General features: G+C 50.1%; 1 protein-coding gene and 1 pseudogene across 1 annotated transcript; one reads left to right on the top strand and one right to left on the bottom strand.

Moving 5' to 3' along the window:
- The first annotated feature begins 843 nt into the window (after positions 1 to 843).
- LOC144123641 (putative ATP-dependent RNA helicase DDX5 pseudogene) lies at positions 844 to 2,675 on the top strand (annotated as a pseudogene).
- A 15,252-nt stretch (positions 2,676 to 17,927) lies between these two features.
- LOC144126056 (uncharacterized) lies at positions 17,928 to 44,644 on the bottom strand. Its single transcript, XM_077659960.1, has 3 exons — positions 44,281 to 44,644; positions 22,850 to 23,119; positions 17,928 to 22,283 (listed from the first exon to the last, which is right to left on the bottom strand). The coding sequence occupies exons 1-3, from the start codon at positions 44,384 to 44,386 to the stop codon at positions 21,940 to 21,942; spliced, it is 720 nt and encodes a 239-aa protein (XP_077516086.1). The 5' UTR covers positions 44,387 to 44,644; the 3' UTR covers positions 17,928 to 21,939.
- Between the last annotated feature and the right edge of the window lie 27,445 nt (positions 44,645 to 72,089).

Here is a 72,089-nt window from a genome sequence, read left to right as displayed (position 1 = left end):
TAAAAACCAGCTGTTATCTCGCCTTCGCATTGCAAGCCCTGCCCACAGAGCCACACGCACTCTCACAGAACCTGAAAGGCCATCGGATGCGTCAGCTGGTCTAACCGGTTCTGTTTAACTCTCTCCAGTCAAGCGAATGAAGTGCGGAAGCGGAAGTACTCAGTTAGAGGGAGCTCGGCCAATAGGCCCCCTGATTTGGCCAAGTTGGGCGAAACCACGGCCAAACGCGGTACCACCACGGCATTGAAAAATCGATTCATTATAAACTCATCAATATTCGGTCTGCAAAGAACAGTCGAATACTGTCCGGGCACTTTTCCACCGCCTCGGATTTCGTCGCAAACTAACCATTTACCAACTCGAACGGCAGCTCATGCCGAGCGTTTAACAATGCCGTAGCCTATTTTTGCCAAATTTTAAGCCCGTATGTCAATTATAACACATTTTTTCTGCGTTGCTGCGTTGTGGAAATCGCAGACGGGCACACAGCCGGTGTTCGGCATCCTTTGCGATACACGCACACATCCAACCAGTTGGAACGCGTGAAATGAACGACGAAAACTACGCTCACTGACGACGATGATGATGATAATGATGACTTAACCTCGGCTGCCTTCGTTGTCTGCCGGCTGTTGATTGTCGACAACCAGCGCCGCACCGCGGTAGCCCCTGGCAGCGTGCAAGGCTCTGCCGCAAGTTACGGCGAAGCTTCATGAGCAGTAAAAGTATTGAAGAAACATAGAATTACTTTTTTTTCTGCCTGTCCGCAATGCGGTGTGATCTCAACTTCTGGAGCAGCCCGTGTAAGTGTGAGACCTCGTGGAAGTAAGGGAAGAAGTGAGAAAAAGGAAGCAGTGAAGAAGCCAGCGCACCTCGCTCCAGCACAGAAAGCTCGTCGAGGCCAAGATGTTGGGCCACCAAGACCTCGACGCAGCACTCCCAGCGCTTAACGCCGCGCTCAACGCCCTAAACCAGGATGGAGGAGCCCAGCCGAACGCAGGACTCAGCGCATTCAACACTGGCTTGGTCGCGATGCCGTTCGGGGTGCTCGGAATTGGATCCAGGTTTCAACAAGGCCCGAACTTCGTTACTGGACTCAACGGGCCGCATGAAGGAGTTATTAGTGGTCCACCCGTGACCTTAACGGGCGCTCCTTTAAATGACCTCTACTTTGGCAAAGCTAGAGACCGAAAGCTGCAGCCTCCAAATTGGAAACGGATTCAGATGCCACGCATAAAGAAGTGCATATATCAAGAGCATTTGAATACGGCCCAGCGTTCACCCAACGAAGTGGACGCCTACCGTAAGGCCAATGGCATTGCTGTAGGAGGACGTGAAGTGCCGAAGCCCCTTCCGAACATGGCCGAAACCAGCCTCCCCGAAGACCTGATGGCAGCCCTCCAGGCAATGAACTACAGCTCGCTCAGCCGACTCGAATCGCAGTGCTGGCCAGTGGCCCTCAGCGGAAGGGACCTTCTCGCCATTGTCGAGGAGGAACCTGAGGGAAAGACTCACGGCTACCTGCTCCCTGCCATCGCTCACATTCGACATCAGGAGCCCCTTAAGCACCGTGACGGACCTATAGTCCTCGTGTTGGCAGCTACCCGTGAGTCGGCTCAAGAGATTGAGCAGGCCGTTCTTGACTTTGCGAATCACACGAGCCTTCGAGTCATGTGTCTCTCATCGGGCGTCCCGAAAAGACCACAACTCGAGCAGCTAAAGAAAGGTGCAGAGATCTGCGTCGCAACTATCGGCCGCCTTGTGGCCTTCATGGAGGACAGGGACGTGAACCTGCGCCGTTGCTCCTACCTGGTGGTCGACGGTGCGGACCGCATGGTGGCGATAGGCCTCGAGCAGCAGCTTCGCACCATTGCGAAAAACATCCGGCCCGATCGTCAGACTCTCATGTGGACCTCCTCGCCGTCAATGGACATGGAGCGCCTCGCCGAAGAAATTCTCACAGACCAAGTCACGGTCACAATCGGGGCGTCCCAGGCATGTAAGAACGAGCGTGTCGAGCAGGTCGTCTTGGTCTTCAAGGACGACGAGAAAGAAAATGCACTCGTTGGCCTCCTTCAAGACATACTTCTCGCGGAAGACGACCAGGTCATCGTGTTTGTCGAAATGCAGCAGACAGTGGATTACCTCGTGCAAAAGATGCAGGACCAGAACTGGTCTGCCATCGGCATTCACGGGAGAAAGGGAGATATGGAGCGCAAGTGGACATTGAAGTTGTTCGAGCTACGCAGTGTGTCCATTCTGGTGACTACCGACGTGGCGGCGCGTAGTCTAAAGTCGGACGGCGTGCGATTTGTGGTTAACTACGACCGCCCCTCAACACCAGGCAACTACGCTTGGCGAGTGAAGCACGCCGCTCGCACCGGCGGAACAGGCAGAGCCTACACTTTCCTGGAGCCATCCGATACCTGGCATGCCAGACAGATGATTTCTATCCTCCGGGAGACGAAGCAGGGCATTCCGCGCGAGGTCTACAAAATTTCCAAGAAGAAGGCGCCATCGAGAATTCGCGACATTACGTCAGGTGCCAGTGATCTTTAGGTCTACTGGCTGCTTGAACAACCAACACACTGTGGTGGTTATAAATTGTTATGTGATTTAGCTGTCCGTTGCAAGAGGACAGTTACGTGTCTCATTGAACTTTACATTAATAATTGACGTCATCGTTAAACCTCACCTGAACGATAACTGCGAAATAAAATTTGAAATGTGAAAGTATTCGATTTTTTAGCGGCATAATATGTTTCTACACAACCATTAGTCTCTCTGGTTGGCAGTTAAGATCCATGCCCGGACGAGAGACGGGAACGGCAACAGCAGTGTGGAAGCAAATAAGGAGGATTCCATTCGCTTTAGTAGACACACAGCACTGTCGGCATGTCGGAATGCATTCCTGCAGCAGATAAAAACTTTTCGCATTTGTAACCGCAAAGTGATCTGTGACTATATGAGGAGATACTCCGGCAATACAAGTACATCCATGAACGGGAGCTCCGCAGTCGCGGGAAACTGCTCATTCATCAGGCAGTTAGCGCGATAGGCACACCCAAATACCCTTTCGCTCCCCTCATCCCCCTCGCCATTTGTAGGGTATTGCCAACGGGGCCTTACCTAGAACCTCCTTGCCTTTCAGTTTTCCTGTCTCTCTCTCTCTTGTCTTTTGAGAAGCTGGCTGTAAATATTGCTTTTAATACATGCCGGACATCCTCATGCAATGGTCACATTGTTTACAGCGTAACATCCCCCCCCCCCCTTTTAAGCAGTATCGTTACCTCACAGCCCTGCTTTTACCTTATTCTGCAGGCGGTCGTTTGATGAGTTGTGCATTGCGGACCGCCGCTATACATACCACCGATAATATTGTAATTGCTGTAATGCACATAAAAAGGCGTCAGTCTAGCTTCATGCCCTGAACTGGCAGGTTTTGAAAATTTCACGATAAAATAACGCCTCAAAACAAAAAGAAAGGAGCTCCCTAAATGTGTCGCCTCGGTTCAGCCTGTACTCACGCTGGCACTCCTTCTCACAGTCCTCGCGGTTCTCGAAGTTGTTGGCGTTCTCGGCGCAGCCCAGCCAGAAGAACTCCTGGCACTGGCGGGCGCTGGCGTTGTAGAAGAAGCGGCCGTGCAGCTTGCCGCAAGAGCCCTTCTCCAGGGGCTGCAGGCACTCGGGCTCCAGGGCAGCGCACGCTGCGAACGCCGCCGGTGAACACTGTCACAAATAGCATTGGACTCGAGGGCGTTGGGCAAGCGCAAACTTTCGTAGTATCACATCAGAAGGTGAGTCTGAGCAAAGCGCTGCCTTGGCAGTGCAAAAGCGACGCTTACACTAAATGTTAAAAATGGGTGAAATGAGCCTAGCTACAGCACACGCGCCTCGCGACGAACGGCTAACACATAGAGATATTTATTTATTAGATACCTGCGTCGCCTTACGGCGTTGCAGCAGGTGGGGCGGGGGGGAGGGGGGGGACAAACCATGATGAGCAATTCAAAACAATGCATATAAACAAAGGTATCAAGTTTCACAAAGCTTGCGATACAATGAAAGCTTAGAAAAAAATATCGCGCTTGTTAATAGCAACAATTTCGGCCGGCAATGTGTTCCATTTGCAGGCCGTCCGTACAAAAAAGGAATGACGTAATCGGTTACTGTGAGAAGAACACTCTTTAAATTCTTGTTCGTGGCCCCTTCTTCGAGAAACATAGGAATAAGGAGGTTGCATGTATTTTTCGCGGTCTGTATACCTGTGTGTGAGTAGTAGATACTATGGAATAGTTTAAGGCGAAGATTTTCCCTACGGTCTTTCAATTCGCCATCCCCTGCAGCTCTTTTAGTGTTCTCTGGCTTAGTGTACGCCAAGTATAGCCAAATGGGAATCCAGTCTTTGGCGGAACGCGCTGGACACATCATTCAACAATGACAGGTTTCATAGGAGTCGGGTTCGCTTCAGCCACAGCTGAAGCTCCTTGCCTCTGAGTCTAGAGTGCAATCTTCATGCCAAGCGTGATGTTGCCTCTGATGAACTATAGGTAATCAATATCACCACGGTAAAAATCACGTGTTGTATGTTATAGATCTGCCAGCAGTGCGGCCGTACCGGTACTTGAGTTAGGAACCTGTCCCCGCGAGGCTGTCAGTCACGGCTATTATATAGCGTACAAATCAATGCGATGACAAGCTCACCGGTGAGGAGCGCGGCTACCGCGGTGGTCCAGAGCGCACAGCAGCGGCGGTATGAACCCGGAGCCGGCATTGCCGCGTAGGCTGTTCGGTCCTGGCTCCGCTCTTAGCCTTTGTTCACCGGTCGGCAGAGTTACTGCTCCGAGCACGAAGCTATGCGGCCTGCGAGCGACCCGCATCGTAAACATCTCCCGGCGCTGTGAATCGCCAGCACACAGCACGCCGTTCGGTCGCGTCCATTCCACAGCAGCCGCCAGGCGGGACTGTATTGCGCACGAACTGCGAAACATCCTCGAACTCCCTGCCCTGTTGGTCTGACCGCTATGTCGATGGAAGTTCTTAAGCCTGGACACTGCACGGTTTTTCCACGTGCCCAAACGTGCTAAAGTCTAGGCCCTTGCATTCCAAGCGTCCTACTGAGCGGATTATGGAAGGAAATGGAAGTGTTTCCTGGTGACAACAAATGACTTTTAAACTGAGGGCAAACTAAATATGCCCCTCAACATAGCTGACACACACAAGGAGCCCGTGGCAATCTGGAATTATTTGTACTTTTTGCTTCACGAATTTGTCTGTACTTGAATGGGCGCCCAGGGTATGTTTTTAGTGAGCCACTGAGTGCCGGCGCGGCGCCCATAGTCCGCTGATTCGATCTTTCAACCTTAAAAAACTGCCTTCACGTTATTTTTTGTAAATATGTAATGGTGGTTGCGGTAGCTTCCGATGGTGCGTTACTATGTTGACGCAGTTCTAAGGACCTTTCAACGGGAAAATCCTGTTTTCAAGTTGTGCAAAGCCATTGCATTAGCTGAACTGCGCGCGACGTGTCATGAATGAATGAATGAATGAATGAATGAATGAATGAATGAATGAATGAATGAATGAATGAATGAATGAATGAATGAACTTTATTTCCGTCATCATGGGGCATCACGGTCGGGGCGCAGCATTGCTGGCGCGATATGCGATTCAAATAACGCGCCAAGAGTGATGGACAGCCTTGTTCCCTATTAACGTCGCCACTGACCCCTACGTACGACGGTCACAGGAACCACACTTTGCACTTCACTGTTGTTCTTACAGTTTCTGTCAGACAATTAAGTGTGTAAACGACACGGCTGAGGAGGTGGCAGCAGTAGTTTTGTAGCTCGCGCTTTTTTTTAGTAGCCCCTTTTGTGGCTAGATGGCGCCACACGTACGCAAAAAAAACCCCAAGACCACGTTTCACGTTTGTTTAACGCGGGCCCCTGCCATACGCTGAGTAAATCCGCTGGTGTAAATGCTTTCCGCAGTTACACCACATTTAAGCCCACTTAGTGAGGTTGCAGTGAGCTACCGAGGCTGTCTCGAATCGTAGGTATATTGTAAGGCTATTCGATCTTTCGGTGCAGTGATCGTCGACAGCTGGGGAACCGAAACAGGCGTCTTTTGCCATCTCTACATTCCCTCAAGTACTAAAGACACTGAGCTTTAGTTGCGCGTTTTTGCTCTGGAACAATGCATAAGACATTAGTAACCATCAACCGCCGCGTGCACTGGAAGACTGTTTTTGGTCTTCATGCTTGCTGGGAGCGAGCGTTTTTCCACAGCAGGGGTTTACGCTGCCTCATTTTTTTTTTATTACATAATACTGTCAGCCTCACGTGGTTGCATTGGAAGAGTACACTGCAAAACGGATTTTATATAACGCCATTAAATTTGGTACAGAAAGATGAGGAAAAGAAAGTTATAACAAATGACACTAAAGAGCGAAGTGAAAAGTCAGCGCATTTTCTTTTCTTTTTTTTTGCGGTGGGGGGGGGGGGGGTGGGGGGGCAGAGCAGCTCGCGGCCGCGGTTGTTGGTTTTATTTAAGCCTCAGAGCCACAGCCCTAATACATACTTCAATGGTACCGCCATTCTCGTTCATTATAAGCGAGCGTCCGTTATAACTGCACCTACTATAGTGGGCTAGATAGACTAACTATATTCACCAAGTGCTCTGTGGCTTACCAGCAAGAAAGCTGCGCAGTACGAACTATGTATGCCGTTTTGCTTATTATGGAAGCGTGAAGAATGTGTGTGTTCAATGTAAAATGAGAAAACGAGGAGCAAATCGGTCAAGTTTTCAGTGCGCCAGATTAGGGTAGAATGCTTGTACTTGTGTCCAATAAGTTCATTTTTCCGCGGATTTTTGTAACGCTGATTTCTTTTTATTCAGGATAATGTAATATTTGCTGCCAGGGCGCCTCCCGGGCGACTCATTCTCGCTGTTTTCTCAGTACGTGACTGAATACTGTAACTGATGGGTAAGCACTAAGGCTGTTTTTTTTTTTACTGTTATTGTTGAACATACTGGTTAAGCCGGGAGTGATGCTCCAACATAAGTGGCGTGCTGCTAAAAGACCAACCTACAAGATCAAATCAGAAATTATTCCGCGTTTCCGAGGTTTTACAGTCACACTTTCTCATTCCACGATATCGAGGAATCACTATCGCTACTATGGCAGCTTGAGGGTTCAGGAATGAATACGCATTGTAGACAGATGAGTATAACAATAAAACTTGCACAGTTTTTCACCCATAACCTTATACCGGACAGAAATCGCTGTAAAGACAGCTTGACGAAGCAGCAAAAAGGTGAATCCGACCACCTCCTTTTGTTGGCAGTTTAAAGGCCTCCCTCAAAGATGACGGCTCATAAAAGGCTTTTCGGAGCGTCAGACCTTCAAAATTCACCGTTTGCCAATGTACACTGATCAACAGAGACACGACGGCTAAATATGCCGAATAGCCCTTCTTCAGCTGCCTTTCGTGACCATCTTTTGTGCTCTATTTTGAGGACATTTTATTCTTTCCGAGAATACGAAAAATGCAGAGCCCTCTGCTTCGCACAGCTGTGAGAACACCTCACACCCCTGTGGTGAACTCAATTGTTCCACAAATTCAGTGTTCATGCAGATAAACGACGTCTGGCGACGCAAACATGACTGCTTCACGCGCGCACGCCACGCATCGCGTCGATGCGGCCGCCGGCTGTAGTACCACAACTCCCAGAATGCATTGCGGCGGCTGTGACGTGGCGAAACTGGGGGTGAAATCGGCTTGTTCTTGCCTTCCTCCATGACATCCATCGACACAGGCATAGGATACCGTTCGCGATGCAGTGCCATGTTAAAATCTGTCGGGTCAAGGCAAATTCTGAGTTTGTTAGGCTTCACAACTTGCTAGCCACCCGCTTGAGCATATACTCTTCGCGATTACACAACTTCCAGCTCCAGCGTCAATTTTGCAATTGGCAGGTTTGTCGTCAATCTGAACTCGCACGGACAATACATTCTCGCTCGACAGCGACGCAGTTTGAACTGTTTGTAGGAAGTATTATTATTATTATTATTATTATTATTATTATTATTATTATTATTATTATTATTATTATTATTATTATTATTATTATTATTATTATATTTTTATTTCTTTATTTTGCCTCCCTGTTCATGTTGACAACATTGAAAAAAGCATTAATATGCATATATCATTTGTTTAACATACTTGCAAAATACAAGTTTGAGGTTCAGTGTTTTTCTCTAACAGTATGTTTAAAAACTTTTATTTTAATGAAAAAGTGCATACCATTGTCTCCGAACGCTGGAGCTGCCCCGCTGCTGGGCACTGCCATACAAGCCATGTAGAGGCTTCGGCAGGCCCGGCAACATATATGTATTTCTTGAGGAGTAATAAAGATTTATTATTATTATTATTATTATTATTATTATTTTTATTATTATTATTATTATTATTATTATTATTATTATTATTATTATTATTATTATTATTATTATTATTATTATTATTATTATTATTATTATTATTATTATTATTATTATTATTAATTGGTCTTTGGGGAAAGGAAATGGCGCAGTATCTGTCTCATAATCGTTGGACACCTGAACCGCGCCGTTAGGGAAGGGATAAGGGAGGGAGTGAAAGAAGAAAGGAAGAAGGAGGTGCCGTAGTGGAGGGCTCCGGAATAATTTCGACCACCTGGGGATCTTTAACGTGCACTGACATCGCACAGCACACGGGCGCCTTAGCGTTTTTCCTCCATAAAAACGCAGCCGCCGCGGTCGGGTTCGAACCCGGGAACTCCGGATCAGTAGTCGAGCGCCCTAACCACTGAGCCACCGCGGCGGAGCTGTAAGAAGTATTCGTCATCACTCTCGGCGTGAATTTCCCTTACGCGTTTCTGTTCTGGCCGTCGCTTCCGCTACTTAGCCTGTTTCATGTACGCTTCGGCGAAGCGGCCGTAACAGTTGCAATTCTTACAGCGTTTACCTATCGTTGTTGCGTGTAGCAAATCCACACTTGGCGCAAACGCAAGTCTCGCCGACGCGGTTAACGACCGGTGGCTAACTTGAGCATATACTCTTGGCGCTTGAGCATATACTCTTCGCGATTACACAACTTCCAGCTCCAGCGTCAATTTTGCAATTGGCAGGTTTGTCGTCAATCTGAACTCGCACGGACAATACATTCTCGCTTGACAGCGACGCAGTTTGAACTGTTTGTAGGAAGTATTATTATTATTATTATTATTATTATTATTATTATTATTATTATTATTATTATTATTATTATTATATTTTTATTTCTTTATTTTGCCTCCCTGTTCATGTTGACAACATTGAAAAAAGCATTAATATGCATATATCATTTGTTTAACATACTTGCAAAATACAAGTTTGAGGTTCAGTGTTTTTCTCTAACAGTATGTTTAAAAACTTTTATTTTAATGAAAAAGTGCATACCATTGTCTCCGAACGCTGGAGCTGCCCCGCTGCTGGGCACTGCCATACAAGCCATGTAGAGGCTTCGGCAGGCCCGGCAACATATATGTATTTCTTGAGGAGTAATAAAGATTTATTATTATTATTATTATTATTATTATTATTATTATTATTATTATTATTATTATTATTATTATTATTATTATTATTATTATTATTATTATTATTATTATTATTTTTAATTGGTCTTTGGGGAAAGGAAATGGCGCAGTATCTGTCTCATAATCGTTGGACACCTGAACCGCGCCGTTAGGGAAGGGATAAGGGAGGGAGTGAAAGAAGAAAGGAAGAAGGAGGTGCCGTAGTGGAGGGCTCCGGAATAATTTCGACCACCTGGGGATCTTTAACGTGCACTGACATCGCACAGCACACGGGCGCCTTAGCGTTTTTCCTCCATAAAAACACAGCCGCCGCGGTCGGGTTCGAACCCGGGAACTCCGGATCAGTAGTCGAGCGCCCTAACCACTGAGCCACCGCGGCGGAGCTGTAAGAAGTATTCGTCATCACTCTCGGCGTGAATTTCCCTTACGCGTTTCTGTTCTGGCCGTCGCTTCCGCTACTTAGCCTGTTTCATGTACGCTTCGGCGAAGCGGCCGTAACAGTTGCAATTCTTACAGCGTTTACCTATCGTTGTTGCGTGTAGCAAATCCACACTTGGCGCAAACGCAAGTCTCGCCGACGCGGTTAACGACCGGTGGCTAACTTGAATCCTTCACACCTTGTATCCCCGCCGCGGTGGCTCAGTGGTTAGGGCGCTCGACTACTGATCCGGAGTTCCCGGGTTCGAACCCGACCGCGGCGGCTGCGTTTTTATGGAGGAAAAACGCTAAGGCGCCCGTGTGCTGTGCGATGTCAGTGCACGTTAAAGATCCCCAGGTGGTCGAAATTATTCCGGAGCCCTCCACTACGGCATCTCTTCTTCCTTTCTTCTTTCACTCCCTCCTTTATCCCTTCCCTTACGGCGCGGTTCAGGTGTCCAAAGATATATGAGACAGATACTGCGTCATTTCCTTCCCCCTCAAAACCAATTATTATTATTATTATTCACACCTTGTATCGTCACGAGAAGTGTGGCTGCTTGTCCCGCTTTCGACTGGTGCGTGAGCATGGTAGCAGTGGCGAAAACTCGCTCTTTCACGCTCGCCAGTGATGCCACATATCCCCCGTAGTGTCCAATGGCTTCGGCGGAGCAAGGAGCGACGAAGCCATGACGACTTTCGGGCCGGACGGCGTTTCGAGAGCTGGGCGCCCGCGTTTCCGTTAGCGAGTTTCACAGCACTTCTGACACCTTGTACACAGAATGCCGTCCAGGGGTACAAAGAGGGCTTATTGAAAGACTCGTGGAGGAAAGAAAACTCAGGAGAAGGCCTCGCTGTCCGAGCTGCGTGCCAGAAAGTGTGCCGGATGTCACGCCCTTTCGCAAGGAATGCTGGGAGTATGTGACCGCCGGCGCAGCCAATAGTAACGCTTGGCAGAGCGACGTCGTCTGCTGCATTATCTGCTGCGCATGCGCAAGCGCACTGAGACGGCGGATAATTAGGGGGACGCAGGGGGGTGCCGGCATCAAAAAATGTGACGTAACCACCTCTTCTGAGATCTTTCCCTCCTCCGGAGACAGACTTATGGGCATTCATCGACTCCACGCGATGGTGATGCATCTTTCGATGGCGCTCATTACAATGACGCCACATTTACCTGTCGGGAACTAAAACGGAAACGACATTGATGAAGGCATTGAACTACTTGCATTGCATAGGCGATTTACTCGTGGTGATTCGTGTCTACAAAGCCCCTGCACATTGTTCGAAAAAAAAAAACACGCATAAAAAAGTGGTATCTGCAGCCCTTTCAGTTCCAGCTGCGCCAACGTGACTCCACTGTGGCAGTTGTAGCTTTTTCTGCCTTGCTATTACCGGGGCCACCGGGGGACTCCCAACGGCACTTGTCATACCTCCTGCTGTTGCTTCTCATGGAAGTTGCCCATGACAGAAAGTAGTATGGCTTGCGGACAGCAAGTCGTCGTCGACGTCTTAGTTATATATGTTTGGATCAGCCTTAAATGACAAGCAGAGCCCCACCCCCAACCTGGCAATGCTCTGAACACTTATTTATTTTATTTTATTTTATTTTATTCAATACTGCCAGCCGCCATTTGGTAGCCAAGGCAGGAGTGGAACAAACATACATCATTGATATAATGCGATGCAACAAAGCAAGCACACACAAAATAAAAAGCGAGCAGAGAAGCAATAACAAACACTCTGCGCTTCTTAAGAATACAAAAATGCAAAAGTAAGAGCATGAACAAACACACTGCGTCTATAACAGCGGCACGACAGCAGATAAGAAGGAATCTTGGTTTGTCAAGCTGACCACGTCACGCGGAAGCCCGTTCCATTCTGATATTGTTTTTGGAAAGAAAGAAAACTGGTAAGCTTTAGTTCGGCATCGTGGAACTACTATTGTCGAGCTGCGTTTGCCGCGTGTTGGGCGGGAAGTATTATATTCCATGTAAGAGCCAAAATTAATATTTGTTAAATTATTAATAATACCATGCAGCAGTCTCAAACGGTGTAACTTGCGGCGGGATTGAAGCGTCTGGAGTTCAGATTGCCTTAGTAGATTAGTGACAGACACGTGCCTACCATATGCGTTGTAGATAAATCTGTAGATAAATTTATCTGTTGTAGATAAATTACGTACTGTTGTTCCAGTTGGTTCGACATTCTTGCAAAAAGGCGCCAAAAAATGCATGGCAGACAGAGAAGAGAACACGGGACACACACGTGTAGGCGGACTAACAACAGATGGCTTATTTCGCCGCACGGAATAAATACATGCGGGCAAGCGAAAAGCACCCAGAAAATGACTCATCATGCACAGCATGCAAAAAAAAGCACAATCGATGCATATGATTCCCGTTCTACGCACCAAACCCAAGGTATGCGAGCTCCTTTGCCGATAAACACACTGAGCGATCGCTGACACAATTAATATTCGCCACTCTTCTTGATTTCAAACGCTTCTATTACTTCCCTTGTATAGCTGGTCTTCAGCCCTGTTAAGAACACGTGTACTGTCGAAGTCTGGTGCGCACTTGTGGTTCTTACAATAAACACCTATGTGGCCCGAAAGTTGGTTGGTTTTCAGTCTTGTATCGGACCACCGTGGTGGCTCAGTAGTTTGGGCGCTCGGCTACTGATCCGGAGTACCCAGGTTCGAACCCGACCGCGGCGGCCGCGTTTCGATGGTGGCGAAACGCGAAGGCGCCCGTGTGCTGTGCAATGTCAGTGCACGTCAAAAGATCGCCAGGTGGTCGAAATTATTCCGGAGCCCTCCACTACGGCACCTCTTTCTTCCTTTCTTCGCTCACTCCCTCATTTATCCCTTCCCTTACGGCGCGGTTCGGGTGTCCTCCGATATGTGAGACCGATACTGCGCCGTTTCCTTTCCCCAACAACCAATCGATGTTCATACAATCTGTCATTTATACATCGGCCCGTTTTCCCTATGTCAGCTGCCTAAAGAAAGTGGTGTATTCTTTTCCTCTGTCGTGTGGTGCTCAATACTTCACACACATGAAACACTGGATATCACAAATTCTGCCTGAAACACTAAATCTATGCAACTTTCGCGCTGCGTAGTAAAGATATTCTCCTATTCTCAGGTGTTACCAGACGCAAAACATAGCGACTTCTAAACAATTCTGGACAAAAACATCTTTCTACGGGAAGGAGTTTATGAATGCAATTTTTCGTATATTGTTACACTTCACTACAACAATAAATATATCCGCAGATCTCCCGTGAGCAGGGTTGCATTTTTTTTGTTATGAACGTTTTTTTTTTCTACCGTCAAAAACGTTTTCCATTGGTTTTTTGTGACAGTCTTAACTGCTCGATGCGAGCGATGGAAAAACTTTGAAAGAAAGCGTTTGCTACGCATCAGAAGAATGGAACATTGCCTTCAATATTTCCATAACAGTAGATATTCCAATATGCAAAATTTTTGTCCAAGAATACTGGACATGTGCTTTATAAGAGAACTTTTTTGCCGCAATAGAGCTTTTACCTGTTCATAAACCAGACAGAAATTTGATCGGTTTCCACTGTGGTGGTGTTGAGGCATTGTAGATTGTTTATAGATTGCGGTGAAGTGGCCCGCGGTTGCTGAGCAATGTTGCTCGGGCAGAACTTTCACCTTAAAGAATCCCTGACACGGTCTGCACCGAGGGTAGGAAAGCGAAAGTCTGATTGATATTAATTCATCTGTCATCCTCCCGCAAAAAAATTCTGTCTAGCACCAGAGATAACGGAGGTTCAAACCAATCATCTTCCTTTTCTCTCTCAACTCATACACAGCAGCGAGCAAGAAAAAAATTAACAGCCTCATCTCCAGCCGTTTGGCTCGATTGACTTCATTTACTTTTTAATAATAATAATAATAATAATAATAATAATAATAATAATAATAATAATAATAATAATAATAATGATTGGTTTTGGGGGAACGGAAATGGCGCAGTATCTGTCTCATATATCGTTGGACACCTGAACCGCGCCGTAAGGGAAGGGACAAGGGAGGGAGTGAAAGAAGAAGGGAAGAAAGAGGTGCCGTAGTGGAGGGCTCCGGAATAATTTCGACCACCTGGGGATCTTTAACGTGCACTGACATCGCACAGCACACGGGCGCCTTAGCGTTTTTCCTCCATAAAAACGCAGCCGCCGCGGTCGGGTTCGAACCCGGGAACTCCGGATCAGTAGTCGAGCTCCCTAACCACTGAGCCACCGCGGCGGGTGACATTTACTTTTTCTTGTTTTTTTTTTTGAGCGAGGAGGCACAGGTTCTTCCGGGAAGGAAAATAAAGGGAAGACTGGTAAAGAGCGAAGAGGCGGCCTTTTAACAGACCCCCCACCCTCCTTCTTCGTCTACGAACGGCCTTGCGGTTTTTGGAAAACCAATTGAGGCCCCCTAATGACTGATGCCAAGAAGGCAAATATTGTCGCAAGTCAGAACTCGCGCATAAAACCGGCGCTGATGGTCACGCTGCTACACGCGGGATTGGCAATTTTTTTACTATTTGCATATTGTCGACTCATTTTTGAGGACTTGGATGCGGCACGCGCTGAATGACATTTACATAATGCAGGCATTTGATAGCCGCTTTTAAAATCCTTTCAACTGCATTTAAAGGAAGGAGATTTATGTACGGCAGAGAAAGGAGCAAAAGTAAGTAGGAGCCTTTGCACAAATGACTGAATCACGGAGAGACCCAGAAATAACGGCCCCCGATGCTACTACGCATCGGGAATAGTCGGACACATAAACGCGTTCAGCATTAGTTCAAAAAAAGCCGTGTAATGACTACGGAAAGGGAAATGCTTCCTCCCAACCTACGAGATGCAGCATTCCTTCTCAGCGCTTTGAAATACGAAACCTTCCTTTTCCGTAGAGACTCGTACGCCGTTGGTCCTTGCGAAAGCATGCTCGTCTTCCCACGCGGCCGAATTACTTTACAGACTCCGTGCGGAAACCGTGTACAAACTCGCAGACAAGCCAACCCCGAGACAAACACATATCTTTTTTCAAGACGTCGAACGCCTCGCACTGTAGCTACTTGGTGGAGCCGCCTTGGCGCCGATCTAATACCCCCCAACCGAAAACAGACTTAGCGTCAACTTCTGAGGCTCCGCATCCAAAGCTCACGGTATCAGCTATCGGAGAACAGTCACACTTCGTATCGCCTGCAGGCATCGGAACTCACGGGCGCCAAGCTACAAGGCTCGGAGTGTGGGAAAGCGTCGCGACCTCAACGCACAACGCGCTGAACTTGAACGGATTCGTATTCCTAACCGAAGCGGACCAAATGCGTGACGTAAGCGTGTCGTCACGAAATCACGCATCATAATTTAACAGGCCCTCGTAAACGTCTCCACTGCAGAGGGTGAGGTGGATGGCGGATTTTTTTTCCTGTTATTTATATTATTTTCCCCTTCTCATTCATGCATGCAAGTTTAGAAGAAAAATGGTGGAGCGAGCGGCGACGGCAGTGGCGTCGACGGCGGCGCCATCTGTTGGAGCGCGGCTGCGGCGTTGCTAGGCAACTCCACGGCATACGGCTGAAGTGCGACCACGCGACGAGCCGAGTTGGCTGCCTGGCTGGCGTAGTGTTGCTTTCGCAACGAAATGCTCCTAGACGCAGGCTACGAGTGGAGTTATTTCTCAGATTCAATTTACGAGGTACCGTCAACAAACTCGCATACCTCGAGATAGTCACCGTTCGAAGTTCCGCAAAGCGCATGGCGAGCCATCACGGGTGCTTGACGTTTACGCTGTGTTCTGCAACGAACAACAGCCCTGTGTTTGAATTTTTTTATAATTTGGCGTTCTTGGGGAGAAATTTATCGGCGTGCACACACTTTAATGCGGCGTTCCGTGTCCATTCAAGGGCTTGTCGGTGACGTTCTGGTGAATTTCAGTGACGTGATGACCGCGCAGACAAAACAATCGACACCTTCCGATTGCGCAAACCCGGCGGGTGTCATTACTATGGCTATCGTTTGACTATCATTTCTTCCGGTTAAACTCATCCACCCGCGTAGTCCCTGCCTCTTCAACTTGGGAAAAGATATAGCATCCTATTGCCATTTCTTTCGTCTTTCTGAAATGTACCAGCTCCCCGACTGTTTAGCTAATCTGGCTAACATTTTAGCCTTCCTTTCAATTGTTCAAGCTTCTGCGAGCCATCGTTTAGTCCAGGAGTCATAACTGCCACCTTTTGCCGTAGCTATACCGCATACATTCCATGCCATATTGAAACCCAAGTCTGTTCAGATTGTTCAGAGGCCGTCGCTGAAATGAATAAAACAATGGAATTAATGACCTTGTAATTCTCATGCAAACCACTAACCCGTTAACCAAGTCATTTGAAGAATGTTGTTAGCAGGCTCGGGATTACGTACGAAAGAGTCTTCACAACGATTTTCGGCCAAAGGTGGTTTTCTAGCGCCACCAAATTCTCAGCATTCCTGCTCAAGTCATGGCACATTCAGCAGACACGGGGGAATGTTAGCCGCTCCCTCGGAACTCTCCCCTCTACCTACACCCACGGTTTACGTTCCGTGACCGGGCGGCCTACTACACAAGCTGCTACTCTTCCGCAGTCACCCCTGGTGGAAGAACGGATTATGTTCCGAAACGTCATGTTATCTTCACTTGGTTGGCGTGCTTTCTTAATTCAATTAAATTTGCTTTCCCATCCAGACAAGTTCTCTGTTCTCTTTTGAGACTGTTCGACACAAAAAATTTTGCGCAAATAATTCGTTTCCAAAGTGTCTTTCGCCTTAAATGATAAGAAATTGTTGTCTTATAAAAGTGCGGTGGGGCGCTAATCGCATTATACTCGCCGCCGGTGCGTTGCGGGTCTTACTCAGCGCGACTCACTGTTCACTTCAATGAAGGCTTTGAATCATCGTCGTTCTTGCAGCATCGTTGATTCACCTTCACCTTGACCTTCACAAGTCACAAAGTCGCAAGGAGTGCTGTGTAGACGCGTCCTGTTTACGAAGTGTGAAATACTCCCTGGTTTCAGTGCAAGAGTGACAACTCCATAACACATGGCTTCAAATCATGCCACGTGTTCTGAAAGTGTGTTCAAGTGCAGGTCATTATGTAAACGTAATGGGAACGTTGCCTTGTTCGATATGAACGCAATTATCTGACAGTGGTGAGTGCAGTAAAACTGCTGCTAACTAGGGCATCATCGTTCTCTACTGGGCTTCATCAAATCAGCTAGCCTTTTTCCATTCATTTAATCTCTACTACATCATTCATCACACCTTCGCCCATCATTGATGCCCTGGGGCAATAAAATTCGCTGAAAAAAAAAAACTAGGGCATCAGGGGTGTTTTTGAATGCGTTTTACGCGGTTTGCCGAAAAACTTAGCTCTCGTCATCCCTTTCCTCCAACAAGCCGCGCTAGGCAGATACTATGCAAAAGTTCAAAGAAATATGAAAAGGTTCGCCTTAATAACAGCCGGCAATGCGAAATTTTACGCAAAACTTCACGTGTGCATGTTAGACTACATGACGTCACATTAACACCGGTCTAGCGAATGTGACGATAGCCGGTTAGCGCTCCATAAAACACTGGCGTCGATGGGGACGCATGCACTAGGGGCATCTAGTGGCGCGAAACGCAGGCTGTGAGCACTGCGCTTTGATAATCCAGCAGAGACACTTGTCTGTCGTGCCGCCAAATGCCGTTGTGACGTTTGTTATGCTTTGTGCCAAAACTTCTCATTATTGTTGCTTCGAATGCAGGACCGGTGCCACCCATTAGCGTCAGGCACTGCGCGTCGACTACATTAAGTAAAGAGACAACACTTTCGTTCTTTTTTTACAATCGTGTCCATTTATCTTGGCAACTGTGCATGTAGACATTTGTACAAAAACGCGCACACGTATATGCGTATATCACTCTTATGTACAACCACGCCACCGTCATCAACATGAGAGCGCACAAAAATTCACTGAGACATGTCGTTCAATAGAATAGCATCTCTCTCTGTATATATATAATATAATAGACAAATAATGATAACACAATAATATGAGCATAAATAAATAAGTTAGGACAACATTTTTCGTGCAAAGAATGCATGACTTGAGAAAAACAAGTGAGAGGTGCGGAACCCGTTCGCACCGAAGTGAAAGGGGACGCCACGGTCGTTGAGTGAGTGCGCATGGAGATTTGAGTAGGCGTCGGCGACGAACCCACCATCCACAGCACGCCTTGCCTAAATTCGCGCTGTTGGTGTGCAATGCATTCAGCAAAGCCCAACTCGAACCACTTCCAATTTGTTATTTTAACGAGACTGTTACAGACAGGCATATTGGAAGGAGTTGAGGAATATCTGTGGAACGTAATAGTTTCTACCAAGGGATTCCCGTTCGCCTGTCCCGTTTGTAAATTCACCTCTATTCTTTAAATACGCACGTTATCAAGCTTCTAATTTTTTTTTATTAGCGATGCGGCTTAACTGAGAAAGTGGGTTCGCGGCGACGCAGTGGTTGACGCGGCAACACGAAGAAAACGCGTCGTATGAGTTACAACAAAAACGGCGAGATTCAGACAAAGGCACGTCGCGGCCATCCATTCTTCGTGAATTTTTAGCGGCAAGTAGTAGATACCGTCAGCAGAGGATGATGATGACGTAACAAGAGACAAAACTTCGCGAACACGTCATAGTGAGACAAAGAACCGAGTACCTGGTCGCGTTCAAGTACTAGCCGCAAAAAGGAGGATGAAGAAGAAAATAATAGTAATAAAAAAGAGGAAGGCACGAAGGAGACGCCGTTTGGCTGTCAGGGCGAGATGCAGAACGGGCGGACGCACTGTTATCACTGGCGGAAGCGTCTCGACCGCGTTCTTTCTCTCTCTCTCTCTCGTGCCCCTTTAAAAACCGCGCGCGCGTGAACACACAAAGGCACACACGGATTGCGATCAGCGAGTGCCCGGAGGGAAAAAGTTCATTGGCGGGGGCAGGCACGCGCGCGCGATATCAGGAATGTTTGTGTCGGCCTGCTGCGACCTTGGCTGAAGAAGGGAGGTGGCGCCAGCTGGTAACGGTTCTGTCACGTTCCAACAGGGCGGCCCGCTCCAGGCACTAGCACGCACTTGCGTCGGCCGAGGGTCGCGTACGCATACTTTCTTTTATCTTTTCTTACGATTCTGGCCTGCACTTTATTTCCTCGGGTCTCTTGAAAGTGCGTGAAGATGCACAGTTTCGATTTGGCAGGTAAGAACACATTGAGGTATGTAAGAGTGCGAAACTACTCGCGTGGCATGCAGGCTTCGTGTATGAAAGATTGGCAGGACGAGAAAAGATGTGAACTGTGCCGTCCGCGCGTCAGCTCTTTGAAGAAACCGCTGGCTACGGTGTAGATAGCAAAGAAAGAGCCAACAATTTTAGACAAAGCTCGCGGTTAAGGCAGAGCCAACCGCAGCAAGCTCTACTCACGCGTTTCGCGACAGAGAAGAAAGTAGAGGCGGTAACAAGAACAGCATGCGTGGCTCGTCGCGACCCTGAGCAATGTGCGGCTTATGGGCCAGACTTTGAAGGCATTCATATCAACCGTTTAGTGTATTCAGGAGATATGGCCAAGCGTGGGATCTCAGGTATGATCAGTCGGTAAAATGAATTAAAACCCGAACTGCTCAAGGGAGAAAACCAAATGAAGCCAAAAAGTAGCTGACTGGATAGGTGTCTGTTAAGGGTACACGAATTCTGGCCAATTGGCTCCATGACGAATGGAAACCGGTCTGCCACTGTTCTTTTTGCAGAAGAGAGGAATGGGTGCACAACAGAATGAGGGTAGAATGCCTGCACAATCTGGGCCATTGTTGTCGGCAGTTCAGAGTAGCTGAGGGTTTAAGCAGGCGAGGGATATGATAGCGGCAAGGCGTCCGCTATCAGCTAGGCATCAACGCGCATACACGCCGAAAGTCTTGGTGAGGTCAACGTGCATATGCGCTGGATCCACTGCCATAGCGGACGTCACACTGGTGCCAGATCCCTGGCGTGTCGAAACTCTCGGTGGCCCTATCTGGCCCTATATCACGGTGACGCAGACAGGGCCAGTCAGGTAGCGAGGGTGCACAATGTTACAACGAGCCCGTCAACCACCGAAGATAGGGCCGCTGTTAACAGTGCACAAAGACAGTTAAGTGTGTATGTATACATATATATGTCCTATTTTCGTCGGAACATGTCGCTGTACATGAAGACGTGCACACTTCGGTCAACAACACGAGAAAACAAGTTTAACAGGCCCTATAGGCACACAACCAACAGTCGGAACAGGTTCCTGGGGCCTCGTGAACAACAGACAGGTGCTCCCAGGGTTAAGGCAGCCCGACTACATGAACAGGAACGTCGGTGAAGGCAGCAAGTGGAACATTTTCGCACATGTACACCGATAGCTCGCTAACGCGGTGATGACGAAACGATTAGTTAGTTTATCCCTGAATAACGAGCCTTTTCACGACAGTGCTGACTGTGCGCAACTATCTGGCGATCAGAAAAATAAAAAAAAAACAGCAGGATGTTAATGTAAACTGAAGCATGAATCTGTCTCTACACTTCCTCATGCCTAAAAAAAGAAAAGGTCGCATTATAAAACAACCACTTTTCCATAAGTTACATAGGAATATTTGCAATTTTCATTTCATGCAAAAATATATCGCTTCGCCTCACACCTCTCAAGAATTTCTTCCAGCAATCGTTAGTTTTTCTTTCAGCAAATCTGTCCTGTATACTTCTCTTCGCTGCCTGCGCATACGTTTCTTTAGAATACCAGGCTGATCTGGTGACGATTCTCTCACCAAGCTTCGATTATTGTTTGCTGACCACCAGCAGAGCCGACATTTTGTCTTCCACAAGTTTTGCCCGCGTAACCGAGTGAGGGTCGCCCGTGAAAAGATCGACGCGCCTCCGAGCGAAGGCTGTGAATGGCCTAAACGCAACTGCCTAATCGAATCATGTGCCGATAACTCCGAAGGCCAGCCCGCGGCAATGCATCGAGAAACCTGTCCCGAATCGTGACCCAGGAGCAGCTCGGCCATGCTAGGCACGTCACGAACAAAGGCCGCGGTCCTTGGAGGCGATGCGGTCACGAGTGTGATGGCGATCTGGAGAACGCCAGTCCTGAAGGCCACGTCGCAGTGCGTTTAATAGCAGCGCTGCTCGCTCTCCCATGTACCGCGCAAGCGACGGCAACTTATTCCTTCATAGGGGGACACGGATTTTCCCCCAACAATTACTGCTTCCAACAGGACAGACGGCAAAGCAGCCGGTAGGCGCGCTGTTTCCCGCTCCAACACTGCACGACTTCGATGTCCTTCCAGTTGTGAACTGCTGACGCAGCGGTTTTACCCTCCAGAAAGCGTTCTGCGCGCACAACTGACCGACGCGTTATTGAAGACGTGTGCTCAGGCCGCGACTGTACACGAATCAGAGCATCGCGTCGAAGTGATCGAATGCGAGGAGACGCGGATTGTGCGTACACAGACGCCACAGTGTGGCAAGAGAGGAATTACTCTTGGAGTACCGCTTTTCTTGATTACCCTCAAAGCATAGATCGACGGTGTAACCGCTCTGAAGGCCGGTTCCAGTTCGAAACGGGTGGCAACCGGCCAGCGGAATTCGAACGAGCTGATTCGTTGCCGCCTCAGCGAGACCTCAGGAGCTTTCCTCCTTCGAGGTACTGTCGATTCAGTGTCCCATTCGGTGGCGCACGCCGGTCCACATCCTAGTGTCCACCGGCCAGGGCCACCAGAAACGAGTCTCCCGGTGTGACTCCGGGCGTAGAGGGGACCACAAACACGCACGCACAGCAGTCCTCCTGCTCATCAGGAGACGACGGCCATCTTGTTGTCGTAGGTGCCCCCGTTGGGTGTGCTGTCATCGGAGGCTATCGTTTGGCGGCCCTTGATGTAGTTGCCTCGCACGTAGCGCACGCCGAGCAGTCCTGCGTGTCGCCGCACCAGCGCCACGATGACCAGCAGCGCGACGGCGAACAGGGCACACGCGCCCACCGACAGCACGGCCACATGCACGGGGCTCAGCAAGCGCTCGTCACTGCCGCCGCCAGGAGGAGACTGCGGCGGTGGCAGTTCGGTGGACAACGGCGCGCTGTCGACGCCGCCGCTACTGGCAGCCTCGGGTCGCAGGGCGGGCCACGAGGATGCCGTCTCTGCAAGAGGTTAAGGACGTCCGTCAGGCTAGGCTTCCAAAACAGGGCACGGGCGAGGTAGACAAATGAGAAAGGGCAACAATGACCGGCGATTTTCCAGTTCTCTCCGTCAGTACGTCAACACTGGCCATTCCGAATTCAGCGTCCACTTGAGCCAGCCACTGTCCCCCAAGACCTGATGTGCGTTATAGTACGCTGAACCTCGTTACAACAAAACTGAAGGGGTCCCGCGATTACTTCGTAATAGCCGTAGCTTCGTTATAGCCTGCGTTGACCGAGCTTCCAAGGGGAATCATCATTCCTTCGTTATATCCAACATTTCGTTATAAACCGTTTTGTTATAACGAGGTTCCACTACACATATCTGTAGTTAATACCGTTTTAGTTTCATTTTTTGGTTGCTTCGTCTTGATTCAGTTGCTGATCATATCCTCACAGCTAGACAATATTCTTGACCTGGATAGACGGGCTTTCCTTCCTCGGGCTCGAAATAAACAAGACGTAAAGAATGAAGGCGGGAGGAAGGAAGCAGAGAAAGAGAGAATGCGCCGCCACAGCGTACTCACCATCCGAGGATGGCGGCGGCAGCACCCCCTGGTTGCAGAGGCTGGAGCTGCAGCAGATGAGCTGGGGCCACCTGGCGGCCGAGTGCACCGCGGGCCGCCGGTTCTCGCACAGCAGCGGCGTGCGGCTGTTGATGCATCCGCGCGTGATGGGGTCCGTGTTTGGGTCGCGGCTCTGCAGGTACTGCGTGTAGCACATGGACGTCGTGTTGCACCGGCTGGTGCCCTGCTCGCGGCAGTGCTGCGTGGTGCACGCGCACGTGATCTGCTTCCCTGCACGGCAGAAAAGGGAGAGAGCGTTTCATTCACTGCCACGTGTCTGCCTCTCGAAAAGAACAAACAAAATGCGAGGAAAGCGGGGCAGGCTTCAAACTGCAGTGACGCATGTTTGCTACACAATAAAGCGAAGCTTATTGCTCTCACAAAACAAAAAAAGAAGACACCGAAACAAACACAGTGAACAGAACGTAATACAAAGCTGTCGCCGTACAGCGAACGAAAACTTTTGCGCCTGTTATTCCACTCCAGCAGGACTTGTACAGGGCCAGAAGGTGCATGCGTGCGAACTTTGTTTATTAACAGCCGCATCTCGATTATTTGAACTCAAAGGGGACCAAACATTTGTTCCAATTATACGGAGTTCGAACACGGCGGGATGCCTGATCAGGCCCCACTCAATACACGTGACGTTGATGGGCCCAAAGCGCTATTTCGGATAAACCGGAAGTTCGAAGTAAGCGAGTTGGAATGAAAGAGATTCCTCCGCACTGGATTGCGCTTCGAGAACTTAAGCGAACTCGGCATGATTGCTGCTGTCTAGCGTCAGTGATGCTAACTGGCAAATCGTTCCACGTGTAAGCAGAACTTGCCATTCGCGCAGTGTGAAGAACAGCTCGCGCTCCTAAGAACGTCAAAATCGTTTATAAGACAACATGAGTAAGGGCTGAGAGGGGCGAAAGCCGAAGAACTGAGGTTTATTACGAGCGTTTTCGCACTGACTTATTACGCCTCCTCCAATACGACTCCTCTGATGCACGGATAAGTGTGCGGCATAATCCACAAAAATTGACTAGTCCGTCTCTCAGCGGTGAGGAGAAAGGCCGTGAAATGACCAGGAACCGAGCTTGTTAAGTTTCATATGTGGAACGTTGTAACCGTTGAAGCTGTGCTCTACATGAGAGGTTAAAAAGAGACAGCGTGTGTGTGTCGGAATTGGGGGGGGGGGGGGGGGGGGGGCTCTACTGCCTAACCGTGAACGAAAAAAAATTATTTAGGGGAGAGGGGAACTACATAACCACACTGTTCAAGAAACGCGCTGCGTAAACAAGACCCTACCCCATCTCCTGCAGTCATCCTCAATCGCCTCCTGAACGCAAAGTCCGCCCATACTACCTGCAGTCCCAGTTACTCGCAACAAGCAATCACCGCCGACCGCCTCCGCACTCTCCAATCGCATTCCGGTCAGCGTCCGCGCAGGCAGCTTCAAAGTCAAGCAGCGGCAACTTGGCTGTCCGCCACCCGCCAACCTACTCGACACATTCCCACGCGCACGACGCGGACAGCCTTTTTTTTTTTTTTCATAGACGCAGCGCTAGCAAGGCGCGGAGGAGTACTCCGACGGGTCACTGCGAGTGACGAGCCGTCATCGACAGCGAGCTACTGGCCCCCGCCACTGTGCACGCGAGGAATGGGAGACGAGCTTCGCGACGTCGAGCCGAGAGGCGGGCGGCGGCACCCCAGCACGTCGTAAATCGGCCGCAGCCGACGAGGGGCCTCCCCGCTGCGAGGCAGCCCCCGCCGCCTCCCCGTCGAGCGCCCGGCGACGCGAATCCTTTCTTGTTGGCACAACGGGACCTTGGGCGCGTGCCGACCGGCGCTTATAATGCGGCGACGACAATCGACGCCTGACATACTGACACAGCCGCAGCGGAGGCGGCACTCTAGGGGCGTATTATTCTGTGTCGCTGACACGACCCCTGGCGCTGAACGCTCCTTTTGCATGTGTACAGCCGGTTTTATGAAAGGCGCGATACTTGTAAACTATGCCCATGCGCTCGAAGTGAAAGGGGAGAACCAACCGTTTGTCAACAATGAGGTCGCTCTGTAAATACAAGGGACCGGGAGAGCAGGGAACGTATTGCGATCGACGGGACTGCTGCAAGTGGCCCTCAAGGACGCTGATAGGCAAACAGAACACGCCCACGACGTAGGCTGTGTTACGTGCGGAATGGCTTTGTGGGACTCTGTACATCGTGTATCGAAACTATTTAACGAGCAGTTAATTCGAGAAGTCGGATTAGAACTAGCCATAAATGACAATGTGTAGCAGGGGATGTTATGTCTAAATAAAAATTCATGCACACTTACGCCCCCGCGTAACATGTATGACACAGATATCTGCGGTGTGCCGACACTGCATGCGCAGACAAAGGCTTTGTAATGACGGAGCATCCAGAACGAAGAAAGCGCACAGTTTATGTGGTAAGCAAAACCTGCTTTTGATTTTGTTGTTACTGCAAAAGAGCCCTGCATCCACCTTTCGAGAGACACGGCCTTTTCGTTTTTTTTGTTTTTTTTTTGCGTGTGCTGAAGGTTTCTCATGAGCGTAGCATAACTGCTCTCGCGAAGTAACCGCTCACCATCACTAATATCAGTGAGGTGATTAACAAAGAGCAAGTGAAAAAACCCAAGAAATAAACCGACCCATTTTGAGACTCGTCCCTCACCACAACCCACTCAGCTATGTTCCCGCTTCTTTGTCCTCTCAGCAAGCAATCCACGTAGTGACGGAATAGCTAACAACTAAAGTTGAACTTCAGCGCCAGCAGCGGCTTATGCGAAACTTGCGATTAGCGAAACGCGTGCACTCAGCATTTTATTTCCTCGCCTCTATGACGGGGCTGCCATCGCAACGAAAACCTCTTGCAATCCTTCCGTTCGGGACTCCCAAGCCCGGCTTGGGTTTTCCGAAAAAGTGCACCGAGCTTAAGAACGTTCGCCACGGCGAACACATAGCGGCCATACGCACGACTGGCCAGTCGAGTGAGCAATAGCAGCACGCCCGGATGCACCGGCATCGGAAATCGCGCGCCTGGTCCCCGAAAAGCCGTCGGAAAAGATGGCTTGTCTTCTCCCAGAGCCAGCCCGACTGCGCACCAGGGCGCGCGCATCTGGTCCGCTCGGCGTCGTCGGCCCTTATCTCCCCGGACAGGCCAGGAGAAGAGGAGGCACCGCGGCGTTCGTGGGAGAAAGCGCGCCGCCGACCGCCTATCGCTCGCCGCCATCGCCGCGGGGTTCCTCCGCGGCACCGGCCCGGTGTCGCCCCACAGCCGAGCCTCCCTGCGCGCATGCGCCGGCCTCCGGTCCGAGGATGACAGCGGGAGAGTACAGACGGGCTTCGAAGAGCATCGACGTTACGCATACAGTCATGGACAAAAGTTTTTGCGGGATGCGAGTTCGCGGAAAAAATATTCTACGCGGTCAGCAAACCAGGTCGCCGAAAAGCCTGGAAGCACGAGGGGATTGCGTGCTCCAGCCGCTGGCACCAGTATACCTGCCGGGTGGGAAGCATCTTTTGTTTTCCCTGTAATAAGCCTGCATCCCGTGAACTTCCCGCGTGCTGCCTGCCCACTGGTATCACTGGAATATATTTCAGGTGTTTCAGGGAACCCCGCTAGAAATTTTTAAAAATGAGGTTTTTAAGGTCCGCCAAAAGTGGTATCACTATGCCGCAAAAAAGATTCTCTTTACTTCAAAACACTATTTTTAACGCTTAGTAGCGGGCTTACCTGAAACACCTGGTATATAAAGCGCGTGCCTCAGAACCCACGTCGGTGCCCCTGCTCACGGTACAGCCCAAAAACTACAGGAGACCGAAGGATCTATGCTGGGATAGTTAGCACATTCTTGAGAACAGCCGTACCGATCGACCCCTGCTCCTTGTATAAGTGAATATGTTAGTTCCTAAGCGCCTGAACCTCCTTGCACGGTATGCAGCGATGCACGTTTCCAAGAAATGGTCCGTGCGCGTCACAAAAAACTAACGCTGAAGTGTTGCGCGCACGCACGGGCAAATGCGAAGCCAGCAAAGGCAAGGTATGTGCGGAGGAGTACTCGTACAACCCAGCTCGGATTTTATAAATGGCGGTTCATAATTTTTCGGTTTGCTGGCTGTTCTGTGGCGGCGTTATGTTTGAGCACAAATACGCGCTCTGTCCATTGGAAACAAAACGTCGCGAAGCCTTCGCCTGGCAAATACCCGTGGTCCACCACGAGCACAATAGCTCTTGGTCAGCTGTACCGTCAAAATGCCAGGACAAGGCACACGCGCGAAAATATCTGAGGAAGGAAACGGGTTAAACAATCACAGCCCAACCGCCCGCAGTTACCACGTGGGCTTCGGGAGAGGCCGGCAAAGAGCCAGGGTTCTTGACCTTCGCCGCCACCGCCGTGGTGCGACAGGAAATCGAACCAGCGACCTTCGCACGAGCCCAGCCACGGAACGCCCCCCTCTCCTGCAACCGCAACAAATTTGAACCGGGCCGCAGAACGAAAACGGCAGCGCAAGAGACGCTTGCACCGCAGAGTGCACTCACCGCAAACCCCCTCCAGCGCCACTCATTAAATGCGCGAGTGAGGGCGACGGACTCTTCTTAAGCCCGTCTGCGCCCCCCCCCCCCCTTCCTGCTAATGGCCAGAGAAAACGTGACACAGGGGAAAACAAGATGCCAACGTCTGGCACGCCGCACTTTGGCTAATGTGCCTATCTCTGAACCACTTTATTTATTTTTCACATTATATAAACAAGCTTGTTAATCTCATCAGGCGGATTACAGAAGGCAGGGCTATTATAACTCTTCAGAAGCCTCTGACTCGGTTTTCGAGTTTTCGCATACCTTACGAAGCCTTTGTTGTATCTTTTTATGAGCCGGCCGGCACGGGTATAACGAAGTTGCTCCTGGACAGTTGAATGGACACTAAGGACAACTTCTATTTAGTTATTGTTCTTATTAAGAATTGATTCTGCGGTCCTTTTTGTGTATGATGACGTCTGTCCGGCAGCAATAGACGCATTTATGGCTGAGAAAACGAATTTCAACAATTTTTCCTCCACTGGATTCAACGCTTGACGTCTACATTGAGAAAGGCTGGTTGCCTCCGTTTTGAAGTGAATGACGGTTTAGCCTACCCTTGGGATCCGCCATTTAACATCGCTGTCGACGTGTGCATTTTATTTGCTAAATCGGCCGTTGATAACACCTGTATTTCATATTATCGTCTCTTCTCACCTCAGTTTGCAGTGATTAAGACGTGGAACCCCATCGATACAGGCTAACTTCTATTTTTCCCCCGGTGTGCCTTCAAGGTCCGGTTCTAATTAAAGAGCAGCGATAGGTTCTATGGCAGGGGCTGAACAAGTCTTCTGCCTGGTCTATCCACACTTGTCGGCGCTTTTCGCCGCTACAGGACTTTTCAGAACACAACCGAAGCTTATTGGCAGTCACTATTTTCGAACGACAGCGCCACCCCAACAGGGGTACCATTATCTTGCTACGCTGCACAAACACTTTTTAAACGGGCTGAATGAAACTCGGCTGCTTTTGCAGGTGACCAGTGCCGAGCTGCAGCAAGAACTAGGTAATGGACAGAAAACTTGTCGTGAGTTGCTTGGCCTTAGTCCCTCAGTGATTTCCGGTGGCACTAAGGAGGAGGCAACGGCCGAGATAAAAGCAGCTCCACCTAGAGCAACTCGCTACAGCTACGGGCGACCGCATCATTTGCAAAGCGACAGGGCCGCGCATTTCGCTGAGACTGCGGCCAGCTACTATTACTGCCGCCTCAGTGCACGCAGTCCAGTCCGAAATTCCTCCGCGTTCCCTCGGGGCGGCCCCAACCACAGGAATAAGCAGAGCGCGCGAGAGAGGAGGGGGGATGAAGAGCTATCAAATGGACGACGGTGGCACGAAAAGTCATCGCGTGCACACCGCCGCGCCGCGCGAGCGGTTGTCTTTGGCGTCCCCTTCATACCCCCTCCCCCTACCTTGCCTCCAACTCGGCCTCTCGCCGGACGCTGGCCTCTCGCCGCGCAACCCCACGTCACGATCGACGTGGCCGCAACTCGGAACCCGCAGCAGCAGCACCAAGGAGCGCAGCAACGCTCTCTCCCTCCTCCGGCCGGAGTGAAGGGATGCATATCTGCAGGCCAGCCACCGCGAAAGCGAAACAGCGGCACTCGAGAAAGAATCCCACTGCACGGCGGGCAGCCGGCACGGAAGAAAGCTGCGACGCAAAAGGGAGGAGGAGGGGAGGCAGGAGTTTGAGTTCGCTTCACCGCAGCCAGAACCGGTCTCCGTTATTATCCTAATAACCCGTGGGGGGGGAGGTGAGTGAGGTGGAAGGGAGGCTGCTGCTGCTGCGGCCGAGGAAGAAGGAGCGCACGACGCCGCGGCTCACGCACGCTCCAATGGCTTCGGAAGACGACGACGACCGCCGGCCAGCAGACCAAGCCAGCCCAGCGCCGGCGGCCGGGAAACAGAAACACACGCACTCCTCGGGAGTCCTCTTTCGCCCTCCCTTCCGCAGAATGCCGGCCGAGCAAACAGACGAAGAGGAGGGGTGAGCAAAGCAAAGCAAAAACAAGCCCCCGGCGGAGGAGGAGGAGGCGGAGGGTTGTGGAGCTGCTTTCTGAGGGGAGCCGCCGCCGCGCGCTCACGACGCCGATAGCATCGTGCGGGCCCCGCCGCGGGCGTCGTCTCCGCTGCCGCCGTCGAGAAGACGAGGGGGCCCCGTCATTAGACGCTGACGGCTCTTCGGAGCCCGCAGAAAAGGGAGGCCCGTCACACGCCGAACCTCCCTTCACGCAGACATTCAAATTTTTTGCCTCGAGACGACAGGGCCTCAAGAGCAGATGCTTTTCTTTCCTTCTCCTCCTATTCGCCGCGGCCTTTCTTCTTCCCACAAGAGTTCGGCGGCGGCTCGGATGTGCCGGCGCGTGTAATTGCCCGCACATTTCCGGAGAAGTGATGCGCTCACGAAGTGCGCTGGAAATTGCAGGGTGTCTTCTTCTGTTTCCCCTGCTCCGCCTGAGGGACAGATCCACCATAGGTTTTCGCCGCTCTTTCGGTTGGCCCGTCCGGTCGTCGAGGCGGACGGAAAGAAATGCCGTGAATTCGTTTTTGTTTCCTTTCTTTTTCTATTCCCCTTCTTCACGAAGAGGTCGTGCGTGCCACGGTCGCATCTGAAGAGGCTGTATTCTAGACGTGATGGCGCACGCCACGGAATGTGACCAGCCCACGGCAACGGAAGCGCGGAAGAGAAACCGCCTCGGACAATGTCGCAAGTTTTTCTGTCTATGCTCAGAAAACTGGACAAACGTGATGAATTAGACTTCTCAAAGATTTCCCTACACACCCCTATAGTGGAGGGGGAAAGGGGGTGCACAAGCCTCCTTGTTTTTTGAATGCCCCCCTTAATTCGTAACGATTTTTTCTTTACTCACGACGAGGAATTTTATTGATCTTTGTCATGAGTGGTGGAGTCATAAACGTTGCTAGCCCTGCCCGACACGTAAACGACACAAATGAAAAATTAAAAATGGCTGCCGTTTCTCCTCTACCATCGATACCCCACCACACGCACACACTTTTGAATTCCTGGGGAAACTTTTTTTCCGGTGAGTCGTATTGCATCGTTGTTATTGGTGAGCCCGAGCTTCGACACCGATGGAGCGAGGGATATTGCTTGCTTGCTACGTGTGTGACTGAGGATGAAGAATCATCGACAAACTATATAAACCATTGCAGTGCGAGACGCTTCTTTCAATGCGCGATAAAGAAAGCAAGAGCACGGCAACGAAATGGCGCGGGCTGCTCTAAATCGGAAATGGATTTTTCTTCGCCAGGGATTTCGATCGGCGCCGATAGCTAATTTGTCGCAGTAGAGCGAGGGCTTCAGCTTCCTACATCTCTCCGGAAAAACCACTGAAATATCGCTTCTGCTCTTCCATGTTGCGAATGAGAGATTTCCTGCACGAAGAACAGGCAGCGTGCCTGGAAGCCTGAGAACATTCAACATGTTTCAACATGACGATCTACCAAGCCTGGCAACCTGAGAGGAACCAACGTGTTGCGATAACACCGGCAAGCAGAACAACGCCTACACAACCATACGTGAAAGCTCACATTACAGAACCCGGCAGAAAGAACCAGAAGCCTCGTTAGCACAACACCGTTGTTTCGCAGCCGCGCTGTGGGCCCTGCCCGTTTCTGAGACGGCGCGTCATGCCACAGCGGCGATTACACGTACTCGCACACCGGGCCGCCAAATTGCAGCCAGAGAGGGGCATCGGAAAGGACCCGCAGAGCGCGCGCGGCATAATAGGCACCGAGGGGGAACGACGCGCCTCGATTCCGAATGTGCCGCGCGCGGCCTTGAAGGAGAAAACAGTCCCATCCCAACTCAGCTCCCATCGAAAAACCGAGCCAACAGCTACAAAAACGAAGACGCCCTTCTCACAGGCCCCGGAGAGAAACTTTACACTATTGTTTGTTTGCTTTTTTCTTTCACTCGGGACGCGTCGAAAGAAGCGCGCGCAGGGAGATAGTGAGTGCTGCACAGAGGAAGGGAGCAGGGGGGGAAAGGAGCCGGGCCGTCTTTTTCTCCTCCGGTGCTGGGGGAGATGTAATGATAGAGCAGTGGGCACATGCGGCAGGGAAAATGCAGCAGAAGCCCGGCACAAACGGAACTCGGCCCTTCCCCCGCTCCTCCCACCGCCCGCACGCACCACGGCACGGCTGTGTCTTTGCTCTCGGGCGCGTTTCTTTCCTTCGACTGCTGCCAGGTCGCCCCGTCGTAATCGCTTCGTCGAAGCGCCGGCTGTCGGCCGTGCACACTGCCACCTCCTCCGCCGCCGCAGTTGGGACTCGAACTCTCGACCCTTGTCATTCTTGCCCCGACCGGCCGGCAAGTAAAGAATGAGGCAGCGAGGAGGTGCGGGCGTGGGGGGAAGGGAAATGGAGAATTCGAGAGCCCGCTCATCTTCCGACGGCGGCCTGCGTGCACCTCAGGCGGCAGTGGCAGAAACCGCGGGCAACTCGCAAAAGTGGCGCAGCACAATTTTCTTTTCGCGATTATTTCTTTGGGACCCCGGTCCTTCTCCTGGTTATACGGAGAAGCCGGACAGGAAACGGTGCCTGCATTAGGACTCTCATTAGGGTGTATTAGCGGGCCTCCAAACCACGCCTCGCACTGCGCCAACGATTTTCCCGCACGCCATGTATATTCCAAATGCGCGAACAATTCCGAACGGCGACCGTGTGGGACGTATACGCGATGGGGCGGTCATTGCATATGTTGGCGTTCCGCTGAATCCGCCTCCTCATAGGAGACGGCTGAAGTGCGGGCGCACGTGTGCCGCGATGAGCAAGCAGTCCGTTGCGCGCTTCCACGAAACGATGCCCGCACAAGGACACACGGAATCGTGCTCAACGAGAACCACAGGTGCGGTCAGAACTAGCACTGCGCTGCCCCAGAAGCCGCGTTATCTCGGGGCTGAGCTCTCGCAGAATGCCTTCTGTTGGTGGGACGTACTACAAGGCAGCGCGGATGCATCCAGAGACTGCGATTTTGTCGTAAATTATTATTATTATTATTATTATTATTATTATTATTATTATTATTATTATTATTATTATTATTATGCAGCATCATAAGCTATCAGCAACATGCCATGAGTCGCTCACTTCATGAATTCGCCATCATTTCTAGCGAAGACGAGGCTGTTCAAGCCTTTTGTTCGACTACGATCATACGCAGTCATTCACTCGTTTGTCACACGTCACGCGGTTCCCCGGGAACGAAATTAGCTATGGTTACCGAAATATGAAGCTCACAGAGTGCAGAGATATACTGTAAACCATACAGTTCTGTAAACCCTTAAGTGATCGACTCGCAGCCAACTCCTAAGTTGCAGCGCACGAATTCCTACAGCGTTTTTTTTTTTCCCCCCAGAAACCGCAGCGGTGAGTTCGCACGCGTTGTGACAGCAACCGTGCGCGCACCTATGAAAACCACCGTGATCAGCACGCGTCGATGTCATGAAGGCGCCCCACGTATTATACTTCAAGGGAGTTGTACTGCGCGATGTATCGAACAGCAAAAGCTTATCGCAAAGAAAGAAAGAAAACGAGCTTTGCAGCGAGGGCATCAAGACGCAATTCTGTGCGGTGACTACGCGAGCAAGTGAGAATTCGAATGGCAGCGAAAGGAAACCTCCATTTACAAAAGGTCGGTCGTCAGCCTAAGCCATGGTATATCCCTGTCTCCCGGGCTGTCGACAGTGCTGGCCGACTTGAAGACAGCGGCATCTGGGTTGAGGAACCGAACAGTGCGGCGCAAGAAGAAATTTCCTTTTCTTTTATCAAGCAATCGCGTCCAAAGCGTGTCCCCTGATGGGTTGGCGCTCATTCCTGGCAGGCAACGTCCGCCGTTGGCCGAAGTGAGAGCAACGCTTCCAGCTGGCGTTACCCTCAGGGCAGTTCCCCTTCGAGCAGCACAGAGTACAGCGCGTACGGTCTCGGACACGGCCCCGTCACACCGTGGCAGCGCCGGCGTCGGTAAAACCACGGCGTCGTCGCGTCGGCGTCCGCAGCCGTCACGCCCCTCCGCCTCCCCACTCATTGTTCAAGGAAGCCCGGGCGGCTTTCCCCCGACACGGCCTCCCGGCGGGCGGCACAGCGCTCGAGGCACCGACAGCGGCGCCAGGCCCCAATCAGTGCCCTACGACGAGTAGTAGCAGTCTTCACCAACAGTAACGAATCCGCCCCGCACATGACCGCAGCTAACACGTGTGGTCCACGTAATATTCTTGAAGATTCCGAACTTTTGGTGAGTGAGGAGGAGGACCTGTCCGCCTCATTCCCTGCAGCTTCGGAGCAACGGGAATGATGCTGAGGACAGATTAAACGGTCCGGAGGCCAGCTCTGCTCACGTGTTCAACGGGACCCAGATCCTCACCTTTGAAAGGGGCGCTACAGGAATCCACACTGGTGGATCGGCAAACAAGAAGGGGCGGCGAATAATAATAATTGGTTTTTTGGGGAAAGGAAATGGCGTAGTATCTGTCTCATATATCTTTGGGCACCTGAACCGCGCCGTAAGGGAAGGGATAAAGGAGGGAGTGAAAGAAGAAAGGAAGAATAGGTGCCGTAGTGGAGGGCTCCGGAATAATTTCGACCACCTGGGGATCTGTAACGTGCACTGACAACGCACAGCACACGGGCGCCTTAGCGTTTTTCCTCCATAAAAACGCAGCCGCCGCGGTCGGGTTCGAACCCGGGAACTCCGGATCAGTAGTCGAGCGCGCTAACCACTGGGCCACCGCGCCGGGTAACTTCAGACAGTGCAAACGTTATATTTAAGATCTATATTCTCCGATTACCGAAAAACACAGTGACAGCTCTACGTATCCAAGTTCAAATTCCCAAACTAACATATAAAAATAGCCCTTCTCAAGTTTCTTTATATGCTTCGTGAAAAAGAGTTTAATTTAGACTTTGTATATCCGACCGCCAGGCAGATTATATCCCCGTACTAACCATCCATTCGCCAGTTTCCCGTGTACATCTAGAGCTGACCTCTTCAAATACTCGATTTTCCCGAAAACCATTGTTGAGTTCAATAATCTACCCGCCGCGGTGGCTCAGTGGTTAGGGCGGTCGGCTACTGATCCGGAGTTCCCGGGTTCGAACCGAACCCGGCGGCTGCGTTTCGATGGAGGCGAAACGCTAAGGCGCCCGTGCGCTGTGCGATGTCAGTGCACGTTAAAGATCCCTAGGTGGTCGAAATTATTCCGGAGCCTTCCACTACGGTACCTTTTCTTCTTTCACTCCCTCCTTTATCCCTTCCCTTACGGTGCGGTTCAGGTGTCGGCCGATATGTGAGACAGCTACTGCGCCACTTTCTTTCCCCAAAAACCAGAACCAAGACCAATAATCTTGATCCGCCCGCTTTTAACGACACCTTTTCAGCCGAGAATTTAGGGCAGAATAAATCCTTTGTGTTCTACAAAGAAGAATAGTGAATAAAACAAAAGAAATGCAGAGGAGAGTCGGGTCCTTCACGCGTTTTCACACACGCGCCCTGCTTTGCATTCCTGTATTCTCGTTTGTCAACGTCCCCGCGCCTCTGAATCTCCGAAGTATGGTCGCAGATTGTCGTACGTGACGCAAAGCTATGTGCACGTCGTCGATCGCCGGTCAGTGCCCCCCCCCATATCGAAAGTGGCCGAGTCGCGGCTGTGATCCATTTGGCGTGCGTCCATCCTGCCATCCCGATTGCAGCCTGGTTTCTCAGCGCGGGAGGGCTCTCTCTTTTGAGCTGCCGCTCCAGTCCAGCCGCGGCCTGTTCACGACCGCAGGTGCTGACGCTGGAGCAGCTGTCACGAATGCACGAAAGGCTGCATCCTGCTCCTCCATTCGCTCCCAATCCCACCCAGTGCTGACAAGGACATGCACCCAGAGTTGAGGTAACTTATGCGGTGCCCAGTCCAGGGTCAGGTCGGCTTGGGGTGCCGGTAAGTCCTGTATTGTACCAAGTACGGCGACGAGCCCACTTCCCTGCTGCATCTTCAGCGGCGAAGCGCGGCAATTAGGCAATAATTGCCGGCATCAATTAGGCGCTGACTGTGGGTGAGGCGCGGCGGACTCTTAATGGGCTGCTGCGCCGAATATGCCCGCGGCTATCCTGCATTACATAAGGGTTCCTCGAGCAAGACAAAATGAAATAAGGGCGAAAGGCTCCGTACCAAGAAACAAAAAGGGACGTACTCGGTTACAACGGCAAGGATTTCCTCGGGAATTGAAGCGCAGCAGCTTCCTTCTGTTCATAATCGCTTCATTATTATTTGCGCACAAACCATCACAGCAATAGCGCCAGAAACCCAATCATGCAAGAAAAAACGCCCCGCCGCGGTGGCTCAGTGGTTAGGGCGCTCGACTACTGATCCGGAGTTCCCGGGTTCGAACCCGACCGCGGCGGCTGCGTTTTTATGGAGGAAAAACGCTAAGGCGCCCGTGTGCTGTGCGATGTCAGTGCACGTTCAAGATCCCCAGGTGGTCGAAATTATTCCGGAGCCCTCCACTACGGCACCTCTCTCTTCCTTTCTTCTTTCACTCCCTCCTTTACCCTTCACTTACGGCGCGGTTCAGGTGTCCAACGATATATGAGACAGATACTGCGCCATTTTATTTCCCCCAAAACCAATTATTATTATTATTAAGAAAAAACCCATCGTGTGCGATCCCGTTCCTCCGCGAAGTGTGTCTTCTGCTTAAACAGCACCAGGAAAAGCACGCTAACAGAACAAATGTTGACGATAGCCTGCTGTGCACTACAAATGTGCGTTATTATTATTATTATTATTATTATTAGTAGTAGTAGTAGTAGTAGTAGTAGTAGTAGTAGTAGTAGTAGTAGTAGTAGTAGTAGTAGGTGAAATATTTGTGAAGGAAATTTTGCAAAGTTTGGGGCGAAAGATAAAGACAAATCAAAATGTGATCCCGAATAGAGTTTACCAGCCAGCCCTCGACTTCCCAAAGGGCGCAGCGTTTACAGCGATAGCTCTGGCATGTTCACCCAGGTCACGAGATCCTGGTCTGGTCTACTGGCCTGGGAGTGGCAGCGGGCACTGTCGGGTGGAAGGGAGGGCGCCAAGGGAGATAGAGAGAGAGAGATAATAGAAGGACCGGAAATGCGGGAACGCTTAGCAGGAGAGGAAAGAGAGGGGGTATGGAAAGAAGAAGAAGAGGGGGAAAAGGGGACTCCATTACAGCTAATCCAAACAGCAAGTTTATAGCGACCTTGTTAAGGCAGCGCAATGAACTACGGGATTTTGATAAGTAAACACATACATGTACGTAACCTTTCCCCGGAACATCGACAAAAAAAATTAAAAATCACGTACTTAAAAAGCACAAGACGTATTTAATCGCAAGCCGCCCGGCATTCAAACGACAGCGGTAGCAGATACGAATAAACCAGCGTGCATAACGTGAGTGACCATTTTCCTTACGGCATTTGCTTTGACGCTGGGTCTTAACAGACCGGGGCACAAGAGGTAAGTTTTATGTGTTCTACAGAGCAGCAATCTTCTCCGATGGCCTGGCATGAATACTGGTTGCAAGAGAAATACGACGACCTCTTTGCGCTAGGAATGAATATTCATGAGCGAGTGAGTGTCCATATCGCCCCCCACCCAATGTGTAAGGTAGCTTCGCAGCCCCTTTACCAAGCTAGTCCCACGGCTGTCTGTGCTAGTTACTTCCTGGAATTGCAAGTGGGCCGTGGTTATAGGCCATACTGATGAGCGCTGATCACTTTCATTCTGCATACGCGCTGAAATATTCAGTCATCGTGCCCAGACCGTGCAATTGTGTAACTCGGCATAATACTGGGCTACATTATGCACGTTAATCTCGTTCCGAAGTAAATGTAAAAGAGATGATTTCGCGATGTATATGCAAATGGGAGACAGGAATAATTTTACCCTTCGTTGCAGGCAGACATAATATCGCAGCAGCATACATAGAATTATGTACGTTTGAATGAGACGGTGAGATACGTGGCCGACTTTCCTTTCGGTAAAGTTGTGTTAGTTCGTAACACTTGGGAGATGTAGACGCAGATGTGCCATTTCAACTGAGTAGTAGCTCATGAAGATGAAATGTGTCAAGATGCGATCCTGTCAGCAAGGGCAAGTTTCATTCAAAGCGTCGAAGATTTGACAGAAATGTGGAAAAATTAGAAGCAGCGGGACTCAAGCGGCGGTTCTAAAATGAAGCAGTCAAGCCACAGTCACGGAAATAGGCGTACTAACCTCACTATAACAAAAAAACTGTTCCAAGTAGTGGCGCCGCGCCGCACAAATGATTAAAAAAGTGATACATAGAGAGAGAGGAAAGGGGGGGGGGGGGGGAAGAAAACGAAAGCTTACAGTGGTGCAGAAGCTGGACCTATAGCGTCGCAGTGTATCATGACCCGTCGTCCAGAATGCTCATGACACGCAACAGCACTTCACTGTTGGCTGTCGTGTTGCAGTCGCATATCGTATTGACTGTCGTATCGCTTTGGCCTGATTTTTTTTCGATTGCCCTGCGAGCGAACGGTCCCGAAATGTTCCTATAGTCGTAACAGCATTTTGCGCACAGGTTTCGGCTGGCCGATGGCCCCAGCTTCAACGTCCACGACAGTGCACGTTTTTAGCAGGACAGAAGGTAAGCGGGTCGGCACTGGGGTTCACTTCGCGGCTTTAGGGTTGGGAAGAAATAGAAAATGTAATGGAAAAAAGAGCCGCCTCAAAAGATCACGTGCTCTGAGCTGCAGGAGCGAAAGTGTTCCAGTACAGACCCTCGTAACGTGGTAAACATCTCCGCGGTTGAGAGGACTGACAGCCTTTCTTTTTTCGTGTTCGTTTTTTTCGTCTTCAGTCTTGTTTTGCGCGAAGTACTCCTCCATCCTCCCCCCGCCGTCAACGCGTTCGAACTCGCCTACAGCGTTATTAATGCGGGCCGCAGCGCACCTGGAGAAGCGCGCCGCGACAGTCGTCCTCGTCGCGGCGACGATGCCCCGCTGTCGCCGTCTCCGCTGCCAGCAGCGGCAATTCGTTATATATGTTTGTGCGAGGCCGAAGGACGAAGACGCGTCGCATTCCTCCCCCGCCGATAGAGGGGGGGAAAGGAACCGCTTGTTTTCGATCCACGGAACGCGGGCGGCAGCCACGCATACGCTGGCTGTTCGCGTTTCCCCGACGCGGTTCACCGCGCACACCGCTGCTTCCCGTATTGTTTCCGAGCAAGGAAAAGCGGCCAAAGTGCGCGCGAACCTCATTCGCGCAATTTATCTCGCGCGTTAATGAGCTGCTGGTCCGCCAACCGAAGCTTGTTGACTTCACCCAACACTTTGCGGGACAGAGCAGGGAAGAGTGATCGATTTATTGACTTTTACGTGCCGGGGCAACAGTGTGCACGGGCTACACGAGGCTGTAGTTAAGGGGTTCTGCGTACCGAACAATTCTGGGCGAAAGCATTTCACTAAAACAGTCAATATATCCGCAGCTCACCCGACGGCAGTCTGACATTCTTTTCTTTATTAACGTTTTTGCTATCGTCAAAAGCGTTCGTCTTTGGCTTTCCATGACAGCCTTAATTAACTGTCCGATGCGATCGACACAAACACGTTAAAAGAAAAAAAATTAACTGCATATCAGAAGAATGGACAATTTGCTTCAATATTTTCATAAGAGTAAAGTACAACTTTCGCATTTTCAAAAATTTCGGTCCGAGAATGTTGGACATGTTCATGTGTGACGAAATCTCACAATTCTAGATGCAAGTACGACGACTGGTTAGCGCGGCGACAGTGCGATTATCGAAGAATGTTCTGTTGGACTATAGTCGGTGCGAAACGTTCATTTTCAAACACTCGCGAAAATGAGACGGCGCCAAGACTGCGCAGTGCGTATGCCTTCTCTCGTCAGCACGTCCTCGTATTTTCGCCGTGTTTGAAAATTTTGATTTTGTCAGGAGTGAGACGTGAACGCTAGTTTGAAATTGGAATGATTACTGAATGAACTTTGCAAGGACTCTTCAAAGACTCGTATATGACCCACAAAAAGTCTGAAAAATACTAAATACCGAGAATCTTCACGTGTTGCACACATAACCCTTGAGCGAGGCTGTGAATAATGGGCCTTTGATATACCTCGAAGGCGGTTTCAGTGCGACTTTGCCGCACTAACATTTCCTTACGCTCTACATGCTTTCAGATGTTTTTCGTTGGGCCGTGGCGGCGACTCAGTGGTTATGGTGCTCGGTTGCTGAGCCGAAATACGCGGGTTCGATCCCGGCCGCGGCATTTCGATGGAGGCTAAATGCTAGAAGTCCGTGTACTGTGAGATGTTAAAGAATCCCAGTTGGTCGAAATTATCTGGAGCCTTCCACTGGAGCCTGAGTGGCTTTGCGACCTGAAATCCCATAAACCATGCTTTTCAACAATAAGACACACGTGTTCGTGTAGTTAACATTTTACGTACGTGTATTTTCTCCCTTGCGTGTGCGTGTTTTCCTGTATACACAGTACGTAAACAGCCCCTGTATAAATTCGCTGTCCACTCTCCACCTAGAGCCCGTCCATTTTCCACCTAGTCCATTTTCCACTCTATTCATTTCACTTCCAGCGGCGGCAGCCGCCGCGGTGGCTGAGTGGTTATGGCGCTCAGCTGCCGGCCCGAAAGACGCGGGTTCGATCCCGGCCGTGGCGGTCGAATTTCGATGGATGCGAAATTCTAGAGGCCCGTGTGCTGTGCGATGTCAGTGCACGTTAAAGAACCCCAGGTGGTCGAAATTTCCGGAGACCTCCACTACGGCGTCTCTCATAGCCTGAGTCGCTTTGGGACGTTAAATCCCCCATGAACCATAAAAAAACTTCCAGGATGGATGGATGGATGGATGGATGGATGGATGGATGGATGGATGGATGGATACGGCTGAACCCTTTAAATCGGGCGGTGGCTCCTGCCACCTAGCCATGCCTTGTGAAATTTTACTCCTGTCCTGCTTTTAGCCACCAATCGTATAACCTTCGCTTGGTTACTTCTAACCTCTTAAAATCCACTTTCCCTTCACTATCCCTAAACCTCAATGCCTTGGGTAAGTCAGCCCCGCTGCTTTCCACTGTAGGGTGACGCCCTTTACAGAAAAGTATCAAGTGTTCAGCCGTTTCCTCCTCCTCTCCGTACGCAATGCACAAAGTGTCTATCTCGTGGTACCTGACTCTATACGTCTTATACCCCTGTCACACGGGCACTTGTAAGGCCTTGAAAATTAAGGTCCTTTGCCCCAAAGGCGCGTGACGCGCATCTACACGGCAAAGCGTCGAGACCTTAGCGATAAAGTTCCGTAGCAATAAAGGCGGCCGTCAGCGGCTTTAAAGTTGCTTAAAGGAGCAACCCAGACGGCAGCGCCAGCTAGCGAGCTCAAAGAATAAAAAATTGACGCAATTTTTAGTTTTGAAACCGTAAAAAAATATCTAATTTATCTTATTCAATGGTTAATTTTGCGTTACAGTGCACTTAACCGTAGAGGAGGCTATGACTAAAGACATTCACACTGCTAAGAAAGGACTTGAACGCTTTTCAGCAGCCGCATCGACACACACGTGCTTGCGCATCTCGCTTTGCTGTTTTTTCTTCGTTTGCTCTTTGTTGTGTGCGTGTTTTGAGTTTGCTTGCGTGCACAAAGACACAAGCAACAAAGCACGCTTCTCGAACACAACGAGGAGACGAACGGAAAAGTGCGCCTACCGTGGTCGGACCGAGAACGATGAAAAAAAAAAGAAACTTTGTTTCAAAATATCCGTTTCTCACCGTCAGAACGCTCGTTTATTATCGTGATAGCTACTTTTTCCAACATAAACGAATGCACTCTTAGCTGAAGTGCTACCGTCTGCTTTAATTTCATAATGTTACTAGCGCCGCTTCACACACAGCGGTGACTTTTGGCATTCACGGAGGCCGCGTTCTAGCTCCTTTGGATTTGCCGTGTAGCAGCGTCGCTGCTCCTTTTCGGTTTTCCTCCTTTAGTGCAATAAGACAACTTTACGGCAAAGGCCGAGAAGAAGTCCCGTGTGACAGGGGTATTAGTCCGCAAAACTCCCGTCCTGGCCTCAAACAACAAAGAGCTTCCCCTACAATTATCATAGATATTTTCTTTGACAATTTCCTGTTTAAAGGTTCGGCATGTTTCCAGTGCCGATTTCGTCAGCATCCCTGTTTTCCACAGAGCTCTCTCCGTTTCTTTAACCTTTAGCGGCAGCTGTTCAAGCGCCCCTCCGTCTTCTTCAATTTTTTTCGGACAGCGGTGATAAAGGGCACGCTGTGTCGTTTATGACATGTGCTAAATTCCTGTGTCCACATACGCAGTGCAAACAGTTTATGCTTGAAGCAGTAAAGCGACACATTGCATTGCAGCCCGCGCCTGCCTATCTTGTTCACCTGCCGTTGTTCGTTTTACGCGTTTTTTACTGCGTTTGTAGTAGGCGGTCCTTAGTCAGATGTAACGCGAACACTTGAGCCTTTTAACCGTTCAGTTGCTATGCGGCACAGAAATCTCAAAGGAAATAAATGAATAAATAAATACTGACGCGATATCACTTGCGAACACGCAATAACCTATCAAATAAGACAGCTATTGATAATTAGCTGAGAACACAGCTCATCAAGATATATATTTTCATACCTCAACATTTAGAAAGTGCACAGAAGTACCTGCAATGTGGCCAACGTGCTCGGTATCCTGTTTCCTCCCGCTTGAAGAGCTTTGACTGCAGTAACTGCGCTATCGAAGACTATAAGGATCAATTCATAAACTAAGGAATATCACGACCACCGCTTAGGTGCAGAGACACTGTGCCACAGAACCCACAAGCAGCAGCATACCAGCATATTTACGATATTTCATCTGGCGTGTCCGCCCCACTACTAAACAGCCCACTACTAAAGATTTTAGGCTACGCCCTCTTTTTACGACCCCAGTCGATAGTTTTAATCCACCGCCTCCTGGTACAGCTGCACACGGTTCCCCCCTCCCGAATGGCCACAACGGTGCCAGCCAGATGCGCTTTAGATCGAACCACTATGAGTTCTGCCAACGCGTCGTTCTGCATCTGCCCCGTGTCATTCGTGACTCCCCCTCAGCCAAATCCTGTTGGAAAAGAAGTCCCCCTCAGCGTCCAGACGCCTTGCCACGACATACATCGCGCCGACGCGACTGCGAGCGTCGCAGCGCGCGCTGACACCGGCTGTCAGCGACGGCGCGCATTGCCCGGCCGTCGACTCATTCCCCCTCCCAGTCCCGACCCCCTCGACTTCCCGAAGCCTCGGCGGGCGCCGGTCACCGAAGCGCCGCCGGGAGCATTCCTCGGCGGAAGGGGGGCTCCCTCCGCGCCACCCGACCCGTTCTGCTGGCCTCGGGCGGGGTGGCGCAACTCGGGTGATCCACGGTCTAGCTAGCTGCTCGTGTCGCATCTCTTCGCTTTCACAGTGGCACACAAGCCAGCAAGTCGTGCTACACTGTTGCTACAAATGCGAAAACGACTTGTCACTGGCGCTCTTAGAAAATAGTGAAGTACAACTTGCAAAAGCTGACGGTGGGCTATTACTATCGGGTACGCCATAGAGTAGGGTTCAGGGATGATTTCGACTACTTGTGGGTTTTAAAGCTCGCCGGAATCTTACAACACAAATAGCCTCTGCGGCCAGGAAGCCAAGGAATTCGAACACGGCAGGAGAACCCCACAGCCACTCTAGCGAGCATCGCTGAGACTCTCAGATTTCTTATCAACTTATGAACGTGAACGTACGAAGACCTCAAGCACAGAAGCAGTGTGCTAACAGAGCCGGAAGTGCATGGGCCGCATATCTGTCACACAGTCAAGCATTCCAACAATCGCCAGCCCAGCCTTGGGAGACAGGTCAGTGCGTAACACATATAAAGCGCAACGCATGATGGACGACCGGTGCGGCCACGATGATCCCGGAAAAGGGAAACGTGCCGGGCTGGTTCTGTGGCCGGCCGGTCCTTCGGAAAACTGGCTGCGTCGACCTCGATTTCGCGCCTTGCTCCACGCGGGCGCTTCGCTAACGCACGCAGGCAAGAAAAAGGCAGCGTGTGACCAAAGCAAGGACGCCCGCTCTCCTCGCGACAGTTCAGCGGCAGCGGAGCCGGCGCTACAACACGCCAGGTGCCCGGCGTCGGCTCCAACTGTTTCACCTACTGCCGCGGCGCCACGAACGTCGCGACGCCAGACGCCTGTTCGCGCATGAGCGATGCCGCCGCTGACGCAACGCCGCCGGGCCCAGTAACGGAACGGCCGAGGGAGCGGGCGCGCGCGTTTTCGTGTTTCTCTTCCAGGTCACGTTCCGACTCGTTAACGCACGCGCATCCAAACGCGGAAGAAGCGGAGCGCCGCATAAAACGACGCGCACGCTTTGACAATGGCTTTTCAGACCAATCGTTGAGCTGATCGCAAGTGCAAGTTTAGCGGTGCGACCTCTTAAGGAGGCCAGTAATGCCATGATCACTGTCACCTTCGTCATCACGCATGCCTTTAAACGTTTAGTTCTTACGATCTTACATATTTTACTCCGCAAGGTTACAAAGCAGTCACATGTCGTTAACCAGATCAAAACTGAATTTATGGTGGACTCTGTCTTGAGGAACGAGACAGCATGAATCCTTGAACTAAGACCGAAAACATTTTGAAGGCGAGGCTCATGCAGATTTGTAACGCGAACTCAGTCGCGCAAAGCACACGTCCCGCACGAAATGTGCCAGGCGGCATGATGTTCAAAGCCATGTACTCTGGATGCGCAGCGGACTCACCTTGAGCGAGGACGACACATTTTAGCAGGGCACACAGCAGCAGACCGAAGAGGGTCCTCGCAAACAAACTTGCTGCTCCGCTCGTAGTACGCCCGGGCGCTGCCATCTTGGATTCTTGCTTCAAAGCAGACGACGCGTCCTAAACAGACCCGGCGCTCTGCCGGCAACGCGCACCAAGAAGTCGTCGAAAGTCGGATGGTTAGCTCGCAGCCCACAGGCACATAGCGCTACTCGTCGACGCACACACTCGGCGAGAAACGTGCCGATGCGAATCGGTCGAGTGACACTGGCGAAGTGAGCCTCCACGATGCATGCGCGGCAGACCTGACGGCCTCCGACCACGACCGGTCTGATGAGCGAGCGCGCCGAGGCAGCCGAGGACGACGGGCTAGCAGACGACGCGGAGGCGCCACAAGCGCTTTAGGACCGGCTCACTAAAGTTTACCTCTCTCCGCTCTCTGATTGGCTGAACCCCGTAAGAGCACGCTCTCCCATTGGCTTACGGCGTGCGGAATAGGGGGGTCATTAGGACCCCTTAATTGTACCTATTTTCGTTTCCTTGCTTTCAAGCTGCTCGCCGGTGGACCGGTGGTGCCGGCAGCTGCCGCGCGGCTCCGCGTGATGGCGCTTTATCAATGGCTGCTGAGTGCTGCGTTGCTGCCGGCTGGCCACGGCACTTCTAAACCCGCGGCAAGTCGTGCGGTTCGGAGCGAGAGAGAAACAAGAAAACAAGAGCAGTCACGTTGGCGTTGCACTCCTTCTGCTTTGCTTGAAGGCGGCAGTTTCTCTATGCTGGTCTCCCACCGACCTTCGCCGTCGGGTTCGTTGCGTGTCCGCTCTACCTCCTCCGAAAATTCTCTGTCCGTCGAGCGCGTCTGTGTGCCTGCATAATGAGAGTTATCAAGAGGGCACTTTTTTTCACTCTCCTTCCTCCGTGCGGGGGGCGGAGGTGATTTCGCCTGTGGTCTGAGAGCTGCAACAACGAACCGCGCGCGCGGGCTAGTGTGTGCCTGTGTGTGTTATTCACTTTTCGGTGCCGGTGTTGGTTTCGGATCCGGATTGCGGTCGCTGGGGCGACGAAAGCAGAGGCGGCGGCGTTGAGGCCCTCTCCTTTTGTCGTCGTCGTCGTCGCTGCGGTTTCGACTTCCAATCACAGAGCTACAGAGCCGGGAGCGTTGCACTTGCTTATTTGCTCGGGCGGGACCGCCCCGCGAAATTTCAGTTTTCCCATCGGACCGGGCCGACGCAGGATGTCATTTGGGAGCGCTGGCCAGATCACTGCTCTGAGGGGAAAGAAGAGCGTGAGTGCGACGGAAGGGGAGGGACCATTGTCTGCGGTGCAGCCGACGCCGGGCGTGCTCTCTTCCGAAGACCATCTGCGAGGAATGTGGGCTTTGCTGCAACGCCGGCGGCGTGTTGCAGCGCTTATCTTCGCGCACTGCGATTCCTGCGTTCGGACGGAGGAGGAGCGAGTATCACGACTGGGGGAGGCGCCCCGAGACGACGCGCTCCACCGAATGCGTCGCGTCCGGCGGCGCGGGTGTAGCCGCGAAACAACATTAGCAGGACCCCCCCTCACGCTGTTGCACCGCAGCCTTGAACTTGCGCCGCTGTTGTATTAGGCACGGCTCTGAGCACGGAGGGACACTCACGAGCTGTTCTTGGCAGATGGCAGGGCCAGCGTTATGACGACTGCTTTCGAGAAAGTCATTTTCGGCGCCGCGCGGGCCATTGATACGAGCGGCACCTGCGTCGGCGCGGCAGACCTGAGGGGTAACAACAGAGCGAATGGGGCTCCCTTCTTTATTCGTGGAACCGGAATGCGTGCATCGCGAGGGCTGTGGTTATCGCCTACTCCGCGTCGTCCTGCGCGTGGGACAATTTCCGAACAATGGCCAGGACTCGCATGTCTTGTTTGCTGCGGGTCCCGAGGTGGATATCATTCCACAGGAATGCAGGGAACGGCGCCTTTTCCTTTCACTTCTTGGCTCGTTAGACAAAACTTCCCTGAGCCGGATGCAGTATCCTCCCACTTCTGTAGCAATCCTTGAACATACAGCATGTCTCGCTATCTAGATCGTCTTATGTCTATCGTAATCTTATTTATTTATTTATTTATTTATTTATTTATTTATTCATTGATATTGAGATCATGTGTTGGGGACGTGTTTCGTAAGAAGCTGCAATCGGGCCAGTTTTAAGCACGAGTTGCTTTTAGTTCCTATTCTCGGCGAACTAAGGCGAACGTCCGTCCTGGAACCTGAAACCGAACATGAAGCCGAACTTATTGGAAATACTGCGAAACTTATCACGCCAACGGTATCCAACAGAAAGACTTTATAACAACATAGTTCCGAGTGGTATTCGAACTAGCAGCGGCCTAAGCAGAGCAGCTTCGTTTGCCAATGTCTCAGATCGCTTCGCCATCATCGCATGCAGCCTCTCAAGCTGCGCATTATGCTGACTGGTAGCCACTCGCGCTGCGTGTTTGAAGCTGATGTCTTTGTCATCGTTCATCCGTTCGTTATGCACCGCGAATGTTTGCTGCGGCACGGCCGGACTAGAGTAGTGGTGATGCGCTGCTGCTCCAGTCCGGCCGTGGCTGAAGCCACTGGAAGGGAGGGGGTTGTGGGGGGGCAGAGCTACGGTGCTCCAAACAGCGAAACATTGAGGAGCGCTGAGCGCGTTTCCCAGCACGAAAAAGATAAGCGGCTAACGCGGCAGCAATTAAAGCATAAAAAGCGGCGAAGCCGGACGCGCTGTCCAGCTAGGTAAAGTGACCGAGGCTCCTCAAGCCACGAAAGTAGCCAGGGAGAGCATGCACGCTGCTCACCTCCAAAAACCACAGGCGAGCGAATGCACTTTCAGCAGCCGAAAGACCTGACCATTACTACACCCACTGAGTGCCGATACCACATGAGCCGCCCTAAAAAACACTGCGCCTTTACAGCTTTGCATTTCATGCTTACGTCTGGTCTCGACGACGGTATAGACTACCGATAATTTTTTCGCAGTTCGTTCTTGGTGACTTTCTGTTTTGATATTTGTCTAACGAGTGCAGTAAACGCCTGACGCTCTCTACGATTGTATAATGCCCTGTGCTCTGAATAGCTCATCTCGAAGAATACCGAAGAGAATGGGATTTCTTTGTTTATAGCTGGACTTTACAACCTGTGCTGCTTAAACCGCCGTCAGTGAGTTGCGTTCGACCTCAGAAACCCTCAAGGCAAGAACGCAAAGAAACTTCGCCGAAAGAATATCGAATAAAATGAATGAATGAATGAATTACAAAGGGAGGCTCGAGGCCGTTTGTTAGGGAATTGGGTTGTTAAGGAAGGGAAAAGTAGGGACCTATTAGATACATGGGGGGACGCCATGGTTTAAATGGTAGCTTTGTGCTAAGCCAGCACGATCGCAAGTTAGTTTTTTTTTTTTTTTGTTTGAATAACGCGCTACACACTAACAAAACGACAACTGGAACGGGGGAACGGTGGAATCAAGAAACGAAGGAGAGTGCGACACAGCCGTTGGCAATGAATTGATTGTTTCAGCATGCTCATGAAATGTATTTATATACCCTCGTACCAGAATAAATCTCAGTTGTTAATGCGCGCTTGTCCTGTGTCCCCCGTTCCAGTTGTCGTTTTGTTAGTGTGCAGCGCGTTATTCAAACCAAATGTACAACCAACTAGCCCACATTTCTGCCTTGCTTACGCAAGTTAATGCCCGAGCAAATAATAGTCGTAACTAATAAACCCACCTTATACTGTTCAGTATTGATGAAGGCATGTACTCCAAGCGAGGCACATTTGAGCGCCAAATTCTTAGTTCTCGCCACCTGCTCCTCTTCGTTCACATCTTCGGCCTCAGCGACGCGTTCGACCGCCTTGGCCGCCTTCTCACCTTCGTGTGCGGTTACAGCTGCCATTGGCGACATAAGCGAGCGTTACAATGAGATTAAGCTTGAAAGGTTCAGGAACATGGTTGCTGGCTACAGGCTGGAGAGCCTCGCGATTACTGCCGGGTATCTTTTTCACAGTAAACCGGTGTTTATTGTAAAAATAAGTGTCACCATAAGTGGCGTAATTCAGAGTGCTTCCACGGCACTAAACCTTCGCATCTCTTTGGCTCATCCCGCTCCATCGCGCGGCCACGGCTGCTGCACTACTGCCACCGGGAATTTGAGAGCGCCTAAAGAACGGATAAAGGATGACGGCGGCGACGATTTTGTCACGAGCAAATGTTGCGTACATCATTAGAACACACAGAAGTGATACGCTGCATGCAGGGCGCATGACCGAATGGAATGAAGCGTCGTGAAAACAAACTGCTCTACAGGCGTTGGTTCGAATCCCGCTCGTGGCGTTGGGCTGCGGAACTGCTGGGTACCATTCTGGCGGTAATTTTACGAAAAAATTTCGGCTCCAGATTCAACGTACGCTTCGCCGTGTTTTCGGGTCGACTGTCGCATGAGTATGCCTTGGATAGGCATGGGAGAATGGTCCAAAAGCATTTCATGTTTAAAACGACCGAACACTCTCACAAGGCGCAGTCGGAAAATGGCAAGGCATATACTCATGTCTGCATGAAAAGCACGTCGGTGTACGCATGCTCATGGTCGTGTACGACGGTCCATACTTGACTTAAGCATGCACGTGGCGCAATTAATCGCTGCAGACGCTCTGAGGACGACAGCTAGAAGGCGGAGAGAGAGAAAAAACATGAAAATAAAATAGAATTATCTGTGAGGAAAGGAAAAGAGCAGTAACTGTCTGACCTTCTCTGGACTCCTCAACCGCGCCGTAAAGAATGAAAGATGGTATGAGAGAAGGGAGACAGGAAGAGGTAGCACCTCTACCCAGCACCTCCACCAAATATTACGGGGTTAGTTGAGCAGCAGGAACGATAGGACGCACACAGAAGAAACACAAGGAAGGAAGGAAGGAAGGAAGGAAGGAAGGAAGGAAGGAAGGAAGGAAGGAAGGAAGGAAGGAAGGAAGGAAGGAAGGAAGGAAGGAAGGAAGGAAGGAAGGAAGGAAGGAAGGAAGGAAGGAAGGAAGGAAGGAAGGAAGGAAGGAAGGAAGGAAGGAAGGAAGGAAGGAAGGAAGGAAGGAAGGAAGGAAGGAAGGAAGGAAGGAAGGAAGGAAGGAAGGAAGGAAGGAAGGAAGACCTCAGACGTTGCTGGCACATACACAGGCACATACAAGACACAGGCGGTACTTAAGACACACTAAAACCGAAGTCACTCAAGCACTAGCTGCATCGTCCTCGACGTCGTCAACCGCCCAGCGACAGAACTACGTCCTCTTCACTTCGCGACTGTGTTCTGAACCGGACGACCCGAGTTCAGTCCCGGCCGCGGCGGCCGCGTTTCGATGAAGGCGAAGCTCAAAAGCCGGCCTATGTTCTGTACGATGTCAGCCCAGTGTTTACGAGAATCCTCCAAGGTAGAGTACATTTGTAATAAGGGAGTAATTACTCTTTACCATCAACTCAAGCCCAGCCACATTCCACAGAAACTATCTAGTTAAACTTCGAAGTTAAACTCCGAAGCAGTTGAACTTCGTAGTTGGTCCGAGGTTCGAGCCGGGGACTACCGCCTGACTGGGGAAGTCGCTCTACAAACCGCGCTAACCAGGGACGCTATCAGATGGTAGAGCGAGAACGAGGGCGCTCGACTACTGATCCGGAGTTCCCGGGCTCGAACCCGACCGCGGGCGGCTGCGTTTTTATGGAGGGAAAAACGCCAAGGAGCCCGTGTGCTGTGCGATGTCAGTGCACGTTAAAGATCCCCAGGTGGTCGAAATTATTCCGGAGCCCTTCACTACGGCACCTAATTCTTCCTTTCTTCTTTCACTCCCTCTCTTATCCCTCCCCTTACGGCGCGGTTCAGGTGTCCAACGATATATGAGACAGATACTGCGCCATTTCCTTTCCAAAAAAAAAACAATTATTATAAAAATGCAGGGCAAGAAAAGTATTTTTCTACTCAAATAAGCACGTATTCCTTCTGTGCAGAGAAAGGGATAGAGTAATTTAATGAAAGGAAAGGTGGAGAGGTCGGCCGGCAGTAAGGTGATCCTGGCCTGCTACCGTCCACGCTGGGGAAGGGGAAAAGGGAAAGTAAAAGGAGAATGATGGTGCGCATGGATGGTGAGGACGTCATAATAGAATGAACTGCTTGGGGCGGTCTCGGTCATGGCCTGGGTTATAGAGGAGACCACGCGCACACTGGGTGAATAATAATAATAATTGGGTTTTTTTGGGGAAGGAAATGGCGCAGTATCTGTCTCATATATCGTTGGACACCTGAATCGCGCCGTAAGGGAAGGGACAAGGGAGGGAGTGAAAGTGGCACTTCCAGCTTTTTCTGCAACAGCGCGCGATGGTGAGCGCATACACATTTGTGCCGGGATATGAGTGTGCAGGGCTCTTCTCTGCAACCGTGTAACATGTGTGTGCAAGACATAAGCTGCATGTGGAAGACATGTGCCGCATGTGCTACACGTAGTTTTCCTTCTGTGTAATTAAAGCGAGTTCAGTTGATCTGAGGCGTGAATCCGTATTGATAGTAAATTATTATTGAATTTTGGCCAAGCAACTTGCGAAGCCTGTAAAAAGTTTGCTCCGGGGCAGCCCCATGTTGCCCACCACACAAAGCTGCCGGTGGGCAGTGCCATCAGCACCCTGCTCTCCTGCTGTACGGCTGCGCTGCGGCCTCACATTCTTCAGCTAGGACACCAGGTTCTGAAGGTTCGCAGGAAGCAAGTGACTGGTGTTGACACTCTGAAAACGCCAGGGTGAATCAGAAAAAGAACGCATGCACTGACTAAGTGTGTCATGGGAATTTCTACACAAAAGCCATCACCGATGAAAGTGACAAAACAGTTTGGCCAGACTGGTTTTCAACATTACCCATTGCTGAGAGAACAGGTCACTGTCTCACTGCCCTCACTCCAGAACTTTCTGAAAAAATACGGGACAACCGATATAGGCCTGTAGTTGCTAAGAACGTTCTGATCTTCTTCCTTATAAAGTAACAAAACTTTTTCCAATTGCATGTCGACTGGAAAGACGCCGGTTTGAACAACGGGGTTATAAATATGCGTCAAACAGCGGATTTTTTCGTGAAGCGTTTATTTAAAAGGCCCCTTTTGTTATGAGCGTCGAGGCAGTGTTTTAATTGTAAGCTGGCATAAACGGAATAGATGTCGCTTTCGACAGTTGGGTCGAAAACAGGTCCTTCGGGAACGTTGTTACTAGTGACACCATCTGATTCAGCTAGGTTAAAAGCATTTGCCTAACTTAGCCCTGACATGTCATGACTGTCAATTTCTATGCTTGTTGGAGGTTGATCACCTAATCCTTTTTTTAGACTTGTATTTATATTTTCCTCCAGTTTTCTTGGGAATTTTTAGCCGGAGGATGACTGAAAGGAGTTGCATAATATTCATTTTGCGCAGAAATGGTTTTCTTGCTCACCTTATGAAAAGATATGACGCGTGGAAATGCATCGCTATCTTCAGTTCTGCTGAAATCTGTGCGGAGTTTGTATTTCTCAATAACAATGCGAACAAGATCGCATGTCAGCCAGGGTTCACGCGCATTTGAGCGTGGTGTCACCTAAGTCATCAAAAAGACAGTCATTATGTATCGCTTATTATGTTTATCACCTGCACACAGTTGAATTCGATGAGCTTCATTTCGTGGCATCTCTGTCTTCCCAATTTTGAGGCCATGCCTGTCGTAGGTGTCTTCTAAATGTGCATTTTGCTCTTTTTTTGCGGGGGCTCACACCCAATTTCTTCATATGCATCCCATTTCCCTCCTCTTTCCAGCCTTCGCCGTCTACGCCTCTCGCCTCGTCTCGGCGCAGGGATTATAGATCCAAAAGATGCCCGCTTCTGTCCCCCTTTGTTCTTCCAATCTGATGTATGCAAATATCTCTGCTCACGCAAGAACTCCTTAGCTCCAGATCCTTAGCCTGATGCCACCTGCCACAGGCATTAATGGATTTCCGAATCAGAAAATGCGCTGGTGATAGCACCAAATCGAAGGACGTGGCTCAACTAATCCGGCTTTTCAGAACGGCACGAGCCTGCGAGGTTTGTTTGTTCAGCTGGATATTTATCCCGCGGCCTTGGGTCCGCCATCCGAAGACGTGCCGAAGATTTACGCAAGAAAAACTATCGTTCTATTCTTCTCTGCGACAGAAAATTGGAATAATGACTAAGATTTGAGGGTTAGCAGCCGCACGATGTCATTGACCTCGATCGCGGAGACTGCACTAAAAGGATCCAGAGATCATCGCATCAGTGAAAGGGTTGGAACCTTATCTCATTATATGCGAGTTCACAACCATCGCGCGTCTATAAGTATGTTGATATAGCGCTGCCGGGAACTAAATGTTCGGAACCTGTGAGGTGCTTGAATAAATAAATAAATAAATAAATAAATAAATAAATAAATAAATAAATAAATAAATAAATAAATAAACGGTTTTCGTTCTCGAGCTTCGTTTTTTTTTTGCGACTTACAATGTTCTTGCTGTTGTTTCTAGTTAACGGCGTCATTTGCGAAAATAATTACACCATGAAAGGCGCACATACAGTCATGCTTTCTCATAGCAAAGCGCGGTCGGCAATGTGATGCTAAAAATATAACGAAGAAAGTATACGATGCCCGTTGGACCCTCTACAGAAATAAATCACAATATATCACGATTTTTCTCTGGGACGATGAGATTCACCGGCCACTGGATGCGAGGAGATATTAATGCAATAGCATTAGAAGCCTTATCGGGTAAAAAAATGTGGCGTTGGTCATAGAATTTTTTCATTGGCTGGAAGGAAGTGACGTCACCAGACCGAAAGCGTCAGCTATACTTTTCGATGTATCTTCATTGCCATGTATCTTCATTGTCGCCCCTCTAAACACCTTTGGGGGAAACAGGCAGCCCTGACCAGAAATGATCTGGAGTACCAACGTCAGACCACCCGACGGTCGAGACATCAGCTCAAGCCGCGGGAGTCCTGAACTCATGAGTCCGCCCGCCTGACTCGTCCAACATTTTAAGAACTAATAAGCTTTTATCCCTCTCTCTCTCTCACCAACAACTAGAGGACCAGAAGAGATGTATGGTTGTGTGCAGACAGAAGTGAGGGGGTCCGCAAACACAACCGTGAAAGAATGGCACAGAACTCGATGTAAAACAATTAACAGGTGCTAAAGATGTAATTAATGCAATTAATTGCGTATTTAGTAGGTGTCGCTTTTTTTCTGCGCTTCAGGTTGGTCCTGGAAGTCTATTAGGCTGTGTGACACCCGTCCGATGAAACAGTACAACACAGCGCACATGAGCCGGCGCCTGAGTTCGTCATCTCGGTCCATTGTCTCGCCTATGTTGCGCCTTAGTGTAATTAAACATACGCTAAGCTCGCGTTTCTTCCGTTGTTGAATGCGTGCATTATATTTTCTGCCGCATGCAATGTATAAGCAAGGGCCGCTGAAGTGGTATCGCGAACGCGATCGTTCAGGCATCGGATACGTATACAGCTATCCGCTGTGAGCACGGTGCGTCCTTTTTAGCGTTAAGCGACAGAAGACGGCAATGAAAGCAGCAGCGTGGCGCGGATGGCTCACGTCATTAAATCATGTCGCCGCCATCAATTCGCCTGTTGCGTCTTTGTTCTCGCCGCCGCATCACATTTGGTGAAGACACTGGAGTTCATCATCATCATCGTCATCATCATCATCACAGACCTGTAGCTTCAGAGCCTTGTGTACACGTTGGTCGTTGGCCAAGCGTTCCTGGTCCATACCCGATTTAGCCGCTGTCCCGACATCCTAGATAGACTGCGCGACTGGACGGCTCGACTTCGACGACGCCACCACCACCAAAATGACTTCAGGAGCCGAACCCACGAGCCGCCACCCATGGCGTTCGGCACTTCCATGCATGCATAGTAGAAGAATTATGAAAGGGTACACCGGATTTGCACAAAAGTTGGAAATGTGTGATGTTTATCAGCAGGAAGATATTTGAAAAAGAAAAGTGTAAGTTGTTCACACTAGTTCTATGGAGTGATCATTAGTTGAACGCTTGCAATGTGTTCCTTTACATAGTGCCGCGGCCTGCAGCTCAGCGTTTTAGCATTCACCCCTACACAATCCCATCAGCCATCACGCTGACAAGCCGTTCACTTTCTGTTTCTAACTGGCTCCATGGGTCAGTGGACGTCTCAATCGCGTTTTGAGGTACGTGGCGGTGGTGTCCACCTGCAAAAAAGCGTGCTTTCGCACAGTATATCGTGCTTAGCAATGCTAAACCGCGAGCAATTTATTTATCCCCCCTAGGACCACTATTCGACAAAGGAGGCGAGAGGAAACTGCACTTCACTCTTCATGACGCCTGTGGCCGCTTCTGTAGTTCAAACGTAGGTTACTACCCCTCAATATCAACTCAAAAGGTTTTAGCCGTTATAGTTACAAGCGAAGCATAGCGAACAACGGGCCCGTATCACATAGTGAACAGCAGTAAAAAGATGCGATACAGAGGGCAAAGAAGCCAATATGCCAATGACACAGCGCGTCCAGAGAAAAGGCTGAAACCTTGCCGTGCGGCCGGCGGGCCGCGCATTTGAGACATATCTCTCGTATATGCTTATAGTGATGTTCAATCTGATACAACACCGACAGTGTCGTCGCTTTGGATGCAAATTCAGTACAAAACGGGAGGGCGGGGTCTCTAAAGCTGACAGCTGTGCATTCTGAAGTTTAAAATTTGCTGCCTGTCCGTTTTTGTTTGTTTGCTTGCTTGTTTGTTTGTTTCCGGCTTTTTTTCCTTCAATGGCATGTTACAGGAACCCCCCCCCCATTCCCACAAGCCGTCTTCTCAAAATAATTCAAGCGACAAGTTTTAGGCACACCCATCGATTCTCTCACTGTACCCCTTTTCAACTCTGCACTGGATATATCTAAAAAAAAATATATTTAGTCAAAGAATCCAGCAAGTTGCGAGGAGTTGAGAAGAAACCCGAAATTCAAAATACAAAAAAGGACAAGACCTCGGAACGAGTCAGCCACGCGCTGCAACATTATACATGCTCGCGCCTCCGCTGTATGCAGATTTCCTCCACGAAAGAATTTCTAGTCTGGTTATCTTTACGTTTAGTTTTCTGGCACCGTCGCGGCCTCAGCGACAGGGCGCGGCCGCGCGCGCGCGCAGGTCCTGGCCTTTCGCCGCGCTCTGCATTGAATGCAACGCACCGCGCGGCGCGCCCCGCCCAACGCGACGCACACGCTATGTAGTACGCCTTTTTATATCAGGGCCCACGCGTTGCACCGCGCTTGACTTCGCGCTCGTATCTCAGCGCCATCTCTCTGTAGCCGAGAGCGCGCGATACGCTCGGTGCAGGCGCGCCGGGACATTCAGCTCACGATTGTTCCGCAGTTTTGCTGCGCGCAGACAGCCTTGGAGTGATTTTTATACCCCCGGGGCAAGCTTTCAGCGACGACCCCTGTGCGCGTGTGTGTTTGTACCCTTTACACCTCTCGCCCTCCCGTCGACTGGCTGGCTGCTGGTGTCAGGGCGGTGTCAGCGAGATTCCCTGAGACACCCTGCCGGCTGTGGCGGTGCAGTTTCTATGCTCCCTGAGGCTCTTCTTGCACCTCTCATAGCTGCTAGCATGTTCTAGTGGAAGCTGCAGGGTCAGACCCAGCGCTGCACCAGAACTGTAAAAAGCTAATCATCGGCCAGCCATGCTTTATTCCAATGTGGCATCTCATGGTGTCATCTGTTTTATCTCTTTCGTATTTCCGGGTGAGGGGGAGACGCACTCGTGGAAGAGCTATTCTATCCCCTTGTACGAACAAGGCAGCGAATGCAGGAACTTTTTTTTTTCTCCTCAATCAGCGTATGACGTTTCGTAAGCCACGAAAGATGTGGAATGATTGCGGCAAGTGCATGATTTGGCCAGGAGCAGTGTTTCATAGTCCGTTCAAGGGCGATGCTGACAGAATACACGACAGGATTAAAGGTTTAAAAAAAAAAACCTGGAAACACTCCAGAATCCAGAAGGCGTTATTACAGGCCACAGCCTCGCGAGAGCTGTCGAACGGCATCCAGTATTTCTCCATTCGTCGTAGTCAGCCGGTGAAAGAAGACAGTAAAGCGAACTCATTGAATGCTTCAGTGAAGCATTTTTTTTTTTCCCAGATGCTTTGTGCAACTTGCCCTCATTAATATTAGGCGTGCATATAACGTTTCCTCTTGCCGGTCTCTAAGGTGGACGTCACGAGATGGGGAAACGAGCTGTCACGCAACCATTAACATTTTTATGATCGTAACCAAAGCAGCCCTTCCAAGTGCTGTCGGTTTAGGTGGTGATAAGCACACTATGAGACGAACATATGACGTGAACTGTTGTCATCTGGAGCTTGCAGTCGCTGTTCATGAAGGTATGATAGCAGCGGAAAATTGGGTGTCAATTTTTACACCTTTCGACCAGTGTAGAACACAGAGAGAAAAAGTAGAGGGTAGCTTCACTTTTGTAACGAGTCGGCAGACACAATAAAGACTGCTTACGTGTGAAAAGACATAAGCCCACCCGCTCTGTTCGTGAACGCAGTCGTCGCGCGCTGCGGCGTGATGTAACCCGATGTCACGCAGCTGGCTTGTCTACCTATGCATGGCTCTACGAAGCCGCTTCCGCGATGCCGCTGCACCTCTTCTGATCTGCGCTCTAACTTCGTGAAGTCAGTCGCCACCGTGCCGCGGCCCGCGCTCCGCCTTAAGGGTATACGACGCGATATGTAATGAGGAGATGCCCAAATATGCAGAATTGGTCTTCCTATCTCAATTGGGTCGCCATTGGGATGCCTGCTCATGGCGCCTACATTTTTATCGGCAGGAATTGCAAAACACCCCAAGCACTGAGGTTTCAGTGCGCGCGTTACATCGTCGGTATACGATCCATTCGGTACGCTACATATACCGGGGACCCTGAACAGCACAGAGCGTATGCAATACGCGTAGGTTTGGGAGAAATGCGCTTGTACAGAATCTTGTCATCTGCGGCAAATATGAATCACAGTGGACGGTTTTTCTGTTTTTTTTCTTTCCTTTTTTCGTGTCTTCGTGGGGTTCTTGATTGATTTAATAATAATAATAATTGGTTTTGGGGGAAAGGAAATGGCGCAGTATCTGTCTCATATATCGTTGGACACCTGAACCACGCCGTAAGGGAAGGGATAAAGGAGGGAGTGAAAGCAGAAAGGAAGGAAGAGGTGCCGTAGTGGAGGGCTCCGGAATAATTTGATTGATTGATTTGAGAACACTGGATTTCGCGACATGTCCGGAAGGGGATTTGCGATGTGGTCACAGTGTTTCCAAAAGTCGGAGGACCAATACACAGAATATGCCTCTCAGCCCTACCTATGCATGTCCTGCACAACAAGAGCGTGTTCAACAAAGCCGTCATAAAACGTTTTATTCCCTGGTATGTTGCTTGTGGACGCAGCTGGCACAGGACAGGGTTAATTGGCGAGATATTGGAGAGGCCTTTGTCCTGTGGTGGGCGGAGTTTGGTTGCTGACTATGATGATGGGGTTTGTGTGCAATAGGTCGCGAGAAAAGAACACAGCGTGGTCTATCTCAAGGTGACCTTAGAGGCAATGCGCTGAATGATTCTGCATAAAACATGGGTTATCCAGATGTACGCTTCTGGGCGGTGGTCCGTGAAGACCGAAAGGAAGAAAAAGAGCAAGAAAGAAATGAGAGAAGGTACGAAGTAGAGAAAGGAATAAGAGCACAAGAGAAAGAAAGAAAGAAAAAAAGAGCAAAATAGAAAGGAAGGTAGGAAAAGAGTTGGATCAAGAATAAAAGAAAAGGAAGGAAGGGAGGAAGTAGGAAGGCAGGAAATAGGGAAAGAGAGAAAATTAAATAATGGATAGAAAGAAAGGGGGAAAAGAAAGAGAGCAAGAAACAACGAAGGAGGGTAAAGGAAGCAAGCAGCAGTTTTGACGAGAATTGAAACTAAAGTCCTTCAAATAACGACCACTTCTTGATTTTTCTATTGGGGCAATTTAACAACAGAAAGTGCGTCCGCAATGTATGAATAAGCCGAATGTGTATTTTATAAATGCAGCAACTGTGCAAAAAAAAATGTAATAAAACTATACTTCAACATCAAAATTCCATAAGCTTGAAAATTTGAATCGCATGTGGGACCAGTTTCGGGTGAACTGCAGATGATTCTCGAAAATTTTTCTAATAAGTTCATCGCAAAACTTTAGTCTTTTAAACCCAATTGATGCACAATCAATGCTCGCTGCATGCTGCGGCCATCATTACCGGCAAGGCACTCGGGTATATGCTTAATAAAGGCATAACTTGTCTGGCGTGTGCCCAAGTCAACACGCAGATAACGCGCTAGAATTGAGGAGAGTTATATATATATATATATATATATATATATATATATATATATATATATATATATATATATATATATATATATATATATATATATATATATATATATATATATATATAAGCACGATGTGAAGAAAATGGCAGTTCGCGAACTGGAAGTCATCCTGATCGCTATATTATCCCAGCCATGATCTTAACCACGCGGCCGGAGGAGATACGCCGAAGGTTGGCATCAGACTGCACTGCATTAGCAATACTTGCACAATGGACATACTATATTTAGATAATTACATCAGCAGTGTACTGTGTGGCGGAACAGGATGGTCGCTGGACCGAATCCACTGTGGCGAACACGTGTTGTTTGTTCCGGCACGCAATAACGCCTCGCCCTAGATGGATAGATGAAAAACTTTATTTAGCGAGCGAGTTTGGACCCTTCGAGGCCTCAGGGTCACCGCACAGCCCTCACATTACTCTCATGTGTCAAGGCCACGTAGGGACATGGCACTGGCACGGCGAGGTTGGATGTCCAGGTTCTGCGATACAACAAGGGCCTCCCATTCCTCCCATGTTTCGATGGCAGGCTGTCCCTGCTGGGGGGAGGAGGGGCAGGGCAGCCGAAGAGGATGTGCTCTAGGGTAGCGTGCGATTCTCCGCAGAGAGTGCACCCTGGGTAAACGGGGCGGAAGTAGGATAGGAGCTGATGGGTGGGAAGAGTTCGGGTCTGGAGTCGCGTCCAGAGGGTTTGTTGGGAGTGGGATAGGCGGAAGTGGGAAGGGGGATATAGTCGGCGGGCAAGGCGTGCTTGTTGGACGGGTTCTGAGAACGTGTGTGCCCGCTCCCCCGATAAATCCCGGCCTGGGGTCGCCATTTTCCCGGCAAATAAGACCTCGGGCTATGTTGTCGGCGGCCTCATTTCCGGGATTGCCAGAGTGAACTGGCATTCACACGAGCTCAATACGCCTATCGGAATTTACGGTGCGCATTCTCAATATTTGCCACGCGGTGGCATGAACGGGTCCGCGGGTAAAGTTAAGAATGGCTGTTTTGGAGCTAGTCGCCGACTGTGTGAGCGACGTTAGCACCATGACATAATGCAATGCACTCCGCTAGAGCAGCTTCTGTGATAACCTGCGTGTCACTCATAAATGCAGAGAATGGCGAGGATGACACATTAGTGTTAACCGTAGTAGTTCATATTCCACCCTTTCGAAAGTGTTCGGTTTCTTGCTCTGCCATCACAGCATCTCGCGGGAAGTTAACCATTGCAAATCCATTTCGAATCATGGCGCTGTGGACTGCAAATGACGTGATGCACACCTGTACTGAAAAGTTGGCAGGTCGTTCGCAGTTTTGGTGTCTCGCTCTACTACTTCGACGTTTCGGATGTTTCGAAGGTAATGACAGTTCCACTTATTATGACATGTGATCACTGGTTATAGATGTGTGGGTCACTTCTTCCCTTTTTCACTTTTTTTAACGCTTTATTTACATCTTCCCATTTACTGTACCTGGAATAATCTATAGCATTATTCCTGTTCAAGCCGTATAAACGTGCTGGATATGCCGTTATGACGTGTGAAAGCTCTTACGCTAGGTTGTAGCACTGTGGCGACCTCTGAAAGCGCCGCATTTGTTGTGGTGTGGCACAGCAAATCCCAGAGCCAGTGTGGAAGGGAAGGAATGATTTGGATTTGGTCTTTTCATCTTTCTTCCGTACTTTTTTGTCACATGACTGCCTATCACATCACCGGCCGGCTGAAGCAGCGGTGCTTATGGTGCCGGTGTGGAATGACTAATTGCTTGGAACGGCGGAAACGACTCCTAGGCCTAGACTGAACTTCGTAACTGCGTTGCATAGTTGTGTTTATTTTTCTGGTTGTAAGCAAATTTCAGCCACTAAAAGTATCCTTGCGTTTTTTTTTTTTCCAGCACTGTGCACAGTACGTTTTTCGGTACGGCACCATTCTTGAGAAAAGATTGTTGAAACAAATACTTGTTTTTCTGTCTTACAGTCCGGCCGACTCATTTATATATTAATTTATTTTGTTTACTTTTTCGTTTATTTCTTTATGTTACTTGCGTCTTTCGACTCAGCGAGAAGCATTAACACAACGAACTGAGCATATCTTATACATTACAGAAACATTAAGTGAGAAAGGAAACGCCTATGATATAAAAAGAGACCATGCATGCCATGACGCACACAATGGTTCCAACTATACAAAGTCAGATTAAATAAAATCAAACAAGGAACCAGCGGTAGCTTGCCGCTAGAGCGAAAAGCGAGGTGTCATATGCTACAGGCCCGTCCACGGCAGGCATCAAGACGCAGCCGCAACACTACAGGTGTGCGGCGCGCCCTTCCTAGTCTGTATAATGATCCGGGGAGTGGTGCGATCGGCGGACCCGATTAGGCCGCTCCGTGGACACCGTGACTCACCTTACCGGTTGGTTGATCGCGTTACCCGCGCCGCCATTTATAGAGGGCGCCCTTGAATCGCCGCTGCGGCCGCCGTAAATCAAGTGGCGTAAGCGCAATACGCCGATGGTGCTGGAACACGTGCGAGCGACCACGGCCCCGTTATACCATTTATCGACCCGTTGGCACGGACGACCAGCTGACAAGCCGCTGCCCGTTCGGTGGAACCAACAGATGTGACTTACTTTTGAGATAGTTTGACTGCCGGCAATGAAAATGTCTAGCAGCACGGCCTCGGAACACAAGGACCGAAAGATGAAGAGCTCATTATGACGTATACGCCAATGAAGTCAACACTCCTTCAAACCAAGGAAAGCACTCGGAAACCTTACATTTCTTATGGTAGCAGCATATAGCGCCAACGGAAATCCGGCTCAGGTTCGCTGTACCGTTTGATGATGATGATGTCCTCAGGCTGAACGGCACGTACTGTACCGTTTAGAGCTAGATACGGTTGTTTTATTTTTTCCGTTTTCTGTGACGTTGTCTGCTATCCACAGTTACTCTGCAATTAATTTCCCCCTCAAACCAACACCACCAAAGCGTGAAGTCCCTGTACATTGACCGTCGGCTTCTTTCCTATCTAACCTGATCCAGGCGAGGGCGGGAGTTATCACAGGGAAAAGCAATCGAATAAGGACACGGAGATTCGAAACGGGCGAAGCTGTCATAAGCTATAGGAACACGAATTGAATACGCATGTACTCCAACACGAAAACAATAGAGAAAAGTATATAAAAAACAAATGGCAAAATGTAAACTAAAAAGGCGGCGTATAGCGTGGACTTCTTAGCTCGAATTTATGCTCAAAGACAACAACTTGGCTGTCTGCAAATCAACCACGCATGCGCCCACCCGTTCAAAGTTGTAGAGGCGACGGCCAGATAACGCGCGCAGTTGTCGCGCTAAACCACCAGGGCGGCACTAACTCGCAGCAAAAGAATAGAAGCGGGTACTTGTAATGCCTGCCCCCGTCGCCTGGCGTACGTCCCTTCATTTTATAACACGGGAGTTCCGCAAGTTCTGGTGGTGTCAGGGACATGCTCTGTCCTCTACGTACTCGATCGCGGTCTCTACACCTGTCGGTTTGGAAGGAAAAGATTTCTTGGCTGCCTTCGTCAACTTTAATAATGGTTAAAAAAGAAAGCTCGTGTTTATTTTAAAAATTTAGTTTATCTCTGCTTTCTTTCCCAGAGGTAAGCGGAGGGGATAGTGTTAACAGAGTTTTTTCTCGCAAAGTCTCTGCCAAGCCACCCAAGTACTCCGTTATCTCCCAAGGCAAATGTTCGGAGTCTGGCTGCTGTCGCATCACAGGCACAACCATGATGCTGTAGAAACTGTTTCTGCATAGTTCGAATGGAGAGATCAAAGCTGATCAGATCACTGGGGATGAGTAACTCTTGCAGACGTTAGCTTCGTCGTGCAAGGCTGTCTGAAAATATGACAATCCATCACCCATCATATGACAATCCATCAATCCATCATCGCCGCCCCAAAAAGAGCGCAGATGGAGAGTTTTAAAATAGAGGCAACATTTAGATATCATGTATTTCATCATTCCCATCTGCTCGAATAGAGAAAGCGGATGTTCATTTCTTGCTTAGCGAGCTCATTCAAGTCTTGCTGAAGACTTCTGCTAATTATATTTAGACCCCTGGCGCTCATTAATATGCACTCTGCACAGGCTTCTGCATCAGCCCGCGCACAGGGCAACGACATCGAAGGCGTAATCAGCCATTAGACCCGGCTGTCATGGCTTGGGATAGACGCATGCTATTCTGTTTTGTTCACTGGCCTCCAAGAGCCGCCCTGGTTGAATTTCTCCTTTATTGCACACGCAGCGCAGTAAATGGCGCACGGTGAGACATTCCAGACATCTTCACCAAGGCTTGCATGCACTTGGGATTCGCTGGCCAGCCAAATTTCCCAGGGCTTTTAAGATAGTGACAAGGGTCGCACAATCAGACATTCCCCCGTACCACTGTATTCCTGCAGGCAGCAGTCGCTCACACAAGGCCTCACACGTGTTGTTTAAAAGTTAAGAGCCATGGGGGGGGTGTCAAAAGGTCGAGGTGGGCCGACCAAGGTTGGGGCGGTTACCTGCTGAAGCCATTTAGCATGATCCCCGTTGTAATCTTTACAGCGCAGCGGTGAGTCTCGCTTTTTTTTAAAGGAATCGGTCTAAAAGGTTCGGCACCCATTTCTGGAAGGCACATGCAGGTTTAGTGAAACTGCTTTTATTGTTGTTGTATTTTGTCACCGTCGCCGCTGCTTTCCGGCGAAGAAGACAATCAGCCCCCGCCCGCAGGCGAGCCGGAGGAGGCCCGCAGGATGAGAGGCCCGTATCACCGTGGGTTCGACTAAAAGCTTTCTGGGAGCCGGGCAGCAAAGTATGATGGCGTCGCTGTGTCGCCGGCCGCGGGGACTGCGTCCGATAAGCGTTCGCCAGCCTCCCTTGCTTGGCTCCTTCAAATGAAAAAAACGAACAGCCAGAAGCAAAAGCGGCTCTTCCTCTTTTTTTCCCTTTCCAGTTATGATCCAGCGCCGCCGGTCTTGTCTTGGCCCCTGGCTTCCCGCCGTCTGCTGCTGCATGCCGTCGTCGTCTGCTACCCACGGGGACGGACGAGCGCTGAGCGCGCGGAGGTCGTCTGCTCGTGTCCCACACGCACGCAGGCACCGAGGGGCAGACGGTCTTCTTATCGGCGCCCAACATATGGACGGGGCCCGCACGGAAGCAGCAAGATGGTGGCGGAGGGCCTGCAATGTAAAACGAAAGAGTAAAAAAAGAAGGTGAATGTCGCCTGCTCTGCGCAGCTGTGGTGGCATGCTACCGCCGCCCCTGAGTTTTCGCAGATTAGGCTGCAGAAGCGAAAAGAAACAAAAGCGTTACTTCTTATAGGTAAGACAAAGAAAATTACGGCTCGATTTTGAAATGTGCAGAAAAAGAAAAACCGGCAAGGAACACATCGCAATGATTTGGAAATAGACCTTTTAATATCAATACTTCTGATTGTCACTGACTATGACTATGAATGGCTATGGCGGCTGGCTTACTACTGACTGAGGAGGCTCTGACTACTACATTACACTAGCTATGTGGCTAGAGGTGTTCAAAATTAGTCGGAATAATTAATCGATTCATGAAGTCAGTCCTACCACATCGTTCTCCTTCTTTGCGACCGTCGCAGTCATATTCGTCCTGTTCTTTAGCCTAAACTATGGTACTTTGAAAGCACGAAATTGGTGCTTGGAAAATCTCATTATGATGTGAGAACTGCCGCTGCAATATAAACACTTACTGCATGACGTTACGTTACTCTTAAGTTGGGTTAAGGAATCTTGACGTCACAGAGCAGCACTTAGGGATGTGATGCGCACAGTAGCGGCAGGCACTGAATTAATTTCTCCCCTCTTGGAATCGTTAAGGTGCACTGACGTGCACGTGGTTTTAGCCTTATACGCCATTATCGAAATGTGGCCAGCGGGACCAGGACCGAGTTCCCGACTTTGGGTTCAGCAAGTGAGTTCCATGGAGTCAACGTGATGTGAGTACAGTGGATACTCACAAAATGGGACCTAGGGGAATTTCGATGTTTGTGACAGTATTCCTTACCCTTCTGCAGAGGTCGTTGCTGAGTGCCGGAAGAAAGCTCACAAGTTTTGAGCTGACCTAAACAAAAGCCCACCGCACCGTAGCCTGCCAGTTTCTTTGCAGAACTGATAATTTTCAACACCTTTTATTTGAAACCTAATCTAATTTAATCCTAACCAAACCTACGACATTCTTGCCTACATAGCACGAGACAGCCAAATACGATACAGGACGCACAGGACAGGCGCTATGTATACAAGAACTTCGAAACAACTAGCCTAAACCAAGCTCCGGTTAAACCTACGACAAGCTGTCATGAACTTAAGTAGTTAACTGTTAATATTGACGCTTGCATTCAAAACCTAGCCTAAGCCTAACCGTTCCCACGGTAAACTGTAACAAACGCACGCAATATGTGTAAGCCTCGCTTGGGTGAGCGCTTCTCCGGAGCTGCGGAAGGAGACGGTGAGCTTTTGTGCCGGTCATCTCAAAATTGGTGACATTTCACCCTGCGCTAGGTGTGAATAACAGTCGCGCTGTCTTTACCCTGCATGTGCTACACCTTGTTCTCGCACTCTCTTTGTCTTCAACTCTATGCTACCGCGTCAACTCTTCTCACGATCGCCATCATAATCATTATGGGGTGACTTTTATGAGCTTTTGAAGAAACTTGTGCCAGAGTGCGCCATCGCATAATAAACACTGAGTGATCTACAGACGACAGCCGTACTCCGAAGCGCAGACCGCTGCGGAAATTGTTTACTACAAAGTGTCTTCAGGTGTTTCTCTTTTTTAGCTTCTTTATTTCAAGACCGATTTCAAGGAAATAAGAAATTAGCTATTCTTCGCAACGTGTACCGTTCAGCACTGCACTGGAAATGTATAGTATACGGCTTCGATCCAAAGCTCTTACACTGTCCCGCTGGTATAACTCATTCGCTCGCCAACGAATCTGCCGTCTCTGCCACCTTAGCAGGGTGGAGTAAATAAATGCCCTGAGCACCAGTACAGAGAATAATTCGCTCTTCGCTGACAGAAGTTGTCAGCGCTCCATCTTACGCGTGCCTACGCCGCCGCCACGTTTTGACGACCAGGTTGCATCGGGTCGCTGCTCTCCCCGTGTGCTATTCTAAGCGCACATATCTCTCCTAATTCGTCCCTTCCTCAGTCAGCATTAAGCCTGTTTCTCTTCGCTCCCACTCTGCGCGGGGCGCGAAGAGCGTTAAGCCCGAGGCGACCATTTGCCGAAGAGGCCGGGATGACCATTTAGAACACACACGCACGCGGACGGAGAGAAAATAACGAATAAAAGTGCCGGCTTTGGTCGCCGACAGGCGGTGGCAGCAGCGCCATGACAGCTCATGCTCTCAGCACTCACCGCCGGACGTGCGCCGCTCACCTCAACCGTCGCTTCCCCGCGCGGAGCTGCGTCGCCACTGATGCTTATCGACGAGCGCGAGGGATGCTAAGTGCTTCTCCGTCTTTATCTCTTTGAGGAGAAAGTAAAAAGCTCAATTCTTCTTCTTCTTCTTCTCGAGACTCAACAATTCCCAGGAAGGCGAGCAGCGGCGGCCAGCTCCGTCTGCGCCTTTTCCACCCCAAATGGGTCGGCCGGTGTGCGCGGCGCGGTGCCCATATCTCCTGCGCATTCCAACGCAGAAGATAGAACCTCCTCCCCATTTAACTTGCACTGCTGTAGCAAAACTGTCGTCGCTATCTCTTGCTCTCAGAGAGATGCATCACGAAGAATGGGGGAGGCACTAGTGTCCCCCCCCCCCCCCCCCCCCAATCTCTGGACACTGGCGTTTTATTTTGCTTTTTCGACAGGACTGTCCAGCTCTGGTCGCCGCCCAGCGGTCTGCTGCGGCACTTTCGTAACGTTTTTTTTTGCATTTTTGCTTCATTCTTTCGCTATCTGGGGTAAATGTAAAACTCTCGCCCTATCTCTATCGTCGGAGTGCGTAACGTCGTTCTTCTAAATAGCCTGGGGGTTCACCGCTTGCAGCCGCGTAGAAGAGCCCTTTTCAGCGCCTTTTCATTAATTTTTCTTCCTCAGGGCCAACTACTTGAGCGTTGCCTAACCGCTTCACACGACATGCTTCACCAATTTGTCTAGAACCCGTATATGGATATACATACATATGCCGGCGTCCTTTCCCCCGACCGAGTATGGCCATTCGAACGTAGTGTCCAGATGTAGGCAGCTTTTCATTTGTCGACATGTTCCTTGCAAAAAGACGTGAACTGAATAAATTCATCGTTCTTTATATTTGCAATTTTTTGCCCCTCGAGCTGGACGCACATCAAGCCATATTTCATGAAAACATCAAAATTAGCTTTAGCTTGTTTGTATTTCGATGCTACTGTTAAATTCGATCTCCGGTCCCGGCAAGTTCGCGCACGTCCAGACATTGCCGGGACCGCCCTTTATGCTACTGGGTCCCCGGCTCAGGGGCTCCACTCGGGGGCAGAGGTGGATTTAAGTATGGGGAAGAAAGGGGTGGAGCCCTGATCAACAAATTTTCGCCTGAAGAATCACGCTGCATTTTCTTCCCCACTCAATAAAGTTTTCAAAAATGCATGCTGTACGTGTGTCCCCCTCGTCACCCCCTCCAGCAGCCCATAAAGGATCGCCTGATTGGGGGGGGGGGGGGGGGGTGATTGGGTCTCTGTACGTTATGTCAGTAAACGTTTGATCACTCAATCATTTTGAATGGACTGCTTCCACAAATGGGCCCATATGGTATTCTCATGCTAATTATAGAACTGATACATTCCGTGTGCTGTCACGTTCAAGACAGATTTATCTCCTCTCACGTTCATCTGGCATATGATAGGTCCGCAAGTCCCTTCGCAAAAGTTGTACTTCTCAAACACTTTGCCTTTATCTCTTTCGTGAGCAGGTGAACAGTGTACCGCTCCGTGCTGAAAAATCAATAAAATAAAATAATTTTAAGAATCCGACTGCACAATCGCACATTGCTCTCTCAGGTCCATGGCACATTCGCTTTAGTATTTGTCACTTTTGGCGTCCCGTTAGACTACAAAAGCGCGTTTGTCCGGAGGGCAGCCGGGTTATCACTGCATTTCTTTTTTTCTTTCTTTCTTTCACAAATACCTTGTGTCATGGCTCTCTTTGGCTACAGATTCCCTTGCGTCTTAAAATCCATCATCATCATCTTTCTCATTTCGGCTGCCACTTGCACATTTCGGCTGCCACCACGACATGCCCCGACCGCGCACAGCTCGCGAGAAGCTCAAGAAACCACTCCTGCACCGCTTTAAAGCCGTAAACACGCGGATAGAGAGAGAGGAAAACAGAGCCATCAAACGAACTGCCAGTGCGTAGTGCCCACCGCATACTTCATTCTGGAGACCCTCGCTCTGGCGAACGCTGCAGCGCCAAGCAGCGCGCTCGGCCAGCACCGCTAACAGCCACTCGAGAGGGAAGCCAGATGGCAGCGCGTCGTCGGCGGCGGATCCTCGGGAGATGAGCTGGGGGAGCCCGCGAAGCAGCGTGTTTACACGGCGCCGCGTCGCCGAGACGAGCGCCGTGCTGCGGCCGCAGCTATTCTGAGAGCCGGACACTGCGCTGCGGCGGCGCCCATCCGTCGTCACGTGCGCACGCGAACACCTCTTCCCGCATGCGCGCACTGGGCTCGGCGGCCGGCGCGGTATCAAGTGGGTCGGCTGGGCTCTCCGGATGGTATCGCATTCCTCTCCGCTGTATCGCCCTCCGGCCGGTGGCGTTGTCGAACGGCAAGAACAGCGTCTGCTCGTGGTGGTGAAAACGTTAATAGACACAGGGGAGTCAGCGTGGGATCATGCGTGGCTGGTCTCTCAACTTGCGTCTCGGTATGGGCGCCGAGCGCGTGAACCCGAATCCGTGAGCGCCTGGCCGGAAGAGGCTTAGAGAGAACACTCGGGAGCTCGTGTCTGTTCGAAAGCGAGGCCTTAGAAACCGGAGCATGCGAGCTGGCCAGACTGCCGTAACCTGACGCTGTGATCGCCGACTGCGAAGCTATTGCAAGCTCATTTTTCCCGCATGGTTTCTAGTTGTGAGCCTTTGGCGCCAGTTACACTTACCGCCACCCACTGAAACTCAGTGTTGCCACCCGCCACGGTGGCGCAGTGGCTTTGGTGTTTGGTTACTGAGAGCAATGCCACGAAATAAAATCAGGCCGCATTTCGATCGTAGCGAAGGGCAAAAGTGTTGAAATGGATCCGGCACACGCCCTCCATTAGATGCGGTAGCATGCAGTTCCGAATTAAATAAATTTTGTCATTGGCACTATTTTGTGTAGGAAAAACGCTAAGGCGCCCGTGTGCTGTGCGATGTCAGTGCACGTTAAAGATCCCCAGGTGGTCGAAATTATTCCGGAGCCCTCCACTACGGCACTTCTCTCTTCCTTTCTTCTTTCACTCTCTCCTTTATCCCTTCTCTTACGGCGCGGTTCAGGTGTCCAAAGATATGAGACAGATACTGCGCCATTTCCTTTCCCCAAAAACCAATTATTATTATTATTATTTTGTGTCTTCCTGCTGTCCAAACAACAACGGCGCGTTAATGGCGCATTCGAAATGGATCCGGCACACGCCCTCCACTAGATGCGGTAGCATGCAGTTCCGAATTAAATCTGTCATTGGCACTATTTTGTGTCTTCCTGCTGTCCAACCCACAACGGCGCGTTAATGGCGCATTCGAAACGGATCCGGCACACGCCCTCCACTAGATGCGGTAGCATACAGTTCCGAATTAAATCTGTCATTGGCACTATTTTGTGTCTTCCTGCTGTCCAACCAACAACGGCGCGTTAATAGTGCATTCGGCGAGAAAACTTTGTCGCTGTGAAGGTCTCAGACGAGTTACATGGTCCGCATATCGCTCGCAGATCAAGTGCGGTGTAAATCCTGCGTTTCTTGTTTGAGGAGGCCGGTTGCGTGTGTGCATCGCTGGTCGCAACAACGCAAGTCACCCGAATGATCACCCGAATATCGCAATGAAGCGCTGTGAGGGAGGGGGACACGATACAGCTGGTCAGAAGCCTCGTGATTAGCCGAGTCACGTATACTCCCTCCCGTACTACAACACCAACAAGGGCGAAAGGGGCCAAGCCGACGCCATCGTGAGGAAAGCCTACAAGACAGCTCTCCACCTGCCAGCCACCACATCAACGGAGAAGCTGCTGGCCCTCGGACTTCACAACTCGTTCGAGGAACTCAAAGAAGCGCAACTAGAGTCACAACGAGACAGGCTCCAGCAGACGAACACTGGCAGAGCGCTCCTCATAAGACTGGGGCATCAAGCAACGCAATTAAAGCAGAGCAGAGAACAGCGAGTCTGCCTGATAATTTCCGCAGCACCATCAAAATAGGCTCGCTCCCCAAAAATATGGATCCATATTTACACGCAGCTAGGCGAAATTCCCGAGCGAAATATGTAGAAAAACACTTGGCAGTCAGTCACTCGCTCGCTCGCTCGCTCGCTCACTCACTCACTCACTCACTCACTCACTCACTCACTCACTCACTCACTCACTCACTCACTCACTCACTCACTCACTCACTCACTCACTCACTCACTCACTCACTCACTCCGCTCACTCACTCACAGGACAGATGCAAGTTGGTGCAGTGATGGCAGGCTTAAAAATTCAAAACTGAAAACTGATTATTTTCATAGAATCTGGCTGCATTATTTTACAATTCGTCCTCTTCAGCTATTTAGCTTTAGCTGCGCCTCCGAAACGGCCTGGACGCGCAGCAGCATCGGACGGAGTGTGCTGCGACGTTGCAATGCCCTGATAGGATTTTCCTCCGCTGTCGCAGTCTCACTATTGTACACGGCAGCGATATTTTGTACCCGAAAATGTCCAGACGCACATCATTTCGACATGTCTGGAGCAGCAGCTCGCATCAGTGCAGCAGGTGGCGCTTTGGAATTGGCCAGCGCTCTTAAAGACACAGATATAATCTCGATCCCATGATCCCGTTTCATACGAATTCGTAAGGTTCCCTAGCCAGAATGCACTGCGTACGAAGAGCAGAAGTTTGGATGTTGCGAGCGCTGTCCCACCCTACTTCGGATGATACGAACGCGCCAGGCCGCAACCGCATCAAGTGCTGCGCGTACACCGCCTCATCGCGAGCAGTGAGCGGTGGCGCGCGGCCTCCCAGCGCTGACGTAGCGAGTGGACGGTATAGTGCGCTGCTGTAAATAAACCCCGTCAGCCGAGAATATACATGCGTAAATGCATTCCCGCACCCCTTCACACGATGTTTGTTCGTTTTGGATGATACCAATTTTTTTCGCGATCCCTCGTATAATCGTAATTCTACTGTATAGCCTTTTTGTCTCCACTCATCCACCACCACCACTACCTTTCATTAAAATGATGCTGTGGGCATCTGTAACGCACGAAGCAGGCATAAAGGCATCCCAGGCGAGCCACACTCCAGAGGTGGCTGCTGCTGTGGGTAACATTTCTGATTTATCATCATAATCATGACGCAATCACTCACGTGACTTCTCAGACACCTGTGATTGGTTATAAGAATTCATGACGCTGCCACCAAGGGTATATAAGATCGCGTTGACAGTTCCTCCTCATACTACTCTCCATTTAGCGAACTGACCAAAAATTCGCGATCGTTAAGCAAGTTTTCGGTTATAAAGATTAGTTTAAGTTTATGGGGTTTAACGTCCTAAAAAGACTCAGACTATGAGGGACGCCGTAGTGTTGGGCTCCAGTTAATTTCGACCACCAGGGGTTCTTTGACGTGTACTGGCATCGCACAGCACACGGGCATCTAGCAATTCGCCTCCATTGAAATGCGACCGCCGCGGCCCGGATTGAACCTGCGTCTTTCAGGTCAGCAGACCCGAAACTGTGACCCTACCCGAGACCAGAGAGCACCATAACCACTGAGCCGCCGCGGTGGCTCTGGGTTAAAAAGGCCACAAGACGGTATGCTTTTGAAGATTTGTTCCTGAATTTAGTTTTTTTTTTTACCAAACATTTCCCTACGTTTTATTTTGATTCAAGACAACTCAACAAACAATGCGGCCTGAAACTTTGCACCAGTCGTAATTTTCTAGTCCAGAGATAGACAATTTCAGTCTTATTACAGTAATGCTATCCGATTTCGTTATTCACTTGAGCGCACCAGTGTTTTACTGCTCATGTTTAAAATGCTGGTAGAGATAGGCATCAGTTCATCTATAGTCACTGCCACCTGAAAAAGGAAATAGGGATTTAGGCACAGCCACAATTGCTACAAAGCCAATCCGAATGGTCCCA

The sequence above is a fragment of the Amblyomma americanum genome, chromosome 3 (assembly GCF_052857255.1).
Source record: "Amblyomma americanum isolate KBUSLIRL-KWMA chromosome 3, ASM5285725v1, whole genome shotgun sequence".
Classification (NCBI taxonomy): Eukaryota; Metazoa; Arthropoda; class Arachnida; order Ixodida; family Ixodidae; genus Amblyomma; species Amblyomma americanum.
The sequence above is the reverse complement of the archived record's forward strand: the minus strand, read 5'-3'. Positions and strand labels throughout refer to the sequence as shown.

Bases quoted from the DNA above. Each gene is read 5' to 3' on its own strand.
- LOC144126056 (XM_077659960.1), bottom strand. From the start codon at position 44,386: ATGGCAGCGCCCGGGCGTACTACGAGCGGAGCAGCAAGTTTGTTTGCG. The intron at 23,120-44,280 runs GTGAGTCCGCTG...TCTGCCGTGCAG, and splicing joins ATGTGTCGTCCTCGCTCAAG to GGAAGCAGATCACGTGCGCG. The intron at 22,284-22,849 runs GTGAGTACGCTG...AACCTCTTGCAG, and splicing joins GCCGCCGCCATCCTCGGATG to AGACGGCATCCTCGTGGCCC.